Source organism: Nyctibius grandis, chromosome 8, assembly GCF_013368605.1.
Source record: "Nyctibius grandis isolate bNycGra1 chromosome 8, bNycGra1.pri, whole genome shotgun sequence".
NCBI lineage: Eukaryota > Metazoa > Chordata > Aves > Nyctibiiformes > Nyctibiidae > Nyctibius > Nyctibius grandis.
In genome coordinates, this window is record NC_090665.1 from 44666875 (window position 1) to 44738963 (window position 72089).

Genomic DNA, 72089 nt, shown 5'->3' on the forward strand with positions numbered 1-72089 from the left:
ACATGACGTTTCAGAATTCACGGTGTAATACAAAAGAAATGGAAATTTCAGAATGGGGCAGTTTATTTTGCTTTTCAGTGTGCCTGTGCAGTGGCTGTGCAGTAGGTGGAAGGCTTATGCGATGACTGGAAGAGGCCAATTAAACAGTCATCTTGGTTGGCTCATGTTTGCTTGACGGCTTAGAGCAAGAGAGCTTTACAGCACGTCCTGTGCCTGCTGGTTTGTCTGAGCCCACCTTGAACACGAGTGCAGAGGGTGAGGGTGTCCACTTGGACCACGGGAGCAGCATGGACATGCCGAGGTGCAGCAGCATGGCCAAGCTGCTCAGCATCGATGGGGCCCGGAGGAGCTGGAGGTTGAGGGCAGCCTTTTTGCCAAGTGTTTTACAATGGTGAAACATAATCCTTCAGATTAGTTGCACTTTTCATTTGGCCAGATTTCATATCAGCACTCTGGAGGGGAAAAAAGTGTTGTCTCAGCACAAAGAAGGAGCTTTAGAGAAAGACACAATACAGTGTTCATGGGGACATGTCCCCTGTTTCTCAGATGCTGATCCAGGTGTGTTTGTATTGCACGATGTGGATGTCCTTTCTGTCCTGCTCAAACAGGGAGCAGTTTGCAGGTTTGAAAACTGGTATCTCTTGTTATGCTGTTCAGTGCAACAGGCCCTTGATGTGACTGAGCCTTTGGGTGCTACGCTAAAAGACTAGTGTCGATTTTTCGCCCTTATTCCAGTGAATATTTCCGTCAATGGCTTCCAAGTTGGCATGCCCTGATGATCAAAACCATCAGCTATTTGAGGCTGGGAGGCTCTGCTGCTCCTAATGCAGCAGGGCTCTGCTCCTTGGCATTTCTCAGAGCACCTTGGTGAATTAAGTGTCTGACTTCTGAAGAGTACACACATCTAAAAGGACTCTTGCAAACCACTTGCGTCACCCAGATTCAGTGATGGTTTGAAGATTATGAGTATCTCATTTAGCTCCCTCAAAGTGAACAACTTCAGTCATTAAGTAATGCAGGGGAGGGCTAAAGGGGGCCGTGCTGTAGGCAGTGTGTTATACCTCGGAGTGAACTTCCCAGTGTTTAGAATTAGACTTTAACCAAAAAGGTTAAACCTGAGCTTGGGTTTCTTTTGCAGGTTGGGTTTCCGGGCTGCAGGAGGTTTGGGAATATGTGAGTGAGCATTAGTTCTTGCTGAGATGCTCCTGTGCTGCATGGCTGGGGGCTTGCCCATCACTGAACTTGATTTCTCTTGAGACAAGTTGCTGTGGTTCCCTCCCTGCTTTCTCATGCTGCTGAATTTAAGGTGTTCTGGGATCCCCTGGAGTGCACTTTGGTGTTGGCGAGATGGGGACGACAAATGGGGACACCCCTATTTTGGGGCTGGCATGGGCTGACCCTCTCCGTGCATCCTTCTGCACAAGCCATGTCTGTCCATCGAGGACATGACGTGTAGGGGGATGCAGGTCCCCCTGGAAGAGCCTCTTGATCCCCACACCCTGAACTTGTCAGCTCTGACCATCCTTGGAGGGTTTCACAGAAGACAAAGAACTCATTCAGGAACTACCACAAATCGAAACCAGAATTATTATAATGAAATCTAAATGAAACCATAATATAAGAGAAATAGCAAACAAGGATTTCCTCCCTTCTACAGCAGAATTGGCAATTTAAATTTAAAGAGCTGAAATCAGAGAGTGATACACAGTTCAATGGAGAGTGTGCTGGTTCTGCTAGAAAGGCATTCAGCTGCAGATTCAGGCCGTAGGCTTTTCTCTGTGTGGAGAATTTATTTGTGTGTCGGTCAACTACTTCTACTAAACCACTTCAAATTAAGTCTTGGTCAATGTCAGAGTTGAGATCTGTTTTATAGGGACGTATTTGTGGAAGAGCATCCAAATACCTGCCTCTGAACTTGCCAGTTATAACTATATTCTCAGCAGACGTTGAAAGCCGTAAACTTCATGCTGAGGGCTTTGAATATCACTTAAGAGCTTAAGCCATGTTCTTGGAATGACTTTATGAGAAAAAACCCAGAGGGACTCAGCAGCGGGCATGGGGAACTGGATCTCTCCTTCCTTTCTTGTAGCTGGGGGGAATGAATCCCTGCGGGTAGAAATGGCAAAGCCTTTTCCAAACAGCACAGCACTTACCTTGCAGGAAAACTCCAGAAAATACTGGAAAGCCAAATGTTGTCCCAAGCTAAGATCAACACGATGGAGTGAGAGGTGGGATGGGTTGGTCAGAGCGATGGGGGAAGCACTTTCTGTATGTTAAAACAGCTCATTAAACCCAAACTAATTGCCTGGCCCTCAAATTATCTAATAGCTGGTTGTCCTTTCTTCGGCTGGCTCTGTTCTCTCTCTGACACCACAGACAAGAGCAAGCATGCAACTCTGATTTGCTAATGTCAACGTGGTTTAGGTTAGGGAGTGTTTGTAATAATTATGAATTGCCTTTACGGTTTGTTTGCTTTCCATAGCAATTGCGAAAAGACAGCAGCTGACAGCTGTGGAAATTTCTAGTGTTGTTCCCCTCGTATAGAACAACATGGATCTAATTAGTGGGTACCAGCAGCACCGTATTATTAAATTAATAACAATTAGAAAGCTATTTGCACCTGTGCTAATGTAACACTATTTATCCCAAAGTGTGTTAAATCATTAAGTGCTTCCAGTCTCTAATGACACCGGATTTACAAATGGGAAAACTGTGGCGAGGGTCGGAGGCTTTCCCAAAGGCACAAAGCCACCAGTCGAGGGGGAAGTTCCTTCCTCTGGAAAGCCATAGGGGCTGCCTAGTGCATGCAGGCTGTGGGGGCATAGGCACCATATATACACGTATATATGTATATATATGTATGAATTTACGAAAAATACCCAATATCACTATACTAAATAACTTTTTTTTTTTTAAAAAAAAAGGTGCATGGGGTTGAAGCAGAGTTATTGAAAATAAAGCAGAGACTGTCTGGGCTATTAACAGACTCTGCTAGCGCTGCGCAAGGCAAACACTGTGATCAGCCAAGAGGTTTGCTGTCAAAAAATCCTTTACAGACCTACTAGGATTCCTTTTGCCCCTTAAGCAATAGCGGAATAGAGATCTTTATTGAATTGATATGCTGTGTTAGGCTTGGCTGTTGTAAAGTGATTATGGTTGATATTTTTTGAGGAAGTAGATAGACCATAAGGAAACATGTTGGAGTCTAAACTATACCACATCCACACAAGATATTTGCTGTGGTTGAATTTATCCCACTTGAAACTTGACTCTTTCACTTAATTTCTATTTATTTTTGGCATTGTTGATGGTATGAGACAGCAACATCCCTCCTTGAAGATTGTGTACCATTCTTGGAAACACAAAGGAAATAAACTTTTACCAGGGTGACACCATTTATTATTATTACTCCTAGTTATTTGTTTTTATTTTAGTGGGATAGAGAAGGCCAGCTGGGGTCAAACTGACTGTGTGAGGCATCTTATAGGAAAAGATGGGCCCTACCTCAGAAACAACTGCAGTTCAATGAACGCCTGGGTTCAGCAAAGTGCTTAAGCACAGATTTAATTGTAACCACATGCATGAATCCCTTTGATGCTACATCTTATCGGAAGCTGTGATACAAGACAACAATTAGGAGTACTGAGCAATCATATGGACCATGGGTAGAGAGGGGAGCAAAGAACTGAAAGGACACGCGTTTACACAGGCCAAATAGATAAAAGATGATGCCCTTCTTCCTTGTCGCTGAACATGGATCTCTGCTTTGTCTGCGAGGGGGCAGGAGGTCGCTAGATCAAAAGTAACCCATGTAATCTCATTAGACCTCTTGCTTAACCCATAAGCATCTTAAGTACTATCCCATGGTAGTCAAAGGAAGCAGACATGCAGATATAGATGGCAGCGTGATCAGGACTGCGGACTGAAAGGACCTCGGCCATGTGTAAACGTTGGCGTAGCTGGCATTGTCATTCTTAACCCCAAAGTGGAGGTGATGGTTGAGTGTCTCACACTGAAGCTACATCTGATTCTCCAGCAGAGGTGTGGTTGCTCTACAGGTCAGCGTCTCCAGCTGGCTTTAATTTGGTGGGTTTGTGACAGTGTCAGCAACTTGCTGGTGCTCCCTTGTTCACCAGCTTCGACTATATTCTGTTAAAAGGGACAACTTGTGTACATGAACTCTTCCATCCACTTTTGGAGGTGGTGAACAGCAGAATAGCCATCTGGCATTTCCTTGCATCACGCTGAACTAGAACAGATTGCTAACATCTTCCACTTGCGGATCTGAATCTTGCAACTGTCTGCGTTCGCTTGTGATGTAACGTTTTGTTGGGAGAAAGTTATTCCAATCTTGTGTGTTTTGTAACAGATATTGCTGTGCTCGTAAATTGCTGCTGAGTGACCGCCTGCTCGGCTGTTAGATGGAATTGCTATTACTGCACATAGTTCATCCAGTAGTACCTGATCAGTGCTTAAGGTTGGCCGAAGGCTCTGAGAACATCTGCCCATCATTAACTGAAGGCTTTCAAATCCCTTTTTCCTTTCCTGCCTTTCTCATTGTATGAAGACAGGAGGAAATGGTGATTTTTGCAGAAGCTATTTGTCCTTTGTGAACCCTCTTTGAATGAACTAATGTGCTTTACTACATGCACAATGAACCGTCAGCACGGTGCCATCAAAGGGACAAATTCTGCCCTCAAACGAGTGAGTGGGCAAGAAACTATGAGCTCTGCACATGTGTCTGATAGCCTTATGTGTCTCATCTGCAAGGCATTGAACTTGGAGGCGTAAATCTGTAGGTTCATTGCTGAGAATCTCTCCTGCAGTATTTATGGCTGTTGTTTAACTTTCATCTCAGCCATTCGTTTGCTTCCTGGTTCTCATATAATTAGAACATATTAAACAGGAGCCAACCACAAGAAATACAGAAGGTTAACGCAGTTAGGAAATGTCAGTGGAATGAATACAGCTCACTAATTCACGGGTTCTTTCCATAAATATTTCCACCAGCCAAAATATTGACTTTAACCTTTTCCATCTCCTGCATGTAAAGCTTTGTATTCCCTTGTCGCAGCAACAAATACCTCGGAGTGTGCGGACGGCGCTCAGGACAGGGCAAGCCATTACAGTGCGCAGTTATGGTATTAATTAACTGGCAGAGTCAGATTTCATGATGGTAAGGCACACCCAGAGATGGAAAACGTGGACAGAATGAAAAGAGCAACGTGTTATAGTGGGGAATTGCAGAAATTGTTTAGGACAACAGTTTGGACCCGGTCCAGCAAACATCTAACCCCAAAAGGTTTTGCTGCGAGTAGCACAAATGTTTGGACTTTTGGATTGAGAGACGTCCTGGGTCGGTGTCCTCAGCTGCTGGAGAAGCCCATGTCTTGGTTCTTTTTTCATAAATTGGTCAGGACCCATCTTAAAAGCTGTTTATATTCTCTTAACCCCAATTCCCATAGTGGAAGTGGTTCCATCACCTTCTGACTCTAATGATTTGAAATCTTTTTTGGTTTTGGTGCCTTCTCCCAGCTCCGGGTTCCTGAGCACCCTGGCTGGGCCGGTCCTCGTGTGTTATGGCAGGTGACGGGCGTGATTTATTACTGACCTCCCGTGGTCTGAGCTTCGTTCAAGAAATTAGCAGCTCCTACCTGTGGCTGTTTCAGGCTGAAATTTCTCTTCTGTCCGGACTTGCTCAGGATACTAAATGAAGGGGGACTCACTACTGTTTTCCTTGAATCCCTACCAACTCCTGCCTGTTTGAGAATTAGAGATAAATCTTTCAGTGGGTCTGTAGTACTAAACCCTAGCAGCTGTACTCAGGGTTAACTGTCCCCTGGGCTTTTCACGTGTGCATGGGGCATGGCTGCCTGCGCAAAACATGTTATTCCCTTAATCTGCTTCCCTATGTGCTACCTGTGGTTTCAGCTGGTAAGCGCTCTGGATGTTTTCCTCTGGACCATCCCATAAAACCAGCCTGTGCTATTATGAAGCAGTTGACTGCATCTCAGAAACGAAATCAGTCCTTTATACCACTGAGGGCTGGGATGAAATATTCCCCATACAGTATTTTTTGATAGATTTTTGTATCTAATGGCCTGGTGGGATTCCTGTGCATCCTGAGAGCAGGTACTGGGTGTATTTGTGTCAGAAGAGACAAACAGTAAATTCACCTTCTGCTACATGTGCTCTAATGAAACTCAGAAGTGCTTTCCAGGTTTGCCTCTGCTAAAGAGATGGGCAGTGCCTGGAAGGATGCTGGGTATCTATCTCTGCTACCTTGCTTACACCCGAAGCGGTATGTCACACTGGGGTAGGAGTCTGCCCTAGATAACTAGCTTTGAGATGTGAGATAGATATCTATATGTCTAAATGCAGTACCAGGCTATCATGGCTTCGTGTGTCCTGTTAACTCACTTGGAGCTGGCTGGGGGACCTGTGCAGCATGCTGTTGGGCTATGTAGATTTTGGAGGTCCTACCCCTGCTTCTACTCTTTCACCAGTGTTTGGTTGGACTATTCCGTTCAGAGAATTTTATCCTGTAGTTTGGCTTTATAAAGTAAATGACATTAAGTGTTGCTTAAAGCTAAGCCTTTGCCCAAGCACTGTCCTGAATTAGATGATTACCCACAGACAGCAAAGAACTGAGGAGGACTCACTCCTTGGTGCACTCATTACTGATCTTTTGTCCTGTCTTATAGTCAGTTACCTGAAGTAAGGTAAATGTCTCCCTCCATTGCAAGGCCCAGTTGCCCAGGCACGGTATTTCTGTGTGGGTTTTTTTTTTATTTCTGAGCAGGTACACTAATTTGAACAGGGTTTATAACCAGAGAACACAAAGTGAAGGAGGCCAAAATGAAATGCATCACCTGGTAGAGCGGTGGGAATCACCGGGCTGCGGGTGGAGAAGCTGCCACAAGGGCTTGGGAAGGAGTTTCCATCAAAACTGTGCATCCCACAGTGACAAAGGATTAAGGCTGGATCTGGAAGTGAAATCTGAGCTGTACACCAGCACTGCTGAAAGGCAGCACTCCTGTAATGATGCTAATTTTTAGGCACTGCTGAGAAAGAGAAAGAAAGAAAGAAAATGCTGCCTCCTGACCCAGCCGCGATGGCTCTGAGCAGAGCTAACGCATGCGGCTGCGGTGTTGTGCTGCAGTGCAGCCAGCACCTTCCTTTTACGCTCACTGCAGCTTGTGCTACTGATGCACCAAATTCAACATGTAGTAAATACAAACAGGGCCTAGTTTCCTGTAGCACTGTGTAGATCTGAGTTCAATATGCATGTGGGTATATACAAGATACGTTCTTTATGACTTACTGTATCTTTAACACCAATTCACAGCACTTGTGTAATAATGGGCTCATGACAGAAATCAAGATTTGCCTTTGAATGAATATATCTTTTATAAAAGGAACCACAGTGAAGCAGCCCAACGAGACATGCACTTGGTTTTTTATAAGGTTTATACTGCTTTCATCCTCCTGGGATGTGTGCTTCCCATTAGTGCATTCCCCACCACCCCTGCCATCTGTCACAAGTGATTTGCTCTTTCGCATCTTATCTCTCCCAGAGGAGAACTGTTTCTGAACAGAATTCAGTTCTTTTTTTTTTGGTAGGGTTTCTAAATTTCCATGCAAGTACACCCTGCTCACTGCTCATGCTGGGTAAAGCAGGGCCAAAGATAAATCCCTTGCCCTGGCTGTGGGGGTAGGTGGCATCTGTGTCCTGATGAGATGCAGGGTGGCATTGGCACCTGGGGCTTTTTGCACATAAAAAAGCATTCCCAGATCTTACCAGGACCTTTTAAAGCTTCTGGTCCTGCTATTCTTTACCAGTTTAATGGATCAGAGGCAATCAAGGCATCCTAGTAGAAATGCATTGTTCCTCTGTCCCATGCCTTGGGGCATGGCTGGAAAGGATTGGTGCTGAGGGAGCTCTGGGTTCCCAGCTTCAAACCCTTTGAGAAACGGCAGCAGTGAGGTTTTGAGTCTGAGGTGGTTCAGTTTTGATGTAACCCTCTCTCCAGTATTGCTTGGCAGAACTGTGGTTGAAATCCTCACCTGTCACCTTGTAGGTGCTAGTGGCAAAACTCCAGTCAACCCTTCTGAATTATCCATATGGAAAATTTTATTTCTGTGATGGCTTTTCCCTTAAAAATAGCCAGTCCAGGCCTGGGGATGAGGGTAGGTGCATGGAAAGTCACCTGGCAGTTAAAACTGCAGCAGCCTGTAGTTTCACTACTGCATCTATTCACCATCACATTCACTAAGAATATAGATTTTTCCCCCCTAAAAATCTTCCCGTGGAGTTGGTCCCACTAAAAGCCACAAGGGCTGAGTCGCTCTGCAGAGTCTTGTAGCACATAATCACCTGGGGGATTATTTCCTTGGTGGAAGAGCTAGAAAATCAAGAATGTCTGGCCACAGGAGAGAAGAAGAAATTCCTGCCTGTATCCAAAACCATGGAGAGGTGAGTCATGGATGACGGCCAGATGCAGCAGATGAGCCAGGAAGGCCAGGTGCTCTGTTTCTTTCAACACCAACACTCAAGACTTTGTCATCATCTGCTCCATCGAAGAAGTTTTCTTCTGAGACAGCTTGGGCTTTGGCTCTGAGCTAAGTCATGTCAGAAAGGTGTTTCTTATTGTGCTAATTATCATCAAGAAGCAGGGATTAACTTCCTTTCTTGTATTGCATGGGGATAATTTGGCATTGGCATGACTTCTGAGTGGTTCTGATTGAAGTGTTTTTAAAGTTGAGGTCATGGCTCCTTGCAAATATCCCCTTCAGCAGCACTCGGTCTACTGTATTTCTAGGGCATCTTGGAGCATTTTGACTTTTCTCAGGAAAAAAAAAAAAGGGAAAAGGCCCCAGCTGAGCTTGGAAACCCTCGTGCTCCTTGGTTGAGAGCAGGTTATTTACTGTTGTTCTTGGCGCAGGATCAGTTTCGAGGGCTGCGAGGCTTGGTTTGGCTGCGTTCGGCACGGCTCCTCGGCACCACGGAGGCTTCTGCCACGCCGAGGGAACAGAGCCCTCCAGCCCCACATCATCAGATGGCACCGACCTGTGTTGGAGAGGTGATTTTATCATCTGTGCTAAGTGGAGAACCAACCAGATAGATACCCCCCAATATGTGCTCAGAAAAACTCAGATGTCTGCTACCTCTGGAAGCCATTAGTCAGAGAGCAGTAAGACAGGGCTGCAAAGCATCCACTTGTTGCTGTAATGGTTAACTGAAGGACTAAAGTCAAGACTAAAGTTTCTAAACCGCATGTTGAGGGGTGTCAGCTCTATTTCTAGCAGAGCTGCCAGCATGGGGAAGATTGCTTTAGTCTGTGAAGTGGGGAAAAACTCCTTAGATAGAGATTTCGGGCTCGATGTGGGTGGGAAATCTGGGAAATCTCCGGGTGGAAGAATGCTAGTCTTGGTATATTTCATAATAATATGAAATAACTTAAATATGAAAACTTCTACTTTTGCTACAATTAGCGTGATATTTCCTTAAATCACGATCCTCTGGATCTGGTTATTGTAGAGGCCTTTTCATCTTCACGTGGCTTTGCAAATTTTGTCTGACTGAATTGCTTCAGAAACACGATAAAATTGAGGGCAAAATATTACTTTTCTTTGTTTCCTCCTAGGTAATATGTTACACTTTCATCCTCATTTTAGATGAATGACTCTAGTTCTCCATAAAATTTCTTTTAGCATCCTGGTTAAGAATCCCCTCTGGAATAGTTTATCATGTGCTGTAACATGAATATGAGGATAAGTTTGTCTTCCCTTCAAATTTTAACCTCAAAGTTTTCGGCTGTCTTGGAGACTTCCCTTGGCAGTCATCATAAAAGACCCCGTTAGTGCCTCTGTCAAGCTGTAGGCAGGGTTTCATTACAACAGGCTCGGTCTAGGAGCCGATGTTAATCTTCCAGCTTCCCTTTGACACAGGATCTGAATGTGTGCTAGTGTTATGAAGTTAAACCTGTGTAACAGATTATAGATCCTGGTCTATTCTCTATCACCTGATTGTCTCTTTCCAAGGAATGCAGAGGCTTTACTTGCCTCCAAGACCAGACAGCTTTTAAAAACATCGCTGGCGCTCAGTTCGCTTGCTCATTTGTCAGGATGAATAGGCAGCAGAAGGGACTGTAGCTCCCTTCTCTCCTTTGTGCTGCCTGGAGGAATACAGGAACCGTAAAGTATATAATAATATAGTAGCTGTAGCACATCGGGAGCGCGGCTGGTGCCGGTTCAAGTAGAAGTCATGGGGCTTGGTACAGAAATGATCAGCTGAGACTGTTTGGTTTGTGTTTCACAGGAAGCTGGATGGGACTACAATAACAGTCCCTTCTGGTTCTAAAAGTCTCTCAAAGTTATAAATGTGCAATCTAGGCCGAACATCTCCAGTATTTGTGGGCAGCTCTTCTGGGTGCTGGGAATTGTGTCTGTGTAGAAGTCTGAGGGATGGAAAGAAATGCATTGGAGGTACTATGCATGAAGCATCACGCATAAATCCTGGCTTATGCTTTTTTTTTTTCTTCCATTGCAAATGAACTTGCAAAATATTTATTTGGCCAGGATTTTCATGGTAACAAGAAGCTATTTTGTACTGGGAGACATTTCCCTCTCTGAGAGTCCTTGAAAACTGACATGCTCTGTGGTACGTAGGTGGTCCGGAGCTGTATGTCATGAGCAGAGGAAGGGTATTGTGGGCCAGCACCTGAGGCTGGAATGCAAAGATGATATAACTTACCAATCATGTTTGCAGGGATTGAGTTGCTCAGGGTTTTGTACCTGTTGCATCCACTGTCAGTGTAAACAAAATTCCCAACACCACTGTTGGATCAATTGGAAGACAGTAATAAAAGTGCTCAGCAATTGCAAAGAGGCCTCTCAGCATCTTTCAGAAGACGCAGGATACAGTCCTGTGTTGACACTGAATGAATGTGAATCCTCTGGCACGGGAAAAGGTAGTAGAGGCTTAAACTGTGGAGCTTCATGCAGCACCCATGAGAAAGTCTGGGTGTGTGAAGGTGTGCTATGAGTGAGGTGTGCATGTGCGTGGTTGTGCAAACATGGGCCCATAGGAGGGATGTTTCTGCGCCACTGGAAAGCCCAGATGTTCATGGGAAGAGTGTGCACGTGTGAACTGTGTGGGCGTTATTTGTAGAGCATCACAGTTGAGTGACCAAATTTGTAACCTAACCTCCTCACCGGCTGGGGCCAAGCTATGAGAAAATGGTTAAAGTCATGGAGAAAGAGGATACACAGGCCGCCTTGGAGGTAAAGTTTTTCCGTCTGACTTCAACTGAAGTTTGAACCGTGTCCTAAGTTAATAATATTTACACCCATCTAAGGGAGGAGGCCTTTGGTTCTGTAATGAGTCTGCAATTTGTTCTGTGATACCTTTTTACTTTCTGCCATCTGAGTTTCTCATGCTCTGGACATCCTTGGATGGGTATTTATAGAGCAAGAATGTGTGAATCCTTCACCCTTCAAACATGTGCTCAGCCTTAGGAACTGCAATGATTCATATCCTCGCCTAATCACCATTGATTATATGCAGAAAACTTGGATAAATCTTCTGAGAGGCTTAAAATGCGATGTATATCTAGAGTCCAAAATAGCCATATGGGTTGTGATTAATTTGTTCAGATGCTGTTCATGAAAATCAATTATATGGTCACTTTGGCTACCAGAAGGGATTTTTTCCATTAGCCATTTGTTTCCTAATACTGTATTTTATAACTCTTAGAAAAATCATAAAATGCTTACAAATTAGATAATATTTCTGGCAAGAAACATCTTACATAGAGACAGATCTGTGGTAGTTCATTTACAAGCAGGCTGGAATCCTAGAACATGCTGAATTTTTTAGCATTGATGTGCTAAAAACACCTGGCAGAGGAAAGGGGAAATACGAAGCATCTGGAGAAAAAAAAGTGAGGCTGCAGAGTGAGGGAGGCAGCTGTTTGTCTGGTGGTTGGAGCATGGTTCCTTGCTCGACTCTCTCATTCCTTGCCCTAGTCATGTAGACCGACGTTTTCAAATCTGATGGCTACAGTTAGAAAGCTCAAGTCATTGCACAGTGATTACCTACCACCTCATGCTGTCTGTGCATGGTTTGGATGCCACATGCTAGGAAAGGGTTGAGTGGTTTTGCTCCCAGAGTGAAGATGTAGGTGGCTGTGGCAGAAGAAGCTACGTTGACTCCTGTAGATGAAAGTGTTAGACAAAGTGATTAAGAGATGCTGAGAATCTGGTTTGGGATGCAAAATGCAGTTGAGGTGTACAAAGTCTTTATAAAATGATGTAGTGTTTTTTTATAGTCATCTGACACTGCAGTGGGGTCATCCCTGGGAAATGTGGGGATTTTTATGAAAAGCTGAGAGTTGCTATTCATTCTCTGGGCTAAGCCGTTTCAGAGACTGGCACTGTTTCCTACCTATAAAATACGCAGACTTTTTTTATTGGTCTTTCTGCCTTCTCTGTAAGTGCATTCTGGTTTTGTGTCGAGAAGCATCACGGGACAGCATCAGCAGCGTTCACCGGCCAAGGGCTGCAGGGTGATACAGCACTTCTCCGAACCTCTGATTCAGGATGGTTTTTGATGGTGTCCACAGTCTTGTGACCCTGGGTTATGAGTATTAATCAAAAATATTAATTTAAAAGGAGAAAATCTGGACTGTATCCTTGTCAGAAAGCATTGCAGCTACTTCAGATAACAAGCTTTGTCTCCTGAGTATAGAATCATAGAATTGTTTTGGTTGGAAAGGACCTTTAAGATCATCGAGTCCAATCGTTAACCCAGCACTGCCAATCCCACCACTAAACCATGTCCCTAAGCACCACATCTACACGTCTTTTAAATCCCTCCAGGGATGGTGACTCCACCACTTCCCTGGGCAGCCTGTTCCAATGCTTGACAATCCTTTCGGAGAAGAAATTTTGCCTGATATCCAACCTAAACCTCCCCTGGCACAACTTGAGGATATTTCCTCTTGTCCTGTCGCTTGTTAATGAAAAGATTGGTTATCTCCGAGATGCTCACTGTGTGCTTGCTCTCAATAAAATACAACTCGGCAATTAGCTGCCTGTGCCTGCGTATGTCAACCTTTCCCGAAAGCCTTTTGAAGTCCTGTGGCTGGTGAATGGCTTGATTAGAAGTCCCTCATGACATTTATGTCTGATCTTCAGATAAATCTCTTTGCATACCCTGCCCTCATATTTCCACTGCCTGTTCCATGTGTAGGACATCCATTGACAGAAACCCACTCCAGAGCAAATGTTACCCTAACATAAACACATCGCTAGATTTCCTAATTTTATTTTTCTCGAGCAGTATATATAATTCATCTTTTGCCCTTGCTCAGCTCCTTGAAATATTGCTAGGCTGCTCACCGATCTTATCTTACACAAATATTTACACGCATTTGTACTTTGTAAAGCATGATTTAAACTGCCTTTGCCGGACGAGTGAGACGGTGTCTCTGTGATCCAGCCCTCTGGTCCCGGGGTTGCGGGGAGGCCAGCCCGTGATACATGCCCCATGGAGAATTCTTGCTGACTCAGCCAGAAGTCTGCCAGCATCTCCCAGAAATAACCCATATTGCCATAAAAGCTTCTGGACATCCTCTGCCACCTTTTGTGAGCAGCTCCATCTACGATCTGCTGAACGAGCACAGGGTTGCTCTTGCCTAGAGGAAGCTGTAGATGATGGGAAGCGGTGGCTTTGTTAACCAGCCACATTATGCCAGTATCGTGTTGATTGCAAGGGCCTACGGGATAGATGGGCATGACTGGGTGAGACAGGCTGGTCCTGGACATCCACAGTGGTGAGGCTGCCAGTGACAGTGCTGAAGGTGTGGAGTGGACTGGGAGCTTCTGATAAGCTTTGGCCCAAAGCCCTGTGCACAACTCTCAGTATGGAAACAGCATATCACTAAGGTGATTTTTTTTAAAAAAAAAAAAAAAATTAAAAAATCTTGTCATCCCTGTCCTGACTTAGGCTTTTTGAAACAGCAGAAAGAGGGGGATTCTGTTTTTGAAATATCTCTTCTGAAAAAATCTTAGAAGAAAGTATTTTAAAGCATTCCACTGTGATATCTGAAAGCTTTCACTCGAACAGAAGCCATACATCTCAGGCAGAAGTTGCTGGGTGAGGCTTCAGTCTCCAGAGGGTCAGACTGAACATTCGTGACAGTTCCCCTGGCCTTAAAACGTACGAATTTGTGCATTTCCTTATTTATTAATACATTTTTCTGTGCGCAAATCACTGGGCACTACTTAAAGTGAGTCATCTGAAGGGAAAGATGCATCACTTCTGCGAGCTTACTGGTGGCTCAGAACTCGCACTCGGTCAGAAATGGTGGGGAGGTCACTGGGTTTGACTTTCTACTGTTTAACCCTTTCTTAGGTGTCCTGACTGTCCAAATGTCAGCCCTGCTGCTCTAATAAAGCAATTAGCAATTATCTGGCCTGAGCCATGATTCAGCTTGTGCTACTTTTTAAAAAATCCTGAAACATAGAAAGAGTTAGGGGGAAGCAGTGGGAACAGATTGGATCCAACTGATGGTAAAAGCAGCTCCAAGCCACTCTAGTGGTGGGTGATTCTGTTTTTGTAGATGCCAGCAAAGTTCATCAAAGCCCATTAAGGCTTCTGAGCCAGGTCAATGGGCTTTGGATCAGGCGCTTCGTCAGGACGGCTGCATGGTGCATTGTGCACCTAATGCACTTTTAATGAAAATGTTATCCTCTGGAGCAAGGCCAGGTACGACTAGAGCAGGAGCAAAGACCCTCCATTCCCTAGCAATCAGGGGAAAAGATATTACAGCTATTTCATAAGCCTGTATGTTTTAAATGTCTAAGAAAGCCAGCCCACATCAACAACAGAACGAGCAGACTTCTATGAGGACACGTCATTTAATCACAATTTAATAAGGCTCCTGTATCAGACTTTCGTAATGAAACTTTTGGGTAGAACCAAACAAAGGGGTCACTGTGGGAGAGAAGAATGCAGCCTTTGATTCATGGGTTCTTTTTAGGGTTCACGATGTTTCGTTTTCAGTAAGCTGCTGGTGAAATGAAATGCTTTCCGCATGCCAACTGTTACCTCATAAATGGTCCTTATGAAAAATAATTTGTGATCACAAGATGATTATCAGCCTTCTCGGCCGAGCTCCTGTGAGAAGCACGAGTTCTTCTTCCCTCAAAGAAGCCCTTGGGTATTCAGGCCTTTAACAAGTGCTCCAGAGAGGTGTTTAGAGCCTGGATGATAAAAGGGTGTTGTTTTAATAAGACAGTAAGATGCTGGGAGCCAGTAACTTGGCCTGGGACAAGTATGCACAATCTCGTGGTCTTCTTTGTGTTGAGAGGACACGAGGGCAATGGTGCATCAGGCAGGGGTGAGCTGCACTGAGGTCCAAAACCTGCTATACCAAACAATGCTGGAGGATATTCACCCCTGTTGGTGTTAATGCTCTCCCTGGTCTGCATGTTTTGGGAACCTGTTGTGTGAGCTGATAACTCACTGAGAGGTGAAGAGGGCAGGGAATGAACTGCAGAAGGTGAATGGCGATAGCATACGGAGGAGGAAGGTGGCTTTGCTGTTGGTCTGAACCCCTTACTGTTGTTATTTTTCTTTCTTCCCAGGTTTCAGGGTATGGCATGATCCCCTCCCTTATTTTGCAGAGCAGAGGTGGGGTCCCAGGACCCATGGGGCAGGGATATCCATCACCCCTGTTACAGCTCTGGTGGACAGCATTGGCTGAAGATGCATTTGTCTGTCCCTGAAGGCAATAAAATGCAGGCTCTGAGGCTTTGCAAGGTATGAATTTAGTTGGTGCGTGCAGCCACCTGGAAAGCCTTGGCCCAAAAGGACAAGCTGGAAAATGCAGAATTTTTTTTTTTTTTTTTTTCCCCCATGATCTGTTTTCTTGAAAAAGTCTCACTTGGCAGTTTCACAGTGCTAACAACTTGTTTTTAACCAGCACTTGAGATACAGTGCGTCCTGAATGTAGCCCTGATGCTGGAGAGGTGGGGTCCTGTCTTCCCTATTTCACCATGGAGGGGTTCAATGTCTTTTAATTAGCAGGACTCTCCTGGTGTGCTGTGCACGGCAGCATGTTGTTCTCAAGGATTCCTGCAGCCCATTCCTGGGGGAGTTCAGCTTTAATTTTGTCCTTTGTTTGTTTTGTTCTTGCTAGATATTACACAGGCATTGGGCTGGATGGTTGGCTTTTGTGTATTGGAAAAAATAACTAAACTCTCCAGTAATTCTCGCCACGAGCAAAAATTTATTGGAGGAAAAAAGAGTTTAGAGTTGGTGTTGCTTGTAAGGCTTTTCGGGGCTGAGCTTCACATTGCTGTCATCTCTGGCACAGCGCTGGGAAGCCAAGCGCAGGCTCTCCTCTGCCGAGGTACGGATCACCGCTGTCGCGCGTGGCCGGGTTACCTGCCCAGCTGCTCCCGGCAGCCACCTGCCCCGAGAACTTGCTCAATGAGCACAAGTCCCTCTACAAGCCCCTCCTTAAAGCTCTTTGCTCCTGTGATCCAGGCATAAAACTGATGGAGCTGATGTGAGCTGAGCGAGGTTTATCCAGTGCATGCTCCCGTTCGCCTTGAACTCCCTGCCCGGCTGCGTTGGTCTGTCTTTCTGGCTGGGTTTGCTTGCAGGCACCACCGAGACAGGACCTCCCTTTGCTGTAGGCTCTTGTCATGCTTCTGAGTTTGACACTTGCAGCTGCATAACATTTGCCTTCAGTTCTTTTTCTTTAATGCATTGCTTCTGCATATCTGTGTGTGCGCCTGTACATAAAATATATATATGTGAGTATATAGGCAATGTATATGCTTGCACAAAACCCTATTCGTAAAGCACTATTATCAATACACAAATTATTATAGTATATGAATCCTATTAAATCCTTACTGTGTCTCACAGCAACTGGGTAGTTGGCAATTAAATTGGGGTGCTGTGGCAGGCTGAACAAATGCTATGTGTTGTCTTGGTTTTCCCTGCTGCCTGGGGCATGGTGCCCCTGCTTAGGATGGAGTTAGTGTTGCTTCAGCTCAGCCTTCCTCAGCTCCAAACGTGAGACATTAGACAGGAAGAGTCATCTGCACCCAGCTACGTCTCATCCAAGCAAAGGTCTTGGCTTGCTTGGCAGCGTGCACGTAAATTATGCGATGGGACTCTGGGCAGGCAGGTGTCCTGACCCCTAAAACATCACAAAAATGTCTCCGTAACTGTTACAAGTATTAAACAAGGACAACTTTTAGGTTTGCTTTATCATGCTCTAACGCTGCAGAAATACTAGAATTATTAAACCAGCCACTTTGTTACTTCTTTTTCTGTTCGCCAAACAGTTTTTTGTAGTAATGCAAGGGGGATTAAAGTCCTGCCCAAATGGAACACTGTGAAAAGGTAATTTATTCTGTCCTTTCCCTTTAAGAAAAACACAAGAGGGTAAAACACAAATGAAATGGACAGTATTTTTTCTGCATCCTGGGGCTCTCATGGCTTTAAACTCTTCTCAACAGTTTGCTTTATCTGTAATAATAAATGTGGAGCTGCTGCAACTAGAGCAGTCGGGCTTCCCTCACCAGTGCATCGTTTTCCTACACTACGTTATGTGAAAATTTGCAGAAGCTGCTGCCTCCCTGATGTCAAATCAAACATAGCTAACAAGGAAAGGATGCTCTCAGCTTCTACCCAAAGTTTGTTAAAAGAAACAATGCTAAATACAGTCAAATGATGCCTGATGATGAGAGTCACTTAAGAATTGCAGAGTGGAAAAAATACAGCTGCTTGAGGGGAGAGACTGTGGGTGCCAGGTAACGGGACAGGTATTTTGTTTTTATCTGCTGCTGGTGAAACGCCCAGTGCTGCGCATCCTCCCCCTCACTCCCTCATCTCTTCGAGTAATCCTTTCTAGCAAAGCTTTGCATGTTATCTTTGGCCACTCAGAGGTAGGGTAGTATGTCCCTGGCTGCATCTGATACTAATAAAACTTGGCTGAAACAAAATATAATAGTTCTCAAACTAATCCTTGCCTTCTTATTTTTACATCAGAAGCAGGGCATTTGGCCATCAGTGGCTCCAATACAATTGCGGTGAATTAAGATGGCCTGTTTGCAGGGTGTCCATAAATATGTGTTGCTGCTCCTCAACCTAGTTTTCCTGGCAATTTCTTCTGCTTTCTCATATGTCAGAAGATCTTCCCAAAGCTCCTGCTGAAGTGCACTAGCCAAGAGCCTTTGTAAAGACTTTTGCAGAAGCTGAGGTTACATGGCCTCTCCTTAAATCAGAGCTGAATTGTTTGGAGTGCTTCAGCCTTCTGATGCGATGCTGTTTCCAAAAACCAGGCCCTTTCTGGATGCTGCAGATCCTACCACCAGATCGCCAAAGCTCAGGCACCCAATGCTGAGTCTCCCACTAGACCTTTATATACCTGTCCACATTTAGCCCGCACCCAGGGCTAAACAGTAACATTTTTTCTCTCACCCAATGTCCCTTCCCCAACCGAGGAAGGGAACTGGGAAAAGGAGGGAGACTCATGGGTTAAAATTAAACAGATTTAATAAAATAAAGAAACCAATATAAATGGTAATACAAAACATGCAAAATTATACTTAGCTACAGAGTTACAGCAAGGTGCTCCAGGAATAGCAATTGTTGGGAATGAGGAAGAGGAATGCTAGAAGAGAGGAGAGTAGCTTTGGTTGATGCTCATCAGCCCAACAAAATGGGTCCTGGGTGTTCATGTGCTGCCTGCAGTGGAGGGCATGCCCTTTCCCCTGTTTGCTAGGACTGGGCACACTCATGGCTCCAATGAGTGTCATAGACGGTTGGAGTTCTGGGGAGTTCATCTGTTACTGAGTGGTAAAATAAGAAGTTGAAAAAGAGCAATAGTATGGTAAGGCATGCTCTGTCTCCACCAGTGACTAAAGCTCTCCATAGGAGAAGACAGAACACGAAGGTTGCACCTTACATGGCTGGCAGCAGCATGTCTCCCGAGGAAGCATCTCTCTGCTCATCAGCGCTGGCTCTCCAGGAAGCTCTTCTTCTAGGAAGCCTTGTCCAAGGCTGCTGAAGTAAACACAAACAACATCTCTCGCCTTCAGCTGGCCTTGGCTTGAGCTCTGGGAATTCCCCAGCGGGGGAGGAGGAGGTGATCTGAGGACAGCGGCGTGTGGCTCGGAGGGAGCGCTCCTCGTGGAGACCAGAGTGGCTGTGACCTTCTGTCTTCTGGCAGGCGACAGTCCCATTCCCCACGCGCCTCCACGGATGTGGGTCTGGAGGGATCCTCGCAGTGCAGGAACAGGCCCCAGCACCATGCCAGCTCCCTCTGAGCATGATCCTCCTCCTGCCCTTGATTTGGGAGCAATGAGTCCTTCCACCTCTGTTGTTACCTCTTACAAAGCAAGCTGTTGGCTAACCAAGGCGTGAAATGGCCTGCAGTCACCACTAAGTGTGTAGGGGAGGAAAAAAAATGTGGAAAGCATGCCACTGCCAAGCACAGGAAAGGTTGTTTTTCATTTATTGTTGAGATATCAAAGATAGGGGAAACATAGAAGCAGCTCTGGAGAAGCCAAGCGGAAGGCCTCGCAGCGTAGGAAGTGTTGGTCAAATAAAAGTGGAGGATGTTTATGGTGTGAAATCGGGAAGTGTTTTCAGGAAGCTGGTGGGAAAATTCAGCTGAGATCGGAGAAGGGAAAACAAGAACGCAGAGAGGGAGAGGAGGACACTCTGCCTTCTTTAGCTGTATTTATAGAAAATTGGACCATCCTCAAATCTGATGTTCAGTCATGAGCTGCCACAGATTTCCCTGCCCACCTCATCCCTGCGACTCACGCTCAGGAAACGGTGCTGTTGTGCGCGCGGGGCTATTTTGGGGCTGGAGGCTATTTCAAGAAGCATCAGCAAGGCCAAGCTCATCAGTACTGTCACAGATGGACTTTGCGGGGGTGAACTTGGCTCATTGAATTAACATGTTTGGGCTGTCTAACAGCAAGGAGCAGTGGAGGAAAACTTGGCGCTTTTTTTTTTTTTCCCGAGCTGCCCCTAAAGCTCTCGATGCATTGCACGAGGCATCTCTTATTTTATACAGCGGGAAATGGGTGCTTGGCTCGGGGTGGCTCAGGCGAGGGGTGGGCTGCCTGCACCAGGTATCTTCACCTCTCCCAGGCTGAGAAAAGTTGCTAGCAAAAGATCTCTTCGAGGCAAAACTGTTCTGCTCATCTCCACTTAAAGGCTATTTCTTGTGCGAGCTTGTCATTAAGCATTACTGATTTCTTACCTGCGATAAAAATCATGATACAGAAGATGATCAATACAGGGAAATGGTAGCTACATGTAACTCAAATGAAAGATCCATTGTTTTTCTTCTTTTAACAGAGAATAAAATGGGACAGTAAGACCTCAGAGGATGGCAAACTGTATAATTTAAAACTGAAGTCAGAGCACTGACTTGCAAGCTGTCTTGCATACAGTGTTGGCCCTAAAAGTTCTCAGTTTTATTTCTCTTTCTAACTCACCCAAAACTTATGGTGTGGCACAGGTTAGGGAAAATAGTCCTGTTAAACAACAACAAATTCATGGAATATGATCCCTAGGCAGAGCTCAAAGACTACAAATGATTAAATACCCAGGACAAATGAAAGGAAATATTCCTTCGAGTACACTGTGGTCATTCTCAAATTCACTGCTGCAGGAAATCATCTCAGTCACATGTCCTGGCTTCTCTAACTTTATTTTTTAAGGAATGTTTTAATTTCACACTCATCAATAGCATGTTTAGGTTAGCCAGGCAGTACAAGAAGTGCCCTTATTCCCTTTTAAAGGCATTGCAGGGCTCGTGGGGAGGAATTACTCCTCATTTGTGAGCAATAATGACTGAGTGTGGGTATTGCTGGAGGGAAAGGAATCACTTTCTTCTGCGTTACATTTCACCCATGATGAGGAAAGGATGCTCAACAGGACAGATTTAAGATCTGTTTGTAAGCAAGGCTGATGTTTCCATATATTTGATTTAAATTTTAATCAAAGTAAATTGTTTTTCAAATGCAGATAACATGGCAATGGCTCCGAAAATAAAAACACGAACAAGCAATCTATCAGGCACGTCTGTCAGCAAAACAGACGCCATCTCATAAACCTGCCAAAACTGCTCTTTGCTTCAAACAATGAAAACTGGAAGGAATCAAAAGCCTCAGCTTTAAAAATCTCTCTTTGTGTGTTTAAAAAAATAATAATAATAAAAAAAATCCCAGCTCTCAATCGGTGTAATTTGGACTAGGTTAATATAAAAATGGAAACCATTCAATAAATCTTTTAGTGGAGATCAAAAGCAATGAGTGCAGGAAACCAGAAAATTGATGATATGACATTTTCCGACACTCTATAACATTCATATTATTCAGAGAACTGCCAACCACAATTGTTCGAATACTCTTTTAACTGATGTTGTTACTTGAACTCATAAGCCAGACACTGATCTCCCCAGGGAAAAACATATGGGAAGACAGTAGCTCAATTAAAAGTAATATGGTGCGTGGCTCTTAATCCTCAGTTGAGCCCTTGTGCCAGAAAGCTCGTAAGTATGTGCTTAAATTTAAGCCTGTGCTCAAATTTTATCTGTTTTATGTGCATTTCTTGAGTAAATTGCCCAAAATACTATTGAATACCCTTTGCAAAGGGTCTGCTCAGGCTGCAGCTGGCCGTGCTCAGAGGTGGCACTGATTTTCTCCTGGGTGTTGCGGGCTCTGCGGGCATTTCTGAATGTTTTCTATCATTGATAAATGCTGGTTTCTGATTGCAAAAACCTTATTTGAATCCTGTCTCCCTCTAGTGTTGTGAAAACAATTGGAAGGAGGTAGATGGGGTGTCAGAGAGATCATGTCCAAGGTGCTCTCCTATTTAAGTGAGCAGAAAGATGTCGGCAAGCTTTCCCCAAAAGTGTGCGTGTCCACTGATGACCAGAGGACAGGGCTTGGAGGGATTTTGGATGGGCACCGCCGTGCTGTGAGCAGAGCTGCTGCCGACTGCTTTTGGCTGATGAGTCGGGCGCACTGTGGCTGCGTTGTGTTGTATCTTCTGCTCCGCCGCAGGAATAGTTTCTCCGTTGCGTGCCGGCAGCTGTGCTGACTGCGAGTCTGGCATCCTCTTGCCTGTCCTGAAAATTAGTGACATCTGAAGAAAATGAATGATGAAAACAAGATTAGGAAAAGCTCACTTGCATGGAAAGGGAAGTGTGGGTGTTGGAGCCTTCCCGGAGGTCTCACGCAGGTTGGGTTGTGCCCTGTGTCACCTGGCACACTGCGTGCTGGCCGGTGCCCACGGGGTCCGAGAGCTGCCCAGCAGAGAGGTGGTGACACAGCACGGCTTTCCCCTGGTTGGGCTCCTACAGCTGATCCCAGCAGATGGGAATGGTGTGTGGAGCGGAGCTGAAAGCGTGCTTATTGTACATGTGTTTTCTTCTCCCTCCCTTTGATGGGGAGCAATGCTGCCTGCACCTTGGCTCCGGGCTCACAATGGACAATGTCCCATGGAAGATGTGCCAGCCTCTTTTTTTTTTCTCCCATGACATTTTACCGCTCATTAATCCTTTTGATTTTAGCCTCTTTGAAGCCCAGGGTTTGGATGTTTTTCAGCGCACACTGAAATCGGACATGAAAACACTTCAACCAGTGCAAAAGTTTAAAACCCTTATTCATACAGCCTGGAAAGGCTTTCGCTTGATACGCTGACAATGACTGACTTTATTATGTTTATCTTTTGGCAATATCTCCTTTTGCAATTGATAGGGTCTCGCGTTTTCCTGGTGCCAGGTCCAATTTCCAACCTCAGTAAATGGAACGGTCTGTCGTGTTTCTCTGCCACACTGCGGCATGCTCCGGGCAGCCTGTGATTTTGGGGGTAAATATACAGAGGAGTAAAATAAACATGTAACAGAACAGCGCACACAGACACACACATATGATAAAAAGTCTGGTCTTTCACCTAATTTAGACCAGAAAATTGGCATCCTATTTTATTGTTCAGACTGACTCCAAGAACACAAACATATTTTTTCCTTCAAAACAAGAACTGCCAAAATAGAAAGAATGATATCTGCTGGTTTGAACTAATTGGGATTAACTGTTTCTTGGCTGCTTTGGTTCGAACAAGTGCTATTTTACTCAGCTGATAGCAGCAACAGGACCAGAGCTGACACAGGGAAATGCGTCGTGTGAGGGTCCCCGCAGCCTGCGGCCGAACCCCAGCGATCGGATCCACGCAGGAGGGACGGTCTGACCTGCACCTTTGGGTGTTTGGAACAGGAATAGTCTCTGTTCCCAAAGCCTCAGCCCGAGGACGCTGCCTGCCCAGCTCGCGTTGCAGCGTGGAGAGGCGAGGCCGGAGCGGCCAAGCCAGAGAGGGGAGCGCAGCGGGGAAAACGCTGAGCTTTCGGCAGTTTGGTTCCATTTTAATGAGTGTTTTCTGCGCGCTTTTTGATTTCCCATTTTCATCTCCAGCTGTTGAGACTATTTGTATTCTGGAAGTGTTTCTGAAAGGCAGGAAAAAAAGCACAATCCCATCGAGAACCCAAGTACTTAATTAAAATTGTTGGGATTAGAATAACATTGCAATTAGACTTGTGTCTATTTGGCTTCCGGGGTTTAGGATCTGTGTTTTCAAGCTTTTTGCTGTAAACATGGGCCTGGAAATTTGTCTTGGGGTTTCAAAATAGCCAAATGTTGCAAAACCTGCCAGAAGGACTGAGGGAGCTGGGAGCTTTGGCCTTACGAGAGGATGGGGGAGCAACCCACTCGTTGCCTGTGGCTCTGTTTGGGATGTTGAAATAGGTGCAAAAAATAAAATACCAGGTTCTGTTAAGGGCTGATCTGAAGAACCACGCTGAAAAAGCTGTGTAAGGCATGGTGTGTTCTATGGAGGAACCATGCAGCGTATTTTTAGCATGATTTCCTGGCACCTTGTGTATTAAACTACTTCCAGACCGAGAGCATCGGACGGGGATGGGGTGAGTCGCCAGGATTCGTGTGCTGATTGTGCACAGCATGCACGTGACAGGGTGGCTGGTACAACTGTGGAGCAGAAGTCAAGAAGGAGGAGGAGTATTGTTGATGTAGCTCCCAGGGGACCTCTCGAGGCGAAGATGCCTGAGTGCTGCGGTATGCCACTTGCCCAGATGTTTATACCGTGGTGTGAGCAGAGCAAACCTGGAGACAAGCTGTTCCTGGGAGTAGCCTGCATGGACAGACAAGCAAGAGCATCCCCGGGGATGCTGCCTGGGGCCACCAGCTCTACCAGCCTTCTGTCCCTATCAGCTGGCATGCTGCAGGGACTGCCTCCAGGGACTCGTGGTGGACCAGGCCACCGGGCTGGAAAGCTCCTGTGTGCTCAGGGGGTCACAACAGTGGGTAATATTATCTGGATGAATAATGAATCTCTTTATCAGATGTCCCTGGGATGCCCCTCATCCTAGATCAATGCCAAAGATCTGAGCTGGCCCCCAAGAAAATAGGTAAGACAGGTGTCAAACAGCGGTGGGGGTCTGCTGGCATTGCTTATTCTCATGTTTCATTAAAGCTCTCAGTAATGCTGTACAGGGCTGATGCTCTCACTCCGTCCCATAGGCCACTGCCCATGGCTGAATTGCCATCCAGCCTAGCCACCCTCTGAGTCGCAGAGCACGCACGAGGGTCTCAGACCATCATTTCCTCATAGAATTGGTTATTAATTATTTATTCAATATTATGCCAAGTTGGGCAAAGGTTGTGAGAGGAAATGTAAGGCCCTGGGGGAGGAGGAACTTTCTAGGAATAGTATCTCCTTGGATGACCTTTAGGAATACATTGAAGGAGCAGCACAAGCAGTGGAGAGAAGGATAGGGAAACCCTATTCTGCAAGGAAAAGGGATGTTTTCCCAGAGCTGTGGGTATGTGTCCTTCCCAACAGAGCCTGATTTGGTAGGTACCACGGGGAGATCTCCCTACCCCTGCCAGTCTGCTTTTGCTGCTGGGTCATTGAGGAAACCACTAAACCAACTGAGAGAACATTGATTTTGGGTTGCTGATTTGTTTGTTTAGTGTTGGAGTCTGCCATGGAAATCTGGGGCAGATTAAGAAAAAACAAAGCAAAGATTTTTCTTGGGAAGAAAAAAAAAAAACCTCAGAAACCCACACTGTGTCTCATAACTCGTTGGAGAGGGAGAACTGGGCACATGGACAGCCCTCACCACCACCTGCATAAGTCTCTCTCATTCCCGAGTCTAGAAAATAAGTGATCCCACAAAAAGACCCCTGACAAAGTGACAGGAGCTCCCAGGACGTGAAAAAAGTTATGCATTTTTTCCCCGCCTTTGCTACTTTTGCCTCCCAGAAGGCTTCGCTGGATTCACCCTCCTTGATGCAATTTCCCCCTCCGATTGCAGAGGCGGTGAGAGAGATGCCCGGACCCCAGCGTCCTCACACCTGGCTCTGATTCCCCGCTCGCTCTCTAGAATTGATGGTGTGCCAAGTGTCAAGGGTCTGACTTCAATTTGGGTGTCAAATGGGAGAGGTGTCTCATGAAAGATAGTCAGCTCTGGGGCAGGGCTCAGCTGCCAGTTCACAGGCGGTTAAAGCTTGTACAAGTAGGAGGTTAGGGAACCGCAAACACGGACCACGGGCGAGGGGAGAGCCTGGGCTTGCAGGGGATGCTGAGGCTGAAGGGATCGAGGCAATTCCGTGCAGTGGGTGAGAGCTGAGGAAGCCCCACTGCATGGCTGCTGTGGCTTGTGTGGCTGTAGCATCTGATCTCCAAAAAGAAATATAAAGACTTCGGTATCTTGCGTGGATCCTGGGAGCCATGCGTTTGCTTCAGAAGCAGCAGCTTTCCTTCTTATTTCTATCCCTGCTTCTGATTTGCTCTGTTACCTCAGGCAAATCATTTAACCCCAGCTTCAACCTATTTTACAGGGATGTTGCAAAGCTTAATTAGGGCTTGTAAAAGGTCTTGAGTTCCTGAGAGGTGCCTGCTGGAGTGGGATGATTAATCACATGTTGATAGGAGGGATATTGTGGGGGTAAATCCAAGCAGTCAACAATAGGGCAGATGATATTTTTCCCTGGGGGAATAAGACAAGGGGGTTGTAAAAGCATGCACATATCAGATTTATTCATTCTGGATATCGAGTTGTTGAAACTGTAGGGAGGCTCTGTGGCCAAAACCACAGAAATCTGACTGCATGGCTGAGATAAAGACATTATGAATTTCCACAAAAATCAATCAAAGATACATAAATTAGGGTGTTTCCCCCTAGACTTCAGAGTCACAAAGGCAAACAACTTGCAAAACTTCAAGTTTGAGAAATAAGTGTTTGGCACTTCCTCTGAACACCATCCCAACCCTCTGAAAACACACCAGAAGCACCTTGTTAGTATTCATTGCTGTGGAGCAAAAGGGAAGATTATTCAGAGGAGGAGGAAAAAAAACAACCACCTTTTGCTGAACTTTATGCAGTTGTTCGCATGACTGCCCACTTGCCCTTCCCTATAGAAAAGGAGAGGAGGGGGAAAATGCTGGGCTCTGTGCAGTTATTTTCAAGATGACCCAGTTCTCCTTCTTTGCAGAGGGAAAGGAGAAGGAAGAGTCGCCTGCTGAACTCTGCAGCATTTTTTGGATTTTTTTTTTTTTTGGCCCAGTTCTTTTCTCCTATAACTTCATCTCCTTCAATAGACTGGCCCCTAATTTACACCAGCACCATGAAAATGAGCTGGGGCTTAGAAAGCAACCCAGGCAAAGGCTGAACAGTCTTTGATCGGCTTTTGAATGCAGCAGGCTCTGCCCCAGAAGTTGGTGGTTACAAAGGGCCGGACCCTGCGCTGGGCTGGACGGGCAGCGATTTGCCTTTGAATACCCAGGAGGGCTCTCTGTGGCCCCGGCGACTGGAAGGAACCAGCGAGCCCTTGCGTGTGCAAACGAGGGTGATTTCATAGGCTTTTCAGAGACGGAGCATAAATCAATATTGTTGTATAGGTCTCTTGGCTTGCCACGTTTTTTTTCCTTGGGGAACATCCAGTATCCATGTACTATGGGGAAGGACGCGGCAGGGGAGGGGATGGCTGTGCCCTCTGTTTTCACCTCAATATGCAGCTCAGTGAAAACTGGATTTTATTCTTCCAGGGACCAAACAGAGCCAGCCAAAACCAGAGATTATCATCACTAAGGAATCCTGCCTGGGGAGCTTCCACCATCCAGGAGAGCAGTTAGTTTGAGATTTTTTTTTTTTTAAAGCATTTTTTTTATGGCACGGCAGTTTTAGTTGAGCTAAATGAAGCTTATTGCAGTGGGGAATTCAGCATGCACATGTTTAAAAATCTTTTAAGATTGGATATTTTAACTCCAGCAAATAATCAAGTCCCAGGAACAATTTAGATGAGTAATATATTAAAAACAGACTTATACAGATCCAAGAAAAACGTTGGAGGATCCATAGGGGTCATTGTTATGCGCTGCAGGCTTAAATATATTGACTTTTACAACTGCAAATGGATGGCTGCATAGTGGTTTCCACCGAAGAGCAGTTTCAGTTGTGATAACTCATACAAAGTGAAATTCAGTCTTGTGCTCGGAGCCGGCATGAGGTCTAAGAACTAAGTGAACTTAATCTTTATCTCTCTACAAACATTACATCTCTTTAATCCTTGAGGCATGCCATTCCTGGGAGGACCCTGCATAAAGGATGCAATAGAGCAGGGCAGGAATTGGGATTTGTTATTTATGGAAAAAATCTGAAATTAGAGAAAACATGTTCTGAAATTACAGGAAAGAAAACATTTTCCAAAGGGGAAGAAAATCTCAAAAACAAAAATCAACTGATTTTTTTTTCACTAATGAAAGTGTTTGTCACTTCTCCAAAATTATATCATTGTATTGCAAACGAAAGAGGAAGTTGAAATGTGCCAGTCAGAGTAATGTCAGCCTTTCCATTTCAGGAAAATCAGAATGCTTTTTGTAGAGGAGATTTTTCTACGAAATTCGTGAAGCTTATAGATTTTTATGGAATATTGTTTCTTTTCTTTGGGAAAAAAAAAAACAAACAACTTTCTTCTGGAAAATATGCAAACAGCTCTGTTAAACCCAAAATGCCTGTGAAAGCTTGAGGTTTAAAAGTGCGTAGATAGGAAATATTCAAGGGGTATGGGTAGGTAGGATGTGGCCATAAATACACAGGCTTCTCTGCGGCACTGGGATCTGGTCTTCCAGCCCCTTAGAAGAGATGTGGTAGTGAAATCAGCTGTCACAGAGCAATGCCTTGGAGTCACTGGGATTCCTCCTAGCAGGGTTTCTTGCCCATACCAAGACATGCCGTTTGCGTGCAATGTATGCAGAAAACTATGTCATCTACAGAGAAGTGTTGATTTTCACTTTTTAGAGTTATACAGCACTCTAGATCTTCACTGAGGTGATTTGAATTAATTTTTAATCAAATTTACGTTCTCATGCCAGAAAAAAACTGTTGATGAAACTGGGTTTCCATTGGCACCAAGACCTAAACACTCAGCAAATAAAACTGAGCATGGGAGTCGTAATCAGCATGTGAAGAACAGCCCCCGGCACAGCCAGATTCCCCCAAAGATTGCTGAGTAGTTATATTTCTGTAATGCTTCCTCCTGCGACACGCTGCGACAGCAGGTATTTCCTCCCTGAAGATGAATTTGTCATTAACAAAACCAGGAGAGGTGACAGTGTCAGAAGCAGGGCTCGTAATCGCCTTCGGTAGCAAGATACTGTGCAGGAACCCAAACATCTGAAGGAAAATATTTTGCTTTATTCAAAAATATTAATTTCTGGTCCATTGGAGGAGCTATGTAGCTTACTAATTAGGGAATTGGGAACCAGGGGTTCACGAGCTGTAATCCTTGGCTGAGTGAAGCTGTGTGTTCATTACAACTGTCACTCACCTCCCTCCTGTCTCATTTTTCTGATCTGTAAATTGAGGTTAATACCCTCTGTACACCCAAGGTGCAAGGAGGATTAATTAGACGGCATCTGTAGCGCTGCAGGCTTCTCTCTGAGCAACGGTTGGAGCTCCTGAAGAAACTGGAGTGTCTCACTGGAAAATTTTGTTTGCTATTGAAAACCTGAATATGGGTGCTTCAGTTCTGAATCCCTGAGATTGTTTTCATCTGAAAGTTAACAAAATGTGAAACAAATGTTTTTGATAGAAGGGGGACAGGAAGGAAAACTGACCTTTGAGAAGTGTTTAACAGGTTTACCTGTGAAGGGGAGCAGGGAGGTTTTACTTATTGAAAAAAAAAAAATCCCAAGTCTAGCATCCCAAACACTTGGCAACAGCATAGTCACCACTTTAATAGAGCTCTCGGTTTTCCTGTTACAATAAATGAGGTCTGCTCTGTGTTAAAAACAAAGCAAAGGGGAAGCAAACAAACCAAAATCCCAGCCCTTGAAGCAGCCCAGGGAAACGGGTTCACTATTGGGCATATCTCAAACCCTATCCAGGAACTGCGTGTTCTCAAACCGATTAAATTTACCCACTGGTCGCTTGTTGGGCCACATTAGCAAACAAAACAAACTGGCTGACAGTTTGTGCTGTACTGCACGGCAAGAAAACACCACTCCCAGTGGCTTTTCCAATTCCAGGGATGGAGCAGGCAACTTAACTACTTATTTACTCAGCTCTGCTCACCCAGAAAGAACCCAACCTGATGGATGGCCCCTGACCGCTCCGCTCCGCATGGCCACCAGCCAGGCAGCCACTTGGGTGTCTTCTGCACTGGGAGATACAAACCTCCTGTCTGGCAAGAGTCCAGCCTGTTTTTTGTTCTATACCATCGTAAGAAATACTACACGTCCCTGAATGGATGACCTCGAAGTCACACGCGAGTTAAATAGAAACGTAAGTTATCTGGACTTGCAGCCATGAAACCATTCTCTGGGAGGAAAGGGTAAATAAACAAATCATTTATTAGCAAGTAAAATTGTTTTTTCTTTGAAATGCAAAAATGTGCTCTCTGGTGAATGATGTTTTTAGTTTCACCCTTTGCTCTCACCAGGCAGAGCCCAAGCATGTCATGAGCAAAACTGCTTTCAAGTCACCCGTCCAGCTGGTTCGCTGTAGGGTGGTGTCTGTCTGGTTCATCACTTAGGGCAACACTCGATCAAGGGGAATTTAGCCACTGATGCTGGGGGTGACATGTCTGAACTCTGACTGTGGGTATGGGGCAGCACCAGCTGAGACACCCCAATGTCCTGCAGCTGGAGGGCTTGGGGGAGCGAGGATGAACTTGGGTACTGCCAAGGTGGACATGGAGGCTGTCCATGCAGAGCTGGTCATGGAGCAAGGGAACAGGTCTGTGACATTCGGTAGACATGAGCTGTGTCTGGAGAACATGCTGGTTTTCCCTCTGCTCTGTGCCCTGTTTCAGGGTTACAGATGGTGTGGGACTGAAGAGGGGAAGGTGCCTTTGTGGCCAGCCCGTCCCCTCCATCAGGGAGGAGATGCAGCTCCAAGAGTAGCCTCCCCTCGGGGTGCCTGGCAGTGCTGGCATGCCGGTGCAGATACCGTCCCAATTTACTTCAGATCTTCTCTCTCCCTTCCCTGGGCCGATCCTTCAGCTTCCAAAGCTGTCATCATTTTTCACCAAAAAATCCCTACTGCAGCATGTCAAAGAAGTGCGCAGACTCCCCGTCTGCCCATCACACCACCGTCCTTTAAGCTAGCTCCTTCCAACCAGCTCCCCAGAGACAGCCAGTGCGTTAATTAGCCCATCCATCCTCAGGAAGCTCCTGTGGCATGTCTCTGCTCTGCATCACAGGCACATAGCGAACAGAGGTTTACATCCAGCAGGTCTGGAGATTCACTTTGGATGTCTCCTTTGATACCTTGCTGACGCGACGAGTCTAGAGACACAGCTGATCCCACGGTCGGGGGGGTTCACGTGGGCAGTAAATGCCTTTACATCTCTGCCGCTTGGTGCTGACCATTAGGAAATGCCATGGGAGAAATTGGGCTAAATTCCTGCTGTTTCTGTCCTCTGCTGGTTGTCAGTGAGGCTGGTGAGGGTGGGACGGTGCTTCTTGCTGCCCCACCGGAGCGTGGCGAGGGGTCAGTGAGGAAAAGCAGCTACTTTGTGTGCGGAGGAGGAAAACGAAGTGGGGAGATAAAAATATGAAGGAAATCCTGGAGAGAAATCATTACTGGGTCATGTCAGCTTAGCAGATGAGAGCTCCTAATTCCTTTAGGAGGGTGCGTGTTAGGGGCAAACCTCCCGGCTTCCCCCCCTTCAGAAAGGGCTTTCAAGTCCATAAAGCTTTTTTCTGATTCAGAACGGGATCAAACTGCCACCGCCGAGGACGTTGGCAATTCACAAATCGCTCGTACCACCACTGATGTCCTGTGTCACCATGAGCGGGTCATTTGCGCTTGCCATGCTCCCAGGAAAGAGAAGTAAACATTTTTCACACTGCTGTAAATAAGTTAGTGTTACTACTACAAAAATGTTATTTTCCTCTCATTTATGGTGCACCATCCAAGTGAGCCCACTGACATAAGAGCTCAGGCACAAACACCTTCCTCCAGCGTGTTGGTTGGAAGAGTTAAGGTACTTATAAAGGACTCAGGTCTTGGAATAAACTGTCCTGTAAGAGACACAGACCAAAAGTAACAGATATGCGCACATCTCTTGCCATGGTTGCTGGAGCTCCAAAGGAGCTGTTTTCTGGACCGCGTCAGCTGTGATTTACATAACTGTTTTCAGGATCGTATCATCGGGTATTTCTTCAAAACTGCCTTTTCCCCAAAGACTGGGCTCTAGAAATGAGATTCCTGACATTCCTCCTATTGTCCAGCTGTAGTACAAACAGCATTTTTGTCAGGCAGTTTGCAAAGCGAGCTGTGTTTGTTATCGAACCCTCTCTCTTACGTAGACTTTCCTTCTTTCTCTACTGTTGTTATTTATGAGCATGAAACTGGTGCTTCTGTTCGGAGAGGGATTGCTTCATGAGTGAAATTATGGGTTTCAGTGGTCTGCAGGTCCTGAATGAATACTTTGAGTCAATAAATGTGCTACCACAATTTCATAACTTATACATCTGAGGATTAAAATAAGCTGAGGAAAACAACAAAACAACTCAGTTATTTTAGCTGCGACTACTTGAACGTGCAGGACAAGAGAAAAAGTACGCCCTGCTTTCTGATTTAAGTAGCACTGATTTATTTTTAGCCCTGTGGCCAGTGTGGGAGCTTGTGGTTGAAGCAAAGACAGGGATGCCACGGGTGGGTAAGGTCTCCTGGACTGTTAAATCCTTTCTCTGGCAGTTTTAGTGCTTGCTTCAGACAGCAGCTCAGAGCTCCAGCATGGGATAGTGGGGAAAAGTGGGAAGAAGTGGGATTGGTATCGACAGCCTCAGGTGCAAACCCTAAATTTGAGAGCGATGAAATGCATGCAGCCGAAAGCTTTTGCGATGGGTTTGGGGGAATAGGAAGGGAACTTTTCACTTAGTGCCGGCACCTTCCCATATTTCCACGTTGACCCTATTGCTCCTGGGCCTGACCCACGTGAGGACACATTTCACCTTGCAGGGTTTGTCTTCCCTTCCCTGTGACCTGACTAGGGGAAACGAAACTCCAGCAAATACAGTACTTGTACCGTGGGGGGCTAAGAAGAAATCTGTGCTCTCAGACCTGTGAGTGTATGATACTGAACATGAGGGGGGAGTTCTCCTGTTTGGGGACCCTCGGTGCTTCCAGAGCAGGAGAGCGAAATAGCACCGATGCCACGGAGGCCACCACTTTGGGGAAGGGCTTTCTGATGTGTTGCCAAGCTGAAATACAAGTTCTGCCAGCTGGGTCGGAGGGGTTCGGCACTTGCCTCTGCATGGGGTCATACTTTAGAAAGGCATTGGCAGCTCCAAAAAATGCAGAAGCGACTGAGGTTTTCAACAGGACCTAATAAATGGGAAGGCTAATGTAAGCTGCAAATCCAGGGAGAATAAGGGAACATTTCAGATGCTGCAGGAATGTAAGCTGCAAATTCAGGGACAATAAGGGATCATTTCAGATGATACAGGCGTCTAGTATTGTTTGAAGTGTCCTTTGGTATCCAAGCCATCCACGTGGGACTGAAGGTGGAACACGGGAAGGAGGGGAGACACGAATTGCCCACAGCGAGTGGTCTCTTGCCGAGTGCAGCATACTTGCAAGTCAGGATGGCCTTTTCCTCTCCAATACTTGTCTCCAAGCTCTGTTGCATCTTGGCAATGATGGTTTATATCATCCAGGCAGAAGCGAGGACATCTGCCCCACCGAATGCATGCTGCTGAGTCCTGAGTTTGCCTGGGGCTTGACCGAAACCTGCAGCACATGGAAGCGTTTCTGCATCACCAGCTGGAAGGGCTGCAGGGGCCAAAATGTCAGATCTGAGTTTCCAAATGAACTTCTCAGGAAGTTTCTGAATTTCAAGCGCTCTAATCCGTGGAGCTCTGCTTGAACCTCAGAGCCACCCTTAGCGTGGGACTCTGAGCCTCTCCAAAAGAGCCAGCTCTGCAGCCACAGCTTTCTGGGTCACGTCTTTATATTGTGTGTTTCTCAATGTCAATTAAAATGAAAAGGCCACGGAGACATTACCTCTGTTTACAGAAAGACGGAAACAAACACTTGCATTTACGAAAGCAAATGTCAACACCATTGGTCTAGAGCTGATTTGTTTATGATGAAGAAAGGTTAATATTTAATGGAAGGTTAACTCCTTTTCTTTTTCTTTTTTTTTAAAGGTGCCTAAAATCACCAGATTTTGCAAAAAATATGGTTTTGATTAAGAAACATCTGACTTAACAAAAGCAACGTCAATGTTAATATGTGCATAGTTTTGTATTAGCCTGCCTTTAATTTTGGAGTAAAACTCTAATGATTACAGTAAATTTGTTCATTTTTGAAACAGAGAGGAAATGCGATACGCAGAAGAGATTAGGGGCAAGGGAAACAACCGTTCTACCGAAACTGAGACGAGTCGTGCTGCTGCCCTATCCCCCTGAACCGCTTCCTCTAGGCTCTCGCAGCAACAGGGACGTGGATTTTTCAAGGATGCGTAAACTTCCACATCACGGGGGGGAGAAAAATCAGGATGGAAAAAGAGATTTGAGGGCTTTTCTGTGCAGAAGAATGTTTTGGTTCAGGCTGAGTGAAATCGGGCCTTCCTGCTGGTCTGAAGCTACCAAAATAAGAAAGCAAGAGGAAAAAAAAAAAAGAAACAGAAATTTTGTGGCTTTTTGGAGAAATAGTGAGCCACATCCAGCCTGAAGCTCAGACCGGGCAGGGCTGAGTCCCATGAGTCCTTTCCTGTGCACCCAAGGATGGACCACAGGGCACAATCTCATCCTACAGGAGCATGAAGCAGCAGCCAGAGCACCCGAATGTAGGGTGAAGGATGGTGAGTGGGAAAAGCTTTGCTGGAGGAACAATCGGGAGGAGAAAAGGAGTGTTACACTGTGGCTGGCTTGGGTCTCGGTGGCAGCAAACAGAGCAGGATCCCTTGTCCAGTCCCCTGTGTGGTGCGGGGCTCAGCGGCTGCGGGGCTCTGCCTGGAGCCCAGGGCAGTGCTGCACAAGTGCTCGCAGCCCAGACACCTTCTGCTGCCTGAGCATATCGCACCCCAGGCTTGCTGAAGCTCTGTTTTAAAAGAAAAAGGTATAGAAGGAGGCAGCAGTTTTTTTGACAGCATAACTCATGCAAATGTCTCTCTTTTTCTGAAAGGACACTGACATCCCTTCATTAACCATTTTACCACTGCCAAATGAACATCCCGATGGGATTTTCCCATGCTGGGGTGGCCAGGGGATGGGACCTGTGCTGGGCACGGACCTGCAAGGGCTTGGCACGGAGCGGGAGCAGCAGCATCACCATCTGCCAGCACTTGATGTCCCTCAGGACTCGAGGCGGGGGACGGCCACTTTGTTTTCCAGCCAGGTTTTTTGTTTGCAGGCAGGAGGGACTGTTTGATCTCCCAGCGATGGGAAAAGCTGCTGCGTTCAGATGCTTTTGGAAAGCGCCTGCTTTGGCGGTGGCCCTGATAAGGCGAGCGGTGGCTTTGAAGGCGAAAGGGAGGGTCTGAGGGGACCCCTGGGCATTGGGAGGAGGGGGCACACCCGGGCAGACAACAGCCCGGGCGCGGAGCTTGTAACGCGCTCTCCTCAGGTTATCTAAATAGCGTATCAATCACTGCCAGGGCTGCCATTTCCTCTGACGGGGACCCGTGTAAGTGATTAATAGCACACAAACAGTGGTACTTTGTGGAACTGCGGTAAATTTTATTATAACTTCCTTCCACTTGATAAGCACTTCCATGGAGATAGAGGCGGGCTGCGCCGGGCGCCCGCTCCCCTCCCACTGCCGCCCGCACAAGACCCCGGCAGCCCCGAGGTTGGGGAGGGCTCCAGCGCTCCGGCCTTTTCATGACCAGCTGCAAGCCATGAAAAGGAGCGTTTTTGTTTTGTTTTGTTTTGTTTTGTTTGACTGGCTGGAGCCTTTCATCCCCACTGGCTGACCCGGGATTGCATCTTGCACACCTGCTGTTTTAAAGGTCCCATAAAGCGTCAAGCGGAGTGTCAAGCGTGTAGTGTGAGGCGTCCCTGCGCCACGGCAATGGGATGCACAGGGGCTTCCGCAAGAAGAAACGCTCCTTACAAGAGAGAGATGGAGAGAGACCGTAACTGTTAGTGTTTGGGGTTTGGAAAGCAACGAGAGCGATTGCTGACGCTCTCACCACTTTGCCCCATTCTCTTCAGGATTCTCTCTGGGTTTGGGTTGGAAGGGACCTTAAAGACCATCTAGTTCCAACCCCCCTGCCACAGGCAGGGACACCTTCCACTAGACCAGGTTGCTCCAAGCCCCATCCAACCTGGCCTTGAACACTGCCAGGGAGGGGGCAGCCATAGCTGCTCTGGGCAACCTGGACCAGTGTCTCACCACCCTCACAGGAAAGAATTTCTTCCTCATATCTCATCTAAATCTCCCCTCTTTCAATTTAAAACCATTCCCTCTTGTCCTGTCACTACTTGCCCTTGTAAAAAGCCCCTCTCCCGCTTTCCTGTAGCCCCTTCAGGTACTGGAAGGTGCTAGAAGGTCTCCCCAGAGCCTTCTCTTCTCCAGGCTGAACAGCCCCAACTCTCTCAGCCTGTCTCCATACCAGAGGTGCTCCAGCCCTCTGAGCATCTTCATGGCCTCCTCTGGACTCGCTCCAACAGCTCCATGTCCTTCTTATGTTGGGGCCCCCAGAGCTGGACGCAGCACTGCAGGGGGGTCTCACAAGAGCAGAGCAGAGGGGCAGAATCCCCTCCCTCAGTCTGCTGGCCACGCTGCTGGGGATGCAGCCCAGGATATGGTTGGCCTTCTGGGCTGCAAGCGCACACTGTCAGCTCATGTTGAGCTTCTCGTCAACCATGCTGTTGATTCACATGTTCTCTAAATATTTACAGAGAAACATGTGTTTGTGTATGTGGAACGCTGTTTATTTTTAAAGGTAATGCTATTTTTTTCAGATGGGAGTGGAAGTTGCTGGTAGATGAAGGACAGTGCGTAGCAGCAGTTCAGCGAGCGCAGGAGTGGGGTAAACGCTTATGGGTCTGCAACGTGGTGCTTGGTTTTTGTTACAGATGGGATGTAATTTCCTAGTGCTCTATATCAGTAATCAACTATTTTACATGCTCAGTGAAGGAGGGTGGAAATCCCTGCCCTGCTCACCCCCAATCTGTCCTGAACAAAAGGGGCTTCTCCCCAGTGCTGGACTGCACAGGCAGATTTCAATGTATGCGGAGAGATGCATGTGGGGCAATTCAGGGTCTAAAGATGTAACGCGTTGCAAAAATGATTGGGCAAGCCATGGATGGGATGTGCCATGTGAGCTCTCACCTTTGGTTTGGTTTTTTTTTCCCCACATTGTTTATAAAATCATGATGGTTTTAATACACTGCACAAGGGAAGGGAGCAAGGTGCAAACCGTGTAGCAGGAGCAGGCAGCTGCTGGGAAAAGCTGAGCCAAGTTTGGTCTCTCTGTAGAGACCCAAGCCCAGAAATTTGGTTTTGCCACTGGAATAGGCACTTGTGTGCGGAGTGGGGGGGTGCTTTGGCTTTTGGGACAGCTGGGGGAAATCGGAGCAGTGCACAGGACAGACTTGAGCTAAGGCAGGTGGCCCAGATGCTGCTGAGGTTTGGAGGTGACCCTGAGCAGGCGTCCAGGACAGCTATAGCCCTTGTACCTCTACTTAACACTGTGTGGTCCATGAATGAACTTTTTTCCCCTTTTTTTTGGCAAGCACAAGTGAGTTTCTTGCTCTGGTGTGTGCAGATGGCTGAGCTTGGCTGGCACGGTGCCATGGGGATGCATTGCAATAATGTGCATTTTATATGGAGGAAAAAGCCTCTGGAGAAACAAAGCTTTGAACCGTTCAATTTGTAATGGTGCAACGCTGGCAGCAAAAGCTGTGAATGAAAACTTGTGGGACACTGAATGAGCCGGTTAATCTAGATGGGTTTCCTTATTTTTCTTTCCTTGTAGGCATTGAGTGTAGGTTGAATTTTATTCTGACAGCCAAATGCTGGGCTGACTGCAGAGCAGCGTCTGCGTGCCCACACTTCTGAGCCCTTGGAAAGCCTAGCTGTGAATGAACAAAATGCAAACAAAGGAGCGAGGCATTTTTGTTATTCCTAGAGCAAATCCAAGTGGTTTATATGAGATAGCACGGCAAAGCAAACAGCACCTTCGCTTGGATCCTGTTCTAGGGGTGGCTCCTGGCTGCAAAGGGAACACATCTGCTGTAGGCTGGGCTTGGGCATCCCTGTCCTGAAGGAAGCCAGGTAGCTGCTCTGTCCCTGCCATCGCTGCGGGGGCCCACGTGGAATAGCAGCGAGCTGGTGACACTGTTCACTGTCAGATTTATCAGCAAGATGGAGGCTTTCAAGGTGTTGTGACTGATGTTTTCCAAACTGAGCTTCCCAAGAATCTTGTTTTTTAAAATAAAAATATTTACTTTTTTCATTTTCTTTTTTTATTTCTTTCCTGAGGCTGAGTAAGTGTGAGTAAGTTTGGAATAAAAATCTTCCCATCCCAGCCTCAGAGATCTTATATATCAAAGAAACAGGGGTGGAATAGCAGTAGAGGAGGTTGGGAGGATGCTACCATGGTCAGGGAGACGGCATATAGGCATGGGTGGGATGCCCATCTCGGATAAGGTGTCGAGAAAAAACGAAAAGGTTCAAAGGAAGAAAATGACTCATCTGAAAGTTCAAAGGTAGGGTGGTAGCCCAAGGTTTCCAAGAGCATGCAGCAATCATAGGGAATGATATGGTATTTTGTCCTGTTGCCTCCATGTAAATGGAGTTATGAATGCTCAGGCTAATAAAATTTTGGCAAGAGAGATTTCTGTCACAGTCCAAGCCACAAATACATTTCAGGGAAAAGGTAGAACATTGATTTTAAAAAAAAAAAAATTCCCAGAAAATACTGGGGAATTTTCAGTAACTTTTCTAAATGCTTTTGTGAAACCTTAAAATTTTTGTGGGTTTTTATCCTTCCATGGTAATCTTTACACAACTTAAGAGACACTAGCATTTTTGATGGAGCTCTCACTCAAGTATGTTCGCAGGAAGTCAACCCACAAAGAACTACTACAAAGAAAAATTCCTCAGACAGTTTTATGCTCTGAATTACTCAAAACTCCACCACAAAATATTGAAAAATCTGCTGAAACTTGGGGAAAAAAAAAAAAAAAGGAGTCTGAAGGATTATGAAGAAATAAGTATCTACTGTCCCACAAAAAATGCTTTACGCCTGCGAGCCAGAAAGATTTGTATCATAATATATTCTGACGCAGAACAAAGAAAATAAATGAAAAGCAAGCAGCTTTCGCACGTCCACATGGAAATTCAGCCCTTCTTTTGGGATTTGTTTTTGTTCCCCGTGTTCTGCGGTGGGTCTCAGGGGCTTTGGTCAACAAGGCCAGAGGACATCCCTCTTCTTCATGGGCATGGCCCTCACCATGTGCTGCCTCTGCTGCAGCCCTTACCTGGCCATGGCGATGCGGGGAGGAAAAGATCGGGGTGTTTTCCATGAGCTCATTCTCTTCTTATCAAAAGACACAGTTATCATGTCTTGCTTTCAGGGAAGCATTTCTGAATGCTTGTGATTGGGGGTGGTTACACTAGGAAATATCTGTAGTTGAATGAAGAGGAACAATATGCAGATTTGGTTGAGTTCTCTGCCCAGTGTTAGGTTGGTAGAAGAAGAAAACGTGTGTGAGAAGAGAGACAACCGTTTATATTAGTCCCCTTGTGCAGGAAAAACAGGGGAAGAAAAGAAATTAAGACCCTTGCAAAGGCTGAGCCATCTGTCTTTCTCTTGGGTTTGCACTCCCACCTTGAAACATCAGAGCTTTGTGTGTCTTTAACTGAACCAGGGGCTTTAGGTAACAGTTAAGCAATTCTCGATATATTTTTTACCATTGAAATGTCAAAAGGATTTTGAAAAATCGAAGGAAAAAAAGTATTTTACTTGAATTGTCTTTTACCTGAATCTCTGCAATCTGAGCAGTGACTCACACCCCCAGCTGATGCAAATCAGCAAAGGGCTAACGAGCAGGGAGGAGCCATGCTAATTTATGTCTCTGCCAACACAACCTGGCCTTTTGGTGCACCAGTACCAGAGCCACTAGCAACTCCAGCGCATGCAGTCTCCCAGGAGAAGGCCTCTGAGGATAGGTCTGCTCAGGACACAGCATGGACTTTCAGGTAACACAGTGGCTCAACCTTGTTTTTTTGGCCCAGAGGCAGCTCATATCTCATCACAATATTCAGTAGAATATTTTGTTGGGTTGTTTAGAGGCTGTTTTGTGCCTTTCCAAATTGTTGGGTGTTTTATCTATTGTATACATGAGAGCTCTGGAGTGATTTTTTTTTTTTTTGTTTTCCTGATTGTGGAAGCTACATGTTTTTTTGTGACTATAAAGCATTATGAAGCATTTACCCCTTATTACTTTAGTCCTTTTGGAGTGATGTCTTGAGATGGCACCTCAGTAATAAGCAACATGTGTGATATGAGGCTCAGGTGCTAGGAGGGAGCCTTGGTTTTGAAAAGCCCTGGCATAGCTTGGTCTGTTTGGATAGACCTAGTGGTTTGGACACTCCAACGACATCCATATGCAATGATTTTTTCTTGATTCACAATGTTGAAACTAAAAACCACTTGGCTTTAAACTTTAAGCCTCTGCATACATTCCCCTGAGAATGAGCGTTTCTGGCAAACTATAAGTTCTTAAATATCACTTCTCCAATTACATTCTCACAGGTTAGTATTTATGCAGGCCTGGCTTTTCAAATCCGTGGAGCTGGTACTGTGCTGAGGCTTAATGCATTACAGGTGGCTTTTGGTGCTTTGGGCTCTCTGACCAAACTGGTTCCAGATGGCCACACAGTATGAGTAATAACATCAGCTCATTAAGTTGCAAGGTTTCAACTACAATCACAGAATTATCAATGAAATAAAAGCTAACGGCATATCAGCTGCACCCTAAGCCATAAATAGGATTTACAGCAAAACAAAAAACCTCCTTTTGAACCCAGATCTCGCATCATTTCAGTACTGGGTGTCCACATAATGGGTTTATTCACTAGCAAAAGAGTAAAAATCTGCCTGACCCTCTCCAAAATGAACTCCTGAAGGCTACTGCGCTGCAGTCCTGTGAGCTTCTGATTTTGGAAAAGCTTTTGATTGGGGTCATTGAAAATGCACAACAGTATTTATCTGTGATGACTTAGAAAATAGCTGGAATGAGCCTAGGTCTCAGATCAAAGAGATAAGTGTCAGAAAGCCTCATTACTTTGTGTTTCATGTTAAAGTTGCAAATGTTCTTTGTGCAAATTGTTATCTGTAGCGTGTATGTCACGTCCAGCGCGATGGCTCTTCTGGTGTGTACAGGTGGCTTCTGCTACTCTATAGCCTCTATCAACAGTGTTTTGTTGGTCTAGATGTCTTTTCTGTTCAGGATCACCATGGGTAAACATTTGCCCAAGCTCCGGGGGTAGCTGGGGTGATCAAGATCCCTAATCTTGGCTATCAAGGGGGGAATTTTGCATAAAGAATGTAAATAGAATAGAAAAATATACATAAATTAAGTAATGCCTCTTTGAATTTTCATAGTCCTTGAGCCAAGCAGGAGGTGTTAGTACACAAAGCCAGCAGCTGAAGTGGGTCCTTTTTTAAATTCTCCTTGACTCTGACACCTCTGACTTTTGGTTGACTTGATCAACCTCACTGGTTTCAGTGGGGTTTCTCATGCATGTGAAGTGATGTGTGTATGTGAGTGTCTGCTAAAACCTGGCTGGGCCAGGCTGAAGCTGCAACGTGGGGTGCGGTGTTGAGTAGAGCCCCTCTGCCATGGCACGGGCTGGGCGATGCTGATGCAGTGCTGATGGGGGAATGGCAGAGAGACCTTACAGTGCCTCTCGTCCTTTCTTTCGTTCTGCTACCTCTGACCCCATTGCCAGGAAATCAGGATTTCATTAGTGGTAAAAACCTAAATGACTTAAAGAATGAAAATGCATTAAAGATACCTTGCTCCACACCATGTGACACTGTATCTTGTATGTTGTGATATAAATTGTGCCAGAATTATGAATAAGGGATGTTTCCAACCCAACTAAAACCATAAGCTATTCTTTTGTGCTCTTCCGTACCAGGCATCCAGAAAACCAGTATGTTAGAAGCATGAAGGTATCTTGCTGAGTACAGTAGAAAAGCTACATCTTGTGAAGCCTGAGAGGGTAGATGAATTTCCCAAGTTTGTGGGAAGCCTGAAGAAGCTTTATATGACCCTGGTTTGGTCCTAGAGGTCCTGGTTGTGGTAAAAGCCTGGATCCAGTACTCTGAGTTATGTTGATAACTGGTGCAATGATCTGTTTTGTTACTACTCTGCATGAGTAAGACTCAAAATCAGTCCCTTGATAAGTAGAGATGTTTTCTTTAGATTTATCCTACCTGCTTAGCCTCCCCGTCTGCACTTCTGTTACAAGTGCAAGCAAAATTTCCGTCTATTTCTGCCCCAAGGGCTGTTTACAGCAGCAGCATTGTGTATGGGTCATGTGATAGTTCGAGCATTACAGTGTTAGGGGAGGCGAGTACATTTAGTGTCCTGCTATTCAGGATTTAATTATCAACATAAGTTATCCTGTAGGTAGTTCTCTCTCCATCCTGTAATTCTGAGGGTCTCGCAGATGTGCAGTATCACTGCTTCCAGATGTTGATGGCCTTTTCAGAGTGCTGGGCACTGGCCCAAGGAGGGATTTGGTATCGGGGAATTCTGGCACCGGCTGTGTTTCCAGAGATGAGTACACCGAGGAAATTATTGTGTGCGAGTGTAATGCAGAGACACCACTGGAGGCTGAGCATAAGTCCCTGGGCAGGCACAGTATTGATCAAAAGTCAGGGCTGTGGGCAAGCACGGACAAAAGCAACGTGGTGATTTAGTGGGGTGGGTTTTTCTTCTGTCTCAGGCCACTGTTATCCTTTGTGCTTTTTGAGTTACGGTGCCTCCAGCACCACTCTTCCCCAAAGCGCAGGTTTTCAGTGAGGTGCTTGGTGTTACTGTGAGTTTTGAGGGCTGTATTCATGTCTTCTGCTTTAGACATGTAATTTGGGCGATGCAATGTGTAAGTCACAGGCTGCTGTCTCAGCAGGGTGATCCTGTCTGGGTTAAGACCTGTCATGGCATCAATGGAAAGAGCAGAGAGCAAGCCAGGATCCCTAAACTAGGGCAGGCCTCTTAGATGCCTCCGTGTGGGCTTGGGTGATGGGCTAGGTATGGGATGGGTGTGCTGAGCTGGGAGCTGCCTTGCACCAGTCAGTGTGAAACTGGGCACAAAGCTGTATCCAGGCAGGGCTTTGTAGCAGGAATCTCCATCCTGGCTTTTGGGTTGGTTTTGAGGGTAGGACATGCCCTGAATGCAGCTCACCTCCTGACCCAAGGGTCTGCTGGCTGTGTCTATGAGAGAGCACAAATCCCCCAGGTTTTTGGGGGAAAGATTGCTATCCACCTCTCCTACCAGTGTGTGCCATGGGGTCCTGCAAGGAAGCCCTAGACAAGGTGAATGCCTCTCCTGAAGGGTCAGCATCCCATTTTGGGTCTTTGCTCTCTGTAACCAAGGTTTGGAGTCCAAGTGGGTGGTCTCCAGGCCATCCCTCCTAGCTGCTTGCTATAAGCAGTGGGCACATGAGCTTGGGTCTCGGCAGCGTGCGGAGCATGCTGCCGGTGCCGAGACCCAAGCTCACGTGCCAAGCAGACCGATGCTAAAGAAAGCCTGTGTGCAACATGAGGAATGCCAGACCTACCCACTGTCTCCAGATCAGTCTCCCCAGCCAGGCTCTGGATCTTATTTGGATGCGGAGAGATTTATAAGGCATTCTCTTAATTAGGGGCCCCTGTTTCGACTGGGAAAGATGGGGAATGAGGAGACCTAACAGAGAGGCAATGGCAAACAGCGGACTGAAAGAGAAGGCTGGGGAGACTGGTGGTGTGTGCTGTAAAGAAGTAAGGGCAATAAAATACACCAATAAAAATCATGTGTATGTCTGTAGCCTCATCTAAGAAGGGGGAACAACAGCAGGTCCCTTCTAAGGGCAAATGAGAGAAACCCCTCCATATGTAAGCAATTATCAGAAACACATGGGAGAGGTGGACAGGGCAGACAAATCCAAAAGCCATATGATATTGCACAGAAGAATGAGGCTCACGTAAAGCCTGGGAGTTCATATATTTCACAGCTCACAACGTACAGAGACTTTGGCCTGCTCCAAAAGCTGCAACTGGGAAGGCTCTTCTCATTTTGGCCTCGAGGCCTGTGCACAGATGGCTAAAGCTGGGGAAGGAGTGCTGGGTTGAAGGGGTTGGCATGCTGCTGAGGAGAGCCAGAGCCCTGCTTGGCTTTGCTGTGAGCTTTCCTTTATAAAACACTTGCAGCCAGTCTGTGCCACAGCAGCACTGAGCTGGGGTACTGGGAGCAATACAGCTGTGCTGCAACAGTGCTGCTGATGAACTTTGGGGCTAACCTCAGGGAATCTGTGCTTTAGTTGGTTTTGGAGTGTGGACTGGTCCTTGTTGCCTTTAAATTTTGTATCAATGTAGTGGCAGGATGATATTCACTGTGGGGATGGGAGTCCCAGAAGCATTGCATTCAGCCTTCCAACCCTGTACAAAGAACAAACAGCATCTTAGTGTGCTCCCATTGCTGTGAGGACTGTGGTGAGGTCTAGACGTTCCTGAGCTACTTTTGCACTACCTGACCATGTACTGCTGCTCTGAAGGCCATGGTAGTCTGGAGCACAAGGTGTTATCCAGCTCCTGTGCAGAGCTGGCACACCTTGGACAGAAGTATGGGAGAGATCCCCTCTGCTGAGACCCAGCTCCGTGGCATGCCAGAGCAGCTCAGTTGAGCACACTTGCTCTTGGCAACTAATCTGAATTGGTGTTCTCTAAGCTGCTTTGTGTTCACTCACAAAGAACATGCTATGAACTTGATGCATGTCATCAGTTCATCGATTTAGATGAATTTAACTTGTCTCCAATGCAGCAACTGTCAAGGCAACCACCATTTTCTCACACATGCCCAAACTCCAGTCTGCCTAACAGTGCCCCAAAACAGGCTAATATGTGGATTCCTCTTTTCCAAACGTCTCATGTCCCAAATGCAGGGATGTTCTCCCCAGGATACATGGAGAACAGCCTCATAGGAGTTGAAATTATGCCACTTGATTTTCACATTGGAGACCAGGCTCTGGTCCCTAGGCATCATAGTATTTGCTTGATTTCCCCAGCGGTAATCAGACAAACTTCTGCTCTTTACCCTTAACAGTAGGAGCAAAGATTTGAAGAAATTGAGTTTTCAATTTACAAATACCCTACCTGTGCCCATCTCCTGTAAAGTCTTGGACATCACTGCAGTGCGCTGCTATAGAGTCTCTTGCTTTGCATCCCACCATAATGCAAGTGCATTGTCTGTATGTATGTCTGTCTGTAGCCTTGTAATCTGAGGTGGATGGTAGGACTGGGAAAGAACAGCTTCCAAATGTGGATTTAAGAGTTGCTTGAAGGCTACCTCATTTTCAAATGCACAACTGTTTGTTCAGGTTGGGCTGTGGACAGGGTTGATCTGATTGTGAAATGCATCTCTCCTGTATGTGCTATTGGCTCTAGAAAATGATTCTACCTTGTAAGAAACAACAGAGTTCCCTTAACTCCTGAATGTGCCACGCTCCTGAACATTAACGTTGTTGTGGTGGTGTTTTTTTACTGAGCAAGCAGATGTTTTAGTGCTCTGAGGATCACCTTTGCTGCAAAGGGTGGTGCTTACACCTCTGAGGGCAATGGTATGTTCAGCCTCAGTAAACATGTTCTGCTCCATCTCACTGAGCACTGAAAGCAGAAACTGCTCTTGGGTTTCATCGCAGAAGGGACAGCTTTGCCAATATAAAGAAGAACTTGTTTGGGGTCTGCTTTCATCTCTGCGCATTATCAGAACTATTAAAATGAGGAAAGAGCTCTTTAAGCCTCATTGGACAGTGACACTAAAAATACCCCAACAGCCCCCTCAATCCCAAGCCCCAAACAACTGAAAAACAAAAGCCAGCCCTAAACCCTAAGCCCCCGAAAACCCTGTGGTATCCATCACTGCCATGTATAATCACAGTTAGAAATCCAAATGAAGTCTGCAGCCTGTCAGCTCTGCAGACAGATTTGGTGGTGATATGAGCAAAGCCAACATTTAAAAATGACTGAATTCTCATTATAAAGATACATGATCCTCCTTCTCATTGAGAACAGTTGGGCTTTGCTTCCAGTGGAGAGCCAAGCCATTTATTTTATAGCTCCATTGTATGCAGCACTGGGAATTGTTCCCACAGATAGAGGTTTCTAGTATGTTTTCCCTATGTACTTTGTTCCACATGCACTGTGCCCTTTGCACATGCTGAGGGCTCTCACATGAATTACACTTTGCCTGATTTGGTTGGATGGCTTTCCTACATTTGTGTCCTATAAATTGGCATGGCAATGTATTTATTTTGGTAATCAACCAGTTCTTTGTAAATCTGTGAGCTTAATCCTCCAGAAGAGAGAAATAAAAGGCTCTGTCTCTGCTTCTAACAATGAAGATAAATACCTTTATTTTCATAACTTTTGGACATCTTTTTTCATGGCATCCAGCCAAATCATGAGGTCCTTGCTCAGGCAAGAGCACGCAGATGTCATTAAGTTCCTCACCAGGCTTGTTAGGGCATGGAAAAACTCTTTTAAGAGGAAGGATGGTCTTGTGGTTTTACCATTGAGCGAGAACTTAGTTCAACTGGGCTGAGTTCTTGCTTCTGCCCTGTATTTCCAATGTGACCTTGCATGACCCTCTCTCTACATCTGCTCCCCCAAAATCTCCTGCTGTCGAGCATATAAATCTCCTTGGTGCAGAGGCCCTCTTGCTGTGGGATGGTTCGTGCAGGAATTTTGGCTGAGGCCGTGAGGCGTCGCAGAGGCATTGCAGACACGAGAACAGCAATAGGCTTCTGGCTCTGTCTGCAGATCAGGACCAGCTCCACCTTGCTCCAAGGTGACGGGATGTAAGCCAGAAGCCACCTGAGCCTGTTAATGCACAGCTATGCCCATAATAATAAACGTTGGCTCTGGCCTCATTAGTTCAGGCACTGTAGTGATCAAATTTGCGTGCATCAGTTGTGGTGCTCCTTGTGCTGAAGGTGGCTCACATCTGGGTGCATCTGGCCGTGGGGCCCAACCCGAAGGAACAAGGATGGCTGTTCTGGGATCTGCCATCCTTTATTAGCAGCTCATGCCTTCCCAGGGACTCTGACTCTAGCATCAGCCTTTATCTGCTGATCATTAGTACTTTGGTCACCTCTTGGTGAGACTGGTCACACAAGCATCCAGGTTTTGCTTCTGTCTGGAGGTGCTGGGAAGATCTCCCTGCCTTCCCTGCGGCATTTTAAACAGTGCTGGGAAAACAAACGTGAAGGCTGAGTGTTTGAGCAAGACAGCGGCTGAGCATGACGGAGCAAGGCGGTGGTGTAAGGAGCTGGCCCCTGCGTGGGGTGACACTATCGGGGAAGCTGGCAGAGGCTGCGTGCAGAGGCTTGGGTCAGTTGGCTCATCTCAAGAGGGTGGTATAATACGTCAGGCATGCTGGTTGATGTGGTGTTATTGACTGCAGTGTGATAAGGATCTCCACATGCTTCCGCCCGCCCTCTATTTTCCCCCAGCTGGAGGAAGAATTTCACAGCGGTGGCCAGCGGGAGGGTGGGGGATAGCGCAGCCCTGCTCCGCTGCCATCTGGGGCTGCAGCCTGCTGCAAGGAAAAATGTGCATGATTAGTACTTGGCAGAGATTCCTCTGTGCACGCTCCCCCTTCGCACACACAACCGCGTTTGTTATTCTAATACGCCTACGATTTAGAGCGTGAGCTGCAAACTTGTGCTTGGGGAGAGAGTTCTGCTGCATGTAAACGGTTCGCTGAAGTGAAGTGATATCGTGTGTGTTAGTTAAGCTTTTCAGAACAGGACCACGAGGATGCAAGCCCCAGCCTGAGTCCCCAAGAGTCCTTCACTGGCCTTTGGTTCATGTCCAAGTACCTCTCTGCTGCAGGTGCTCAGTGTCTTCCCTCACCATTGCCAAGGGTGGGAGCTACAAGTGAGGCTGGATTAGGGCATATGGCTATGACAAGCAGGCTATAGCCTTTTCAGTCCTTCCTTCTCCCTGCCCTGGCTGAAGGTGTTCATCAGACCTCAAAGACCTCCATGACCACCTCAGGTTTCATCAGATATCTAGACAAGAACAAACCCTTTGAGACTTGAACTATGGCCACCATCTCTTTGGCTCACTCTTTCTTTGGGAGCAAAGTTCATGCAGCACTAAAAAAGAAAAAAAAAATCCATTTCTTTATGCCTCTTAAAACATCTGCTTCTCCCAAAATACTTTTCTGTGCTTTTTTTTTTTTTTAAATTAGACTAAAATTGGGTGGGGGTTACAGAAAAGCAAAGGTTTCCTAAGTGACTCTGTTTCCATAGTCCAAAAATGCCTTTACGATAAGTAATGATGATGCTCCAGCTTTTTTATACCAGCCTTTACAGTGAAAGCAATATGTTGTCTATAAATCTTAAGGCTGGTTAATTCCTATAAAGTTCTGCTAGCAGAATCAAATGATTTTTACTACCCCATGTCAAATTAATGGCTGGGTGTCAACCCGTGTCATTTCCTGCTTGAAAAATGACCATGACATTAGGCAGATTTTATTTATGCGTTCCTGCCTGATGATCAAAAATAGTAAAATTGAACAGCGAGGGTGGGGAGAAGTTGGTGCTCATTTCATAAATAGCATCACCACAACATCTCTTTGGAGTAAGCCCATGGTGATGCCCACACAGTGGGACTTGGGTGTGCTCCCTGGACACACGCTGACTCTGTTTTTCCTTTTATGACTGGTTGCCGTGGGAAGGGAATTTAGACTCATGGCCCTAAAATTGGCTCTGATCCTGCTTCAGCTGATGGCTTGATTTGATGAGAAGGGCGATACTGTGGGACATGCCCCAAAACACAGTGCCCCCTTTGTAATAAGTTGTTTGAAATTCCTCTCGCTGACCCATGTTTAGATATAGCAACGGCCAAAAGGGAAAGAGCAACTGGTCTTCTGGTTGATATCTGGATTAAATTCACACAAACTGAAGGAATAACTCGTGTAGTCTCATGCCACTGGTCTTGTATGTGTTGGTGTTGATCTGAGGAGGGGCTTTGTCTTTCTCAGTGCCCTGACAGGCCCAGGAAGTTGGTGACATCTTGATGGTGTGCCAGTTGTAATCTGTTTGTTAGTTTAACTGGAGTACAATTTTGATTACTAGCAGCTAACTGTTTTATGGTGACACCTGAAATGTACATAGGCTGTGCAGAGGAGCATAGTCAACTACAGTCCAGCCTGGAAGCAGTTTGCTGTCTTTTGTTCAAGTTTTTGAACAAAACACTAAAACTCCATATGATGGTTTGGGTAAAACAGAATAAGCAGACAAGGAAAAAGAAACAGTTCTATCCTGTAATTCTTGGTGCTGTAATGTCCTTGTGAGAAATCCTTCATCAATAAGTGGTGACCTCTTGTGAAAAGGGACAAAGAACCAGGAAAGTCTGTCCCACTGGGAGGTTTACCTATTCAGAAGGCATCCATCATCAACAGGCCCATGGGTGGCTGGAGATAGAAGCCTGGATGAATTCGCCTCCCAGTTTTCCCCCACCTAGCCCATGCAAGCAGATGGAAAAGGCAGCTGCCAAGCACACCACGCCTCCCAGCGTGCAATAACAATCACAGATCAGCTCACCTCTGGCCCACAGTAAGCATCCGGAGAAATCTTTCTGTTGCCAGTCACCCCACGTTCAATCTTATTCTCTTTGGCTTGACCCATAGCTGGGGGGTTTGGCTTACAGTACACTAGTGAAATGCATTGACAAAGGCCAGGTGAGGACATTACGATTGGCAGCATGAAAGATAATTCACTTTGAGTCAGCTCTCAACTTCTTTAGCACTGCCAGCACTAGGACTCGCTGCTGTTTCTCTTGCTGCCCTGGCTATAGTCATTCTCTCTGAGCCCAAAAATTTCCACTGTATATTTTGGGAAGAACTGGAACATTCCACTCAGTCTTCCAAAATCTGAATATCACTCCTTATGGCCCTCCCTAACACCTAAGAGTCAGCCCTGGACATTCTGCAGATTATTTTTATCCATCCTAAATTGTTATGGTCCACCCAGTTTTGCCCAACCACCTGCAGCTGGGTTAGCAATGTTGTGTCCGCCGACTGTGCGTTGTCCCAAGAGATGCAATAGGGATGGTCCTTACCCTTATAGTCCCTCCTGTCTCAGGCTCACTTGGGCCTGAACCAAGAAAGAATACAGCCAGTGCACAGCACATAACATCATCTGGAATTTGGGACATAATGGAACCTCTTGTAGCTCTTCTTTGACCGCCTTCCTGGATCTCCTTACAAAGAAAACCAAAACCTATGGAGTAATGGTGTGGAGTCAGCACACGTACAGGGTTTTAGCTGGGAACCAGGACTGGGATGTTTTCCCTTCCTCCACAGTCAGACCCATTTAGTCCCTTCCTTATCTGGACAGGACAGCACAACCTTTCTGTCCTTTTCTTCACTTCATTCCCAGGTCAACATCATGGCCCATACAGTCCCTGAGAATTCAAGACTTGATTTCATCATGACTGTAGACCATAAGTCCTGAGAGGCAACCATGCTCTGCTTGGATAATTCAGCCCACAGAACCAGGAAGAGAAAGACAACAGGTAGAGAGGATTCGGTGTCCTTATGGTGCAGAATGATCTAATCCATTCTCCAAACATCCTCTATGCTGCTTTACTCAAGCCCTAGACTCATAACTGGAGAGATTTTTGACGTGCACACTTGCAATCAGTCAACCAAAGAATCTATACCATGTCCAGAATTTCCTGTAGTTATCAGGAGGTTCTCTCTGATTTATTTCACTAAGCTCTTCAGCCTGGATGTTCAAAGATGCCCAAGTCTTTGAGCTAAAGAATAGCCAATTTGCAACAAGTGGCCTTGAGGTGCTAATATCCCTTAGCCACAGGATTGACAGCATGGACCTTGCTTGCATGGGAACTGCAGCTGCAGGATATGAACACCTGAAAGTGCTGTTAGAACATAAGAAAAAGAAAACAGTCCAGACACATGACCTCAGGGCCAACATTTTATTAAAGAATATATATGTATTAACACTATTCCCTCTGATAAAGAACTTATTTAGGCCTTGCTTAAACTGAAACCCCTAACCTATTGCTTAGAACTACTGTATCTTCCTACACAGGGGTTTATTTTGTCACCAGGCCAAATAAAGTCATGTAGTTAGAAGCCTTTGGCACCTGCCTGCACATTTGCATCTGGGAAGAAAATCTTCTTGTCCCTCCTCTCTCTCTGTACGCAGTTAGTTCGTAGAGCCAAAGCTACCCCTAGGGCTCACTTCTCACACTTGCTCTCGGAGCAATCTATTTCCAAGCCACCAAGTGTTGGGGTGGTTGGAAAGAGTGGAGCCTGATCAGCCATTTCTGATAATAGTCTGCAAAAACCAAAGTGCGACAAAACATTCAGGAGGACGCTTAATTATATTACAAGGTGTGAGGGACTTGGAACCATAATACAGAGACTGCTATAGAGATGATTATTGTGCCTCAAATTTTCCAGTGTAGCGAGCTTATAAAACATAAGCTTTTTATTTTATAACATTTTTATATCATAATTATATTTTAACTCACACTTTTACATATATAAAAAGCCCTAATGTTCTATAACCTTACTGAACTGGAAAGTCTGAGACATGCACATTTGGTGATGATGACAGTTTGATGCATGGATTTTTTGGGTCAATCAAACATGCTTGTCAAAATTCCTTAATTGCAACTCACCCATATGTAGGTTTTTACACTCAGTCCCATCAAAGTCTTATTCAGGACCTTAAAATAGAGTTTAACTGATTCACAGAGGTTGTGTTGGTCTTACTAAGTTGATTCACCCAAGCTTTGTAACAATAATAGTAATAATAAATGATTCTTAACAACATCAGTATGTTATTTCTGATCTCTTTCCCCTGGGACTCGTGCGTGTTACAAAGGAAGCTGGTGTCACTCTGTTTTAAAGATAAAACACACCCAGCTTACCAGTGGGGATGTTAATTAGACTTTGGACATCCATATTTAATCTTCTTGCTTTTATCGTTTTCCTACATGTGAAATGTTTAAAAACATGTGGAAGCAAATTAGATAAACATCTGCTCCAAGCTGGGCTCATCCATCCAGCCCGTAATTCAGCACATGGGAGGATTTCAGTGGTGAACGTGGCTGTGAAAAGGGCAGACAAAAATACCATCAGCTTCCCAGGGTGTAAGGCCAGGCTGCCAGCTGGTGTAAATGAGGGTGTCTCATCTCCTGCACTGCCTGCGCAAGGCATGGTTCATCTTCACCAAACTTTACTGGTTTGGTTTGAGACGTTCCAAGCCAATTTTCCACATCGTTTATCCCATCTGAATCAGTTTAATTGTGGAGTTTGTCCTGGAGGAGTGAGACAATTAATGAAGAAAGCTTCTTGTCTCTCTGGACTGGGCTTTGTGGATCCAGTTCTCAGTGATGCACCAAGTGCAGGTGGGCACACACAAGTCATCAAAACGGGATGCTGAGCTGCAAGATGCTCAGAGCGCAGCCCTGGGTTGCAGGAGGAGTTAATGTTCCCTTGCTGTCCTTGTGGGTGGTAAACCCATTCCCAAGTGTTTTCTATGCAGTCCTTTTCTATAATAGGCTTTAAAGCTACCACAGAGCAGAGGTCTTTCCAGGGACGCTCCAATGTGCCCTATTCATGGTACAGCAGTGCTGCGCAGGTAACTGAGGACCAGGAGCAAAGCTGTGGTGACATTTAACCAAAAAGTGGAATGGTCTCTTGTATAGGAAGCTTACAATGGTCCCTTCTGGATTTGAAGAGGTACCTGCATTTGGCAAGTACTTGTAGGAATGGAAAAGCATCCCCTTCCCACCTGGACCAGGCTTCTGAAGCTCCCTGGCTGGAGAATCACGCCAGGTGGGATTTACCCCTTGCTCTTGCCGATGTGTAACTTGGCAGGGCTGAGCTGCTTGGGTACAAATTCATCCTCCTTCTCTGGTGACAGAAGGGAGCCAGGCGGAGAGCCGCAGCTTTCCCAGCAGCATGCAATGGCATGCCGTACCCCAGGGCGACTTGCCTTCCCTGCTGTGAAAAGCTGTAAATTACACACCAATAACTGCATGGAAATGGCTGGGCAAATATTTTTGAAAGACAGAGAAACTTTGTAGAAACCACTGCTTTGTGAGTCACTTATGGACGGAAAAAGGTGAACTAAAAAGATATCCCTGGCAAATGATTTGCTGAACATTATTCGTCTTAATGGCACTGCTCCCTCTCTTCCTTCCCTCCTTTCTTATCTGCTTGCTTTTTAACACTTGCTATTCAAAGCCTGATGAAACCAGAGTTTCCAAATTGATTTTTTTTTTCCCCTCCCAAATTTCTAATGTCAATAAATACTTCAAAGGTAGAGAGAACTCACATGCCAACTTCTAGCCTAGAGCTTACTTTTACAGCTCTGTAATAAACCCCTTTAAAAAAATGTTTGTAATGGCCATGACCGTGGTACTTAACTATTGCAGTGCTTTCTGTCACCCTCGTAATGTTAAGTGCCAATAAATCACCTGAACTGTCATCTGCCCTGTATTTATTTGCAGAGCTGTTAGAGGAGTATTTTGGGGTTTATTGACCACATGGAACAAAAGCTGGGGCTCTTTTGTGGATTTTTGGGGGGAGGTTTTTTAGGTTTTTTTTTTTTGCCTAAGAGAGTAGATTAAATGCCACCTAAACCTCAAGCTGGCCTCTTGTACCCGAGGTATGTAATGCTGCTATTTTTGGAGGTATTTCACAGGGTATCAAGCCCAGTTCAGAGGCGAGGCAGAGCAGCGGTTGCTCGGTGGTGGGAAGCCACGTGCGTTGCCTAACCTGCGCTCAGGGCTCAGCCCACAGCCGAAAATGGGTTTTGTGGGGAGGCACCAGCCTGCGCTGAAATGTGAGGCATGAAGCGAAGGGCCTTTTCCTGTTCGCAGGCACTGCTCTGAAGCCTCCCACAGTCTGCTTAGAGCAGAAGGGGATTTTTGGACTCTAATTTCCTGGCCCGTGTTAGGCTGGGCAGGGCACAGTGCTCACTTATTTCTATTGCCACCCAGTTCAGATCCTGCTTGGTGCTAACTCAGGGTGTTGTACTGGGGCTTATAGACTCAACCACCCCCTTTTGCAAAGAGGAGTTTTTGCTCTTTAGTCTGTTGAGTATTCACAAAATTTCACCCACTGGGAAGCAGAAGTAGTAAAAACCATAAAATAAAATTTATCCTTCATCCTTGTTTCCTGCATGCTGTCATCTCTGCGCTAGAGGCTTCTGAAGACAACTCCCTCCTAAGGACAGGATGAAGAAGCCCAAAACCTAGTGAAGAACAGAATTAAAGCTTACAGTATGAGCATGGACACAGTCTTGGTTTGAAATTAATGCAGGTTTTCTCCAAAAAAGTAAACGTAGAAAGTTTTCCAACTGTGTCAATAACCCCAGGACAAAAAGGATTTTAAGGCAGCAATGGATCATATAGAAAAACAAGGTTTAGCTGTTGGTAATTAAAAGTCAATATTAGAAGTAAAAGGCCCTGAAAGCCACCTGTCTCCTCTTAGAGTGTGTTTTGAAGATCCTTACCCCATATTGCACGAGGAGCTGCTGCCTCTGAGTGTATCACCTGGTTGGAATTTTTCATGGAGCTTGAATTTATTAGAAAACAGCCCCTGTCAAGCAGAACTGTGCAAATTAGATTGGATTTACATGACAAGGTGGAGACCAAGCACAGCAGCTAGGAAATGCCTGAGAAGAAAAAGACAAACCAGAGGGGATCAGGGAGGAAGGCTGCTCTGTGTAAACAGTGTTTGGGGAAAAAGAAAAAAGTGACTAATAGAGCAATAAAATTAAAATTCCCGCTTCAGCTGCCCTGGGGGCTTCAAAATGAGACACTGAGGGAGAGTTAGATATTGGAGGAAATAAACAGATTTCAGCATATAATAAGCAGGGGGCTTGAATATTATTGTAGGATAAAGTGTTCTGGGATGGAGAGAGCTGACCCAGAACATGTTCATGTCGCAAGGAAGGGTGAAGACTTGATCTTCAACCCCGGTGAAGCCTGGAGGACTCAGTCTATTGGTTTCATAAGCTCTGGTTGAAGCCTGACTTCCTAGCAGACGTTAGGAGCTTCATATTTTCTTCCCTTTTAGAAATATGTCTGTCGGCTTGCGCTGCTGCCTATTATCTTATCAAAATATGGTTTCTTCATCAGGAATATATAGGTTTCATCTGAATCTGAAAATACCGAATTGCTTCCATGTGCCAGATATTTCACTGGAGAGACCCTCCACTGTGGGAATGTCATTACTGCCCAATGTAATCTTCTGTGAGTCATAACGTAAACTCAAAGTTATTGCAATGTATTAGCAATCACAATTTGCCAGGAAAACAGAATCAAGAGTGTACCAGAGAAAGTAACTGGATTGCAAAATGAACGTGCCCTCTCTTGCAGTCTGAGTTGATTAATATCGACTTTCCAAATCCAAAGAGTGATTTCCTCTTGTGCCTGTATAATAACGTGGTGTGGTATGTTTTCTTCTGAAGGAAGGAACAGGGTTTTATTGAATATATGAGAGGGAATTGGTTTTCTGGTTTGTCACTTAAAGCTGATCCTTACTGTCAACATTTGTGATGAGTAAACCTCAAGAAATAACACAGCTAAAGGCTTTATCTGGTGCCACAGTGATTTGTAGAGCTAAGTTGGAGAGACGCAGTTGTGGCCACGCTGCCGGGGACCAGCCAGGCAGGAGGTGTGTGCAGGCACCTGGGGTCCAGGTTGCTTTGTCAGAAGTATATAGTGCTGCTCTTAAAGATTAAGAGCTCTGCTTACAGAGACAGTGTGCTGCCGTCGCCATCAGCAGAGCTTCAGAGAGGGCACAAAGGAAATGTGGTGAAAAGAAAGTCATGAAAGAAGTGCTAAATGTGCCATTTCCTGCTGGAGCAGCACAGCTTATGTGAAATCCTCCCTCTTGCATCCTACTGTTTGGAGTGTGGATTTGGAAGGGTGAGAAACGGCTCTTTATTGGTAACGCTTTGATTCCCCTGATCCCGGTGGGCTCGCGGCTGGGATTTCCTCCAGCTAAACGCTGATGTGAGCAGCCTCCGAGTCAGTTTGTATAGAAATATCTGTGTGTAGCAGATCCAGCAACTGGCTGTGTAGGGACAGCTTGTTATCTCAGAGCCCTGACCCTAATGTGTCTCCTCTTGGACTGCAATGCCATATCCCTTCAGATGGAGCTAGTTTCCTAAGATGCTGAGGTCCCTTCAGCATTGGCTAGAGGTGTCCCCAGGATTGTCCCCATGTAATGGACAGTGGTGGCTTGGCCTTGCTCTGGTGCATAGTCACATTGGGCATCCTCATGAGCCTCAGATGTTGATCAGTCCCAGCTGGTACCAAGGGAAACTTAAAAAGCTCCAGTATGTGGGATCATGTCAGGTGTCTGACAGTGGTTGCACAGCTGGACTGAGAGCTGGCAACAGACCTGTTGGGTTGGCTTCATCTAAAATCCGCCTATCCATCCTGGTAGAAAGAACAGCCTCTTTGGCTGGCGCAAGCAGATATCGCTCCGAGGGGAGCCATGAAGTGCTGCCCATTCATAGCATTCATTTACCTGGCAGGGACACCCCTTCCCATGTGGTACAGGTGTTTCACACCAGTGCCTGGTGTGAAGCTGCAGTTATGGTAGAGGGAGGACAGTGCAAGCAGGTCTCTAATAGGGGATTGCTTCTGGGGAAGCACAAGAGTCTTCATTGCCTGAGAGACTGGGTGGTCCTCTGGACTGGTGATAAGGGATGCAAACTGGGTGCAGAGTAGTGCATCTGCTGGTCCTCGTCAAACCAAAAGGAAACATAGCATAGCCTCAGCCTGTAAAGCCCACTGTGAGATGTCAGTGGCTGCATTATTTTGGTAGGAGAAGAAAGGTCTAAAAATGCCTCACCACCTGAGAATTTGCTTGCTAGATGATGCTTGGTAGGTGTTGCACCTACCTGTCCTGCGCTTCCTTTAGCTTTGCAAGTGCTATACAAAACCAGGCCCTGCCTCTGACCCACACCACCCCGTGTTTACATCTCTGTGGCAGCAATGCATACAGTAACAGGCCAGCTTGGACGCAGGAGGAGCAGGCTGAAGGCCTAGCCTAGTGCAGACTGCATCCTTAAAGCTCTTGCATCGTGGTGGAGCAGCAGTGCACTTCTGTAGGGTTTACATGTCATCCACGGGGGATATGAGAGCCGTCAAGCTTTGCTTCAGTGTGGACTAAAGTTGGGCTTCAACAGATCTTTTCCTTCCTTTATTTCTTTTTTTCCTTCCTGGGAAAAATGGGTGTAAAATTCTGTTCCACTCTCCTTGAATTTAACAGCAGTGTTTTCCATTAATTTCAGTAGGGTCACAGATATTTGTATGTGTTTCCACCAGCTAGTACCCAAGTGTAACAGCTGAGCTGGTTTGAAAAGGGGGTTTCTTACAGAGAAAAGAATAATGCAACTCTGCTGGAAAAGCTTTTGTTTGGCAGTGGCTGGAAAAGGTTGTTCTGGGACTGATTTAAAGAGCAGTGGGTAATCTTGTGTGGATTCCCTCAGGGCAGCCGTAAGTTAAGTGATGAAAATGTCTGCATGTTTTACACAGCTCTGCTGCGGGACCAGGGGAGAGGCAGCAGTGCTGGGACAACGCGCAGAGCCCTGTGCGGACGGTGTCACTGCCCAGGGGACAGGGTGCTCTCCTGTGAGAGCCAGCACAAGTCAGGACGAAGCATCGGTGTTGTGGAGCTGGGTATGTGCAGGGCTTTTGCTGCAGCTGCGAAGTGCAGCACTAACACCATCCCAGTGTCCCAGAGAGCTTTCTGATGGGAGATGCGTCCCCCTCCAGCTTCCTGCACGAGTCTGGCTGCCCTGAGCTGGACCCATGCGGTGCTTAGCAGAGATCTGCTTGGTGTTGGGGGGCTGAGCAGGAAAAGCAATGGCTCTTTGTGCTCCTCGCTCTGGGCTATCCCCCCTGTGCCCCGCCGCCTTGGTTCAGGGAGCTGCTCTGACAGATGCAGTCCTTTACCCGGAGACGTCCGTGGTCATGATACCGCTCTGAAGTCTGCCGTGCTTACGCAGGGACAGCTGCCAATGCCAGGGAGAATGACTTCCACTCTGCACGTGTTTCTCATTTACATAATCTGCATACTAATTTACAGCACGTAGAGAGAAGGAATGAGGGCTTGGAAGAGGGAGGCTGCTTATTTGTGATGATGTGTTTGATGTGGCTGCCTTTTCGTGCTGGAGTTTTGCATGTGCGTGTGACATAAGTGGCCTTAAAAATACAAGGGACTGAGTGGGAAGAAAACAAGAATGGAAACTGCAAGTCTCCATTCTAACTGCAAGTTAGATACCATAATAATTCAGGCAAATAACTATGGGAAAGCTCTGGAGCTGGATTTTTTTTCTAACATACATTTGTTTATAGTGTAACTGAGAGAGGAGAGACCTTCTCACTGGCTGCACAGCAGCCATGCCCAAGGGGACTTGGTTATAACTAGTTCCAGAGCAGGGTGTCCCTTCTGGGGTATCTGTGTGCTTTGCCCGTAAAACTTGCACAAGCCCCTCCTAAGACTAGCATAAAAAATCAGAAAGTGAACTCTAAAGGCTTCTCTGATGAATGGGGCTCTTTGTTCTGCAACACTGTCACCCAAGAGTGAGCCCTATGGGGAGATTTGTACCAAGATTTCAAGCTACTAATGAAGGAAGGCTTCTTTGATTAGTCAGGTGGCAAAGCACTACAACACAGCAGTCCGCAGACAAGGACGAGCAAGCTAAGGGGTGTCCATGCAAGCAAGCCTATGATACATGCATGAGAATTTGGGCATTGCCATGTTGTATGTGCTGCTTAGAGGACTGCTGGGGCTGAAGGAAGACAGTTTGCCAAAGCCCAGTACGTCCTGTGGTTTGGCCATTGCTTAAGCAATCTCATGTTTCCTGGAGCTGACTCTGGTTTGCACAGGCTTCTTGAGGTCCCTCAAGAGCCATTGTTTTATTGAGGGCTGTCAGACTGCAGCACCATGTAGCTCTACTCTCTTTGCTTTCATGGTCACAATCTACAAAATCTCTGCTTCTTTCTGGTTGTTTTGCACATGTCCAAAGCTACCTGGATCAAAGAAGGTGCATCCCACAGTGCCAGCAGGGTGTTGGTGTGAAGAGGGACCACTGACTCTGCAGAACCCCCAGAAGGAGTCAAAACAATAAAGGAAAGTGTTGGAGAAAAAGAGCCACCTCAGGCAGCTAAGATAAAGCCAAGGGCTTTGGTCAGGCTTCTCTATGTGGTGCAACCAATCCAGTTATCCTTTGTAAGTAGGTCACGTTGGGACCTCAGCTTGCTATTCTGCTCTGTCTGGCTGTAAATAGCTAAACTGGAGTAAGAATTATCTCCATGGCAGAAATTGGGGGCTGAGGCAAAGACATGCAAGGCTGATTTCTCAATGGAGCAAAAGCTTTGCCTTGCTTAAGATCAAGCAGAAACGCAATGACGCTGTTGGGATATGAGACTACACTCTAGTCCCAAACAGAGTTTACCCTCTGGAAGAATTTCCTTACATTTTGTTAATTCTCTGTCACGCAGGAAGGCAGGTTTATGGCGTGCATTCGCTCCATAGTGCTTACAGTGCTGATAAATTTGAGTAGTTAATCAATTTAGTGTGAGGAGTTCTCACTTAAAAAAAATATATATATATCAAACCATCCAATTTATGCTTACTCTTTGCAGAATGTTTTCTGTTCTGTCAGTCTAAACACTGAGAAGTATTTTAAACAGATGTAGGCCATCAGTTTCTATAAACATCGTAATTGTTTGGCACCACCGATGCTTACATTTAAAGATGCAATTTGCAAGGATTCGCACAGACACCAGGCGCACGCTTTCCGCTGTGCGCAGAAAGACAATTTACGTCCCGTTAGAGGCCCGTAACCTTCCTCCCATAAAACTCGCTTTAGCTTCAAGCCTGGCACCAAACAACGGCTATTATCCTTGCAGCTTTATATAGCTTCACGCTCAGGCATTTTAACATACTTGCTCGATGGGGTTTGATAGAAGGATGTGGTTTGGATTCCACCCCAAAAGCTCTTTGTTCTCATTACCCTGCTGCAAACTAGATGCAACGTTACTGGCACCTTGAGTTGCTCAGGGTTTATCAGGAGAAAGTAATGCAATTGGCCTCTCAGAGCTCAGTTCAGTCATTTACCCACAACTTTCTGTGAACTCATCCTCTTCGGTCTGTGGGTGATCATGAAGCTGATGTTGGTAGTGCCATCCCCAGAAAGCAGAGGAGATGGGGTCCTCAACTCGCCTTCTCATAAAAATGATGAATTAAGCTGAAGCGAGTTGAGGGGTGAAAGGAAAGGATGGATAATATTCATGCTAATAAATCTACTGTGGCAATTAATATTGCATTTAAAAATGTGTATTATCAGCACAAATGGAAATACAAGAGCAGTGGCCAAGTGCTGCTCTGTGTTTATAATCAAACAGGATGGACTCAGCATTAGCTGGGGACTGCTGGCCAAGCCCACGTCTCTCGTGGGCTGGGGTGAACAGCTCTCCCTAAGCCATCTTTCATCTTGAGCTCATCTGCAGCTTAGTTGTTCTTATTCCATATTAGCCTGCAATGTAGTGGTGGGGTGATTGCCATCATCTCTGGTTCTTGTTTTAGTTGCTTTTGCTCTTGATGATTCCTTCTGTTTGCCCTAATGAGGTAGGTCAAAACTGGACACCTTTGCACTGCAGACTAGTGGCAGCATGTGGCCTGAAGGTGTAAAGTAATTCAGGGCTTTGCCCTACATCATTCCTCTCTCAAGACAACCCTATGTGCATTCTCCTCCATGAAATAGTAAGTGGCAACAATAAAATGAGCCTTTGCTGATAGCATATGTTCAGCTCACGAGCTCATTTCTTAATATACTTTGGCTCTAGCCTCTAGCTGAGAAACCAGATTGCTAAAGCATCGGAAGTGTGGATAAATGTACAGTCAGGGCATTGTGTAATTCTTGCCTCAGTGTGGCATACAGAGAAAGCTGTGGATACCACCACAGATCGAAAGAAGCAACTGCTTCTCTCCTCTCTGACCCCCTGGAATTAGATTTTCTGAGCTTTCAGATCACTTTCACTAGCCAGTATCAATTTTTGGTCAGCTTGGTGTTGAGAAAGGCGGTGTGCAGATTTTGAAGCACAGGTGAGGTGTTCCCCACTGAGATAGAGACATGAAGGGTAGAGTACCAGAGAAGTATTCATGACATCCACTTCTAGCTGTCTACTTAAGGTGTCTAACTTAGCTGCTTGGCTTAGACAGCTCGTCACTCAACAGCTTCTCTGTGCAGGGGAGAGAGAAAGGTTACTCCATAAGACTCTTCTCTACACGTGAGGTTAATTCCTGCTCTGAATTGCTCACCAGAAGAAAGATCTCTACAGAGTTTATAAAGAGATCAAAGGAAGATCAGCTGCCTTATTTAGTTGCTTATACAACATGATTAAAGTTGTCTGGGGCAAATGTTCTTTTTCCTTTGTCCCCAGTGGCAAAGGTTTCTGGGGCATCTGGTGGGCTCCTCCATGGTGTGAGGGACAGGTCCCTGCAACAGTAAAAAAGGGGTCTTTTTTCCCAGAAAGCACTGAACTTTACCCACAAGAGAACTTCCAAGCATCTACAAGGAAACCTAAAGCTAAAGTAAAAGGTTGGAGTTAATGGAAGTGGTTCATGGTTGTGGTTGCTCAGTGGTCAAAACAGTTCGCTCTTCCATCTGTGCATAAGGGTCTTATTCTAGGAAATCCTGCTTGTGTCACTAGGAATTCAGTCCAAAATAGACTCCCTGGGTCAGAGAGGACGAGAGAGCGTGGCTCAGGAGTCAAAAATGCACCAAACTTGGCCTTGGACAGAGTTTTGCACTCTCTGACCAGGGCAGAATCTGATGTCAAGCTTTCCCCAAGAGTCATACTCCTAAATGGAAAGGAGCCCAAAATGATCACATGTTGACTGCCTGTTCAAAGGCAACTGGCTCTTACTGCCAAACTAACTGTTTGGGGAGGTCTGCTCTTGGAAAATTGACTACTGCCTGCATGCTGACCTTCCTCTGGAGAACAGGCATTTCTCAATCGTGGCTGGGCCAATAGCTCTTTCCAAACTCAGGGTTAAAGGAGTCATCTACTCTAGCTTTATCTTCATCTGCACCAGCATCAGGAGCTCAGCAGCCGGTGCTCTGACACTCAACTGTCCCTTCCCTTTCAGCCAAGGTTGGTGTCAGTAAACCTTTCTGAAGGCATGGCAGTTTCCTTGTGGTGGCTTCTGGCAGGAGGTCCACAGAGGAAAAAAAAAACCTGTCTTGGGTACATCTGCTTTGACTGTGACTTGAGCACGCTTCTGGTTTTTCTGGTTTTCTGTTTTGTGGTAACATAACAGACATGAACATGGGAAAAATAGTATGTCCCTCCTGTTCTTTTTCTGCACTGATGGATTTTAAAATATATTAGATTCCTTCTCTCTGAATGAAGCATACCTGGAATTTCTTACTCCAGAAGTTAAACTGAATCCTTGGTCAAACAAGTCCTCTGAAGGTAACGCTGTAGGGTTTTAGGCATCTACACACTTGCCATCATTTGAGTTTTTCCTAGTTGTATTAGGGTCCTTGCGTAGGTTTCTCAAGTCATGCTCACATTTCTAAAGATATGCAGGTTTCGTCTTTAGGTAGCAGGCAAGGGTAAATTCTGGAAGCTGTAATTATTCAGTTCAGTCAAGCACATCAACAGGCAGTGACCCATCCAGACTAGACCTGAGTTTCTTGGGTTAGGCAGATTTGGCTACAAAACCCTTCAGTGATCCAGCAGAAATCAGTGAGCAGGTCTTCTACTGTTGTGTGAGAACCATCCGACCCAGTATCTCAACAGTTACATAAACATTTTAAAATTAAGAAAACAAGGTAATTAATCCCTTCTGGCCTCTTTTGAAGGTAGGATTAATGGTTTTATGAACACGTGCCCTGACTCTTTTTCTTCTGAACTGATTTGCCTATTTCTCCTAGTGAGAGTGGCCCATCAGCCAGAGCAGCAATGATCCATGGTCTCAGCATCATCAGAGCTTGAGATGGTCCACATCAAGATCTGAATCTCAAGACGGGCCTTTGCCAGACTGTAGGCTGGGGTCCAAACATCAATAGCAGTTATTTAGGAAAGGTTTATTCCAAGATACAGTTAGCAATGCCTGCAGTGTTTCCACCCTGGTAGACAGGGAGCAGAGCACACTCCCAGCTGTTGGTCCTCAGCATGGTCCCAGCTCCTTGCAGGCCAATTGCTGACCCCTTCTCAGTCTGCCCATTGGCAGCTGTGTGGGCTGGGTTTGAAGCCTTTCTCGAACCATCTGCAGATCTCACTTCCCACCCTTGTACAGCAAAACAACGCCTTTTCCCTGCTGCCAAAAAATTCTCCAATGATGATGCAGAAATCAAGGTCTGGCAACAATCCCCTCTGGACCTTAATATTTCCACCTAAAAAAAAAGAAAAAGAAAACAAAACAGCAGAAGTAGCAATTTCTGTGGCTTTCAGGGTTGCGAAGTCACTTGCCTGGTGGCTTCAAGGTGCACACCTTGGGAAGAATGGCCTCTTTTCAGCCGCTGGCATTTTGTTGCAAGCAGATGGGGCAGTGGCAAAGCCCTTCTGTTCAGGACAGGCTCTCGATCCATGACGCTTTCACCATTCCCAGTAACCCAAGATCCAACAAGGGCTCCTTTGACATCATTTGGGACTGAGCTGGAGCAGGGCTGGGCAAAGTCTCTTCCCCTTTGAATGGGAGGAGGAAAGGTGTTTATGTGAACGCCTGGGCACTGGTGGGCATCTCAAGTCTGCGGGGAAGTCACTGAGCAGTCAAGTTAATTATTTTTAATGAACTGGGCCAAAGCCGATTGTGTTATTTTGTAACATATTAGTTTGGAAAGCAGTGAAAGTATTTGGCATCCCTCCCTGGCCATCACAGGAACCCCTTTGTGCTTTCCTTTTCCCCACTTCTCTCGTGTGTATAGCTGGCTCCCACATCTCCACTTGCTGACGCTGATTGATTGCATTAATATCACTGTAAATATTACATAATCTCTGCTTACAATGCTAGAAGGAACTGATGAGTTTTACTTTGCCAAGAGTTTTCCGGATGGAAAATAATAATAATTAAAATAATTTAGAAAAAATAAAATCTTTCTTCTTTATTTCCCCCCATTTTTTTTGCCATGTGTGTTTGCCATTGGCCCTGTTGGCTGCAGACCAAGAAAAGGCTCTATTTACCATTTGTGGCCATTGCTTCAATGGGACAGTGAAAAAGAGGTGGGAAAAGGCAGTCACAGCATGGCAGCAAACTGTGCCTGGCTCAGTAGAGGCATGCTAATGGGGAGAGAGGGTATTGAAGGATGTCAGACCACTTATGGAGCAGAGAAAACGTGGGTTTCAGATAGTAGGGTTCAAGCAAGCTAAGGAGGATCTGGATGTGCCGGGAGGTCTATACCCCATCCTGGCACTGCAGGCTAGTGGAAATATGGTTCCTGGAGTGTGGTACTCTGTTCTCTCTGTTAGTGGTTGATTTTACGTTGGTGTACTGGGTATTTGAGCTCACCCCATTTAGGATTTAAAGACCCTGGTTTCACTTTTCTGCAGAAGTGACAGCTCTCCCAGGGTCTTTCCAAGATGCTGCACCGCTGCAGGGAGGGATGGAAAGGAGGCTCCCCTGCCCTCCGAGGAGCCCTGGGGGATGGTCCTTCCCACTGTGCTTGGAGCAGGCAGGAGGGAAGATGTGACTCCTCCTCCTCCAGCACCAGCCCAGGGTCATTTGACCTCCTACATGTAGCACATCCTCCATCCCGACCTCGTTCACACCAGTTCTGTTTCTTTTCTCTGTCTCCCTGCCGGAGACAACTGCGTATCAGGTTGCATTTTGAAGCAGGCGCACTGTTTTCAGACTCCGTAGAAAATCCATTTATCATATCAACCTTCCATTAGCCAAAGTATCGGAGATAAAAATTATCTTGGAAATCTAAACATAGATTCTAATCTAAGGTATGGCAGCGTCTGTTTCCCATTACTTTTTATTACTCGCGAGATTTGAGTGGTATTACTCCTGCGGTGAGATATTTCTGAAAGCGGAGCTCTGGGCTTCCCAGAACTGCGAGTCCCAGTGCGGATTGCTGCTCCTCTCCCGGGGCTCATCTGCATGGGAATAGCTGATTACTCAGCGTGCAGCGGCGGGGAAGCGCGTGTCCTGCGCACAGGCAGGCTCCCCGGGCAGCGGGCTTGACTGAGATCAGGGTTATGCTGACTTCAGCAGTATCGACACTGCGGTTGGACTTCTTTCAGAAGTCTGCTCGGGGACCTTTTTTAGAGATATTTGCAATACCAGGCTGTCAGGCTTCACCGGTCCAAGCTGGCCAGGGAGAAGCAGTGATGTGGATACGTGGACACAAATGCGTGACTTCAGGCTCCCCTTTTGTATCAGAGCTCTTTCCGAGCCGTGCTTTGGGGACGATGAGCTCCTCGCAGGTCGCTGCCAGAAGTGACTCAAACCTACCACTAATTCTCATCTCATAAGGCCAAATCCTGCACAGCATGGTGCACAGCACAGCTTTCAGCTTAGCCATGGGGCAAGCCACTGATCTGATGTAACACGGCCAGCCTTGCCTGCACCCTGGGGACTGGCTTCAGGGCTTGCAATGCCTGAAGCCACAAATCAAGTGGCCGCACCTCAGGGACATCCATGCACCAGCTTGGGTCCCCGAGGACACTAACACACCTTGATTTCCTTGGCCAGCCTCACCTAGGACCTTTGGTCCCCACTTGAGTTCAGCCCAGCCTGAGCTGTGTTGCAGGCTTGCCTGCCCCTTGCCCTGTTCCTGAGTTGTCCCTTGGTTTTCCTTTAGGGAGCAGCCCAGCTCTTGCTTCTCCCTGACACCAGCAAGCTCGCCGTTGTTTGCAGTGCATCGGGCATAGCGAAGGGGGTGTGCTGTGAACTCGGCCTTGCCCTGCCGCTGGGAGACAAGTATGCAGCTCTGCAAACTACTGTTTGCCTCTTGAGACAAATTATGGCGTACTGCAATAGCTGAGGGATAGCATAAGAGGAGTATGCAATGAATCATGATGCATATGCACACGAGGGGAAAAGTTCAACCTTCTGTTTGCCATTATCTGACTCTTGAAAGCTGAACTGTTCAATTCTTGCATTTTCTTAGCAGAGTTTATTTCTATGGCATTTCCTAAGTCTGTCTGCCTGTCTCAAGGCAGGAGAAATAAAGTGCATCCCTCCTCAGAACTTTGCAATTGTGCTGGCTTGCAAATAAAAATCAAATCAAAATAAAATAGGGTGAGAGAGCAGAAATGTGTGATGTGTAACTCTAGATCTCTGCATTTGCACAGCTGAATGTATTTCTTTAGCTTACCCAGCTGGGGCAGCTGCGCTGTGCCTGAAGCCATCACTGCTGCGTGTGCTGCCTGGGGTGGAGGTGGGTACAGGGGTGGGGACCTCGGAAAGTGCCTTGGCTGCAGGAGGCCAGGTACCCTGCTCTACCAGTGCAGTGGTGGTAAAAAAAATCATGTTTCAGTTAGCAGTAGATACGTCAAGTCATGTTTTCTAATTGCATCACCTGAAATGGGTTTTCTGTGATAGGGACAGAGAAAGTGGAGAGAGAAGGGAGTTCCTCCCCACCAACTAACTCCCAAGTTGGCTTTACCTCTCAAGGCACCTGTTCTTCCCCAATAATAACAACGAAAGCACGTGCTGAGTAATCTCCTAAATTAGCTGCCTTGGGGTGTGTGACTCTGGGCTTTTCAGGGCAGTCTGAAATCCCACCAAATTACTATTGCCAATACAGGCAAATTAGTCTTTGGTTTCATGGTCATTATGTATAAGTAGTCCCAAAGAGCTGTGGTACCCAGGACTAGATACAAATCAGGGATTTGTTAGTCTCCGCTCAATACATCAGATTTTGTCAAACTTCCAAACTGTATAGTGGGTATTTGTCCTTCCTCAGGCAAATGTTTAACATGCAAAGAGCAGGCCAAGAGCTTTCCAATCAGCTCTTAATCATCTATGAACACTCACATGGGAGAGGATTTTTTTTTTTTGAGGGGGGGGGGGAAACAAAAGTATCTCCTTAATCTAGTGGAAAAATGACATCCCAAAATAATGAGGAAACAGAAGCTAAACACATTTAGAGTGGTGACAAGACATGGGTTTTCAAGAATGACACTAATTACACATTGAAACCCATTAACTTGGTGACTGGAGGAGGCTACATTCCTTCCTTCCTCCCCTTCGCTGCCAAAACTCGTCTGGAGAGCGCAGGCTGAGCCGTGAGGGAGGTCAGCACTGGGAGCGCTGCGGCTCCTCCGCTCTGAGCTGGGGGGAGGAAGCGTGGTAATGCTATCCACCACCGCACCAGCTCATAAGTGTAAACGCTCCCCCTGCTCAACACCCTGGATCATTAACACTGAAGCCTAATGATACCCATTTCTACTTGAGAAGTACTTCAGGGCCAATTCCTTGGGCAACAACATGTGCTTTTGGTGAGACTGGGACCAGGAGGAGTAAAGTTGCTTCATTTCACCCCAGGTCCCCTTCCTGAACCACCTTGCTCTGCCCTGCACCTGCTGGTGGGAGCTGCTTTTGTTGCAGTTTTGTGCGTGATTCATATACCTAAAACTACAACTTGGATTACACAGAATGAAAGTAACTAAATGAACCATTTAATTTGAACGTGACCTGCCAAATGAACCTGGCAAAAATACAATGGCCTTTTTAGTGTTTACACCACACTGATTTTTCTGGACATTCTCCTGGGAGGAAAAAAAGGCACCCTCCCCCCCTTAATTTCACAGTAATATTTGCTCTCTTATTGTGTACTCAAACTGTCAGTGCAATTAGCAAGCTTAGAAGACTGTTTGTGCCACATCTTATCTTTTTATTAAAAAAAAAAAAACAGCTTTGACTTTCTGAACTGACAACATGCAGCAGAGAAAGGTCATTCCAGAGAACAGGGACTGAGACCAAGCACTGTTTGGATGCTAACGGACCACGAGCAGTTTGGGATCGGAGTTTTTGGATAGGATTTGGCACAGCATCTGATACAACAGAGCCTAGACCTCAAAATGTTCCCAAAACATAGTGGATGAGGATTGCCTGTATGGGTTAATCCTGCCTGTCCGTGCACCGGAGGAAATACTGCAGAGCTCCTCCTGTGTCCACCCCCTCGGGAGCCAGAGGAGAATTTAGGTCAAAGTACAGAGGACCGTATAACCGGTATTAGCACTTATTAACCAGTTTGATTCTATTAAGGGAAACCTGCAGTGAATAATGAGAATTGAGTTGGCCCTTTCCACAAGTGCTTTAACAGCTGGTGGCCTGAGAGCTGTTTTGATGAAATAAATCACCCTGATGGAAAAAATCTCAAAAGCTGCAGACTGTGGAAAGTTGACTGGATCTTTACTGGCAATATTTAGGGATGCTCTAAACAATGAGACAGTTGTTTTCCTGTTACTTTCAGTACTGTGCCTGGAAAAACATGATATTCCTGAAGCTGGCCTGCCCTGAAAGGTTTGGGACGCAGGGCACCGCTAAACCTGCCTGCAGGACTCCTGGAGGGGCTTATGTGCTTGTAAAGATTTTAATGTATGCAATAGTTAGTAGGATTGCCTTGACCTCAGTTGGAGATGCAGGACAGGCAGAGGTGGAGGGGTTTTTCCCTGGAGCCTGGATTTTGCCTGCGAGCATCTTCCACGTTCCTGCACCTGCTGTGAACTCCCGGGGCAAAAAAAGGGTCGTTGCAATGCACAGCCGCTGCTGTAAAACCCGTGAAATGTACATACAGAGGCAGGGCTGAATGACCCCCAAGATCCCCATGGAGCAGCTTATAAGGTATCAGCTCTCTTTCTGCGCGTGGCAGGAACTCCCCTTGGAGCCATCCAGCCTCTGGATGGCATCGCAGCGAGGCAGACCCAGCATTTCCATCTGCTAACTCTATTTTGGCTTATACCTTGAAGGAGATGTGCTAGGAAAAACATCTCCTGGGGCAGACAGAGCATCAGTCTGCAAAGGCTGGGGGAGAAGATCTGAGCAGCGGCACCATCGCACGCAGGGCAGGAGCCGGCCAGCCCTGTGGCAGCACTGGAGCTCTTTTAGCCCCTGTGCTCAGCAAACGCAAGCGAGCGAGGCTGTGCCTTGAGCCCCTGGGCTGTGGAGATGGGGGAAGGAATTTGAGCTGTTTTTTCTCATCAAGCTGAGGTGGATAACAGGGTTGGGTTGGGTTTGTTTGTCCTGTTTTGGAGCTCCTGGAGCAAAGTGCTGTGGGGACTTTTGAGTTTTACAACACAAAGGGAGAGCTGAGGTGACTGGCTCAAGTACAAATAATTGTAGATAATTGTAAAGGCAGCAGGAGGTGAGTGGGATAGGGGTGGACAGAAAAGCAGCCTTTGCAAGCCTTCAAAAGTAAAAATGAGGAAAAAAAGTGGAACAGAACTGGGAAGGAACCAAGTGGATGGCTGGTGTGTTCCTGGTGGCCAGAAGAGAAGAGAATTATGGTTGTTTCCTCACTTGTGAGCCAGAGAAGCCCACTGTAGATAGTCTTGCTTAGCAGAGAGCAGGAGTTTCTTTTCACCTCTTCACCTTGACCTCCTCCTTCTCACTTCTAACTGAAACTGCTTCCTCAGTAGCAAAAGGAGGAGATCAGTGTAAATCAAAGGTTATCTTGGCAAGAAGAGATCTAATTTTCACTTTCTGCTCCTGGGAAGGTCTTCAGTTCAGCCTGCAGGACTAGGTGTCCTTTCAAAGGCTGGGAATATGAGGATGGGTGAAAAACTAATCTAGTCTAAACTTCTCAGCTTAGGAATCACCGTGCAGCAGGTTATTGAGCAGCAATAAAAGGAGGTTAAGGGCATTCAAGAAAGGAGACCCTTCCTGTCTGGTTGTCGTTGGTAGCAATTTCTGAGCTAGGTGTGACCCTTCCACAAATGCCTGTGTGCTGCAGAGGAGCTTAACGCTGGCGTTAAGGGGCAAGGAAGTAAAATAGAAGTGATCTGCCAAATTCTGTCTAATAAGGTCTTTCTCTTTAATTGGGTGTTTGTGGAAGTGGAAATAGTAGTTTAAATACCGTGGAAGACATCAAACCAAAGGGGAAGGTGCATGGGTGGCTGGCTGAGCTCCTCTCTTCCGAGCAGACTCTCACGAGGCTGGTCGGGTTACCCTCGATGAAACACCCTCCGCCGTGCCTCCCTGCTGATGTTTCTGGTAGTGCTTTTCATAAAGCTCAGATGGGGGTGAGTGTCACCAGTCGCCCTGCTAGACTACTTCCTTGTTCTCCTGAAATTAAAGCCTAATTACCTCCCAAGATGGTACTGCTGGCACCTTTTCATAATCAGCAGAACACCGAATTTTGCATACATTTTCTATACCCTTTCCCTACCCTGTTGCCTTGGCCTCTCTCCCATTTACACTGATGTCCCATTTACACCTTTTAACGAGACAATGGATGAGTCTATCATGTTTATACAACATCAAATACAACTTTTGTTGTGTTCCCTTTGTGATGGGCAATCCAGAGAAGCCTTTACTGAGATTAATTCCACTTTATGGAGCATGACCAGGAAAATAAGTTATTACAGTCAGAAAGTCCTGTTTACAGCGGGGGTGGAAATAGATCAAGCCCAGCATGTAGTGCAGTAACTGTGGGCTGGGAGAGAAAAGATGTAATTGTTGTCTGTGCTAAACACAAATCTAAACAGGATCACAAGTAATTAGATATTTAATAGGTGACTAAAGTAAATACTGCAATTAAAAAGCCTATTAAAAATAATATTAAAAAAAGAAACCTCACAAGAAATGCAGCTTTGTCCTGGACTGCCAGTCAACAAAATCAACAAACCATTACGAAAAAAATGTCTGTGCATGCCCAAATCAGTAAAACACATAGTAATTACTTGGCACATTTTATCTTCAAAGTCCTCTGTGCACGCTAAGTAATTAATCCTCCCAACACCTCTGTGCGGTGTGTGCAGCAGGCCCTGGTAAAAAGCAAGCTTGTATTGCAGCCAGGTATAAATACCTTGTTGTGGGGCTGGTTCTTGATGGAGGAAATGCCACTCTAAAGTCAATAATGGGGAGTGGAGTGTGGTTATCTCTTCAATGGCACTCATTGTAAGCCCTGGCTGCCTTTGTTTGAGGGAGGGGGAAACTGAGGCACATGCCAAAGGAGTTAGTCAAGGCTGTGGAAAGCTGCCCTCGGTTTCCTCACCAACCTCTGCGATGAACAGAGTGGGTTTAGCAAAACCCCAAGAGCCTATGCAGCTCTCTTGCCTTCAAACCTGTGTCTGAACATCAGGTGTAACCTGGGGTTGGGTTAGTCTACCAGACCGGAAAACACTTTCCAACGCAAGCTTTGGGCCAGCTGAGTTAACATTAATGAATTTCAGTTTAATTACTTGTTCCAGAGCAGAGAGAAGAGGGAGCTCCCCCTCCCACTGTGGCATACTGCTTCACCAGCAGCTGGAGGAGGACCGATAAGACGTAGATGATACAGCTTCATGTGTCTGTGGTGTCTTGAGCCCATTTTTGTGCTCTCTGCCAAACAGACGACAAATGACTTTCTGCTCTGATCTTTCCATCTCTTGTCCATGTGATGACTTTTTGCCATAAAACCAGAAGCGGGGGAAGCATAAATACGAGTAGTAGATCAGAACGGAGTAACACGTGGGGGAAAGAGAAGTAAGAACGCAACAGTGGGGCATGGAAAACTCACATTAACATCAAGCCGTGTCATAAACACATCCAAGCCTGAGCTTCGGAAGTGCCAGCAGAAATAAAATACCTTCAGAGAGAAATTAAAGATGCTACCATTAGATCCCATCCATCTCCTGTTAAATGCAGCAAAGGGCTGTGTGGAACTTGGCAGGTGCTGCATGGAGCAAACCTTCCCGGCCGGGAATGACTAATCCCACCCTGGCTGCTGTTAAGAGACCATTTTCAGCAGTGGCTAATTGGGCTGAGCATTTATACCGTTGTCCAAAAATAAACTTTCCCACAAAGAAGGTTGAGCTACAAATGGAAAACTACCTGTGCTGAGATTAATTTTGGTGTGGGAAAGAAGGCGCTTCTGCAAAATGAAAGGCTATATTCAAGAAAGGACTTGTTTTCTCATTGGTCAGAGGGGCATCTGTGCAGCAAGGAGGAAAATGGAGGTGTATGGATTTGCAGCTGGTAGAGAACAGCATTTTCACCAAAACTGAACTTTTTGTAGTTCCATTTGCAGGTGTGCTGGTGTGTACATGGAAG